At 36.5% G+C, this 72,089-nt stretch overlaps 1 protein-coding gene across 1 annotated transcript; it reads left to right on the top strand.

Annotated features, from left to right (window-relative positions):
- Positions 1-40,029: 40,029 nt before the first annotated feature.
- Positions 40,030-42,352, top strand: SPANXN4 (SPANX family member N4). The gene is made up of 2 exons (XM_012752737.3): positions 40,030-41,039; positions 41,222-42,352. Exons 1-2 carry the CDS (start codon positions 40,896-40,898, stop codon positions 41,450-41,452), a joined length of 375 nt encoding a protein of 124 aa, XP_012608191.1. The 5' UTR covers positions 40,030-40,895; the 3' UTR covers positions 41,453-42,352.
- Positions 42,353-72,089: the final 29,737 nt, after the last annotated feature.

The raw sequence follows: 72,089 nt of genomic DNA, 5'->3' as shown, positions 1-72,089 counted from the left end.
AATTCACTAAAAACACTTCAGACTTTTTTTCTGTAACCTATTATGTTCAGACATTGCTGTTTGTTTGTTTGGGTTTTCTTTCAGCTTTCACTTTTGGCCGCATTGTATGCAGTCTGGCTACACCTTGAGTTCTGTCATCTACCCAACAGAGATATCCCTTATATGGGTCTAAAAGATAATAACACTTGAAAGGTCAAGTGTGGCTAATGCCTTTCTCCAACTGATGATGGATCTTTTTCTTCCTTTTTGCTGTCTGTCCATAGGAGTGCTGATAAAAAGCAAGAGGGATTAAATACACTAAACAATCTGATGCAAGGAAATTCCAGCATATCAAAGAAGCTAGTAACTCTCTAGCAAATTCTCATGCCTGAGCAAAATGAACAATTTTGTCTTGAAGTTTTGATGGTTTTAGCTAGAAAAAATTTCATTGACTTTAGAAGAGTCTAGACTGCCGGGATACTTTTCAGAAGGTATATAGCTGTGCCACCAAGGATTCTATATATTCAGGTGACACTGGTAGCCAAGTTAGTTGTGTGGGTTTTGCAGACAAAATAATTGCTTGATTAAGCTAGTCTTCTTCCTGGCCTACCACATACCTACTATCTAACAATGATAAAGTTAACAATTATTGAGTCCTCTTATGGGCTAGTTGCTGGTTAAACAAGTTCTTTAGGGTGATTTTGCTCAGCATTCTTAACAAGCTCTTAGAAGGTGGGAACTATAATTAGACATTTTACCTAGAATTTTCAGACTGACATTTTCTAGAGTTTGCATCCTCGTATTATGAGTATGATGATATGGAAAATTTCATTTCACTTGTTACATAGCTAAACAAGTAAATAAATAACAAAGCAGTATCAAAGTTCATGTGTTACTATTGGACTGTGATGATTGTCATTGGGACTACTTGTTGCAAGACTCCTCATCAGGACTCAATTGTAAAGAATAGGCTTCTTGTGATATTTTTATCCTGGCAGATCACACTATTCCATTTGTTTTCGAAAAGAATTATTTTTTCAATTATTAATATGATGAAATTATTTTATTTTATTATGGTAAGAACACTTAACATAAAATCTACACAGTTTTTGTAACAAGGATGTAAGGAAGATTTATTTTTCATTGTAAACTCTATTGTGTTGTTTGAATTTATTTTGACATATGCTTGCATTATGAGAGAGAGAGAGAGAGACAGAGAGACAGAGAGAGAGATTGAAAATCTATGAGTTAGTTTTCTCGTAATTTTCCAACTTGACCTCCTACTGAATCTCATTTTCCACATGATAGTGCATTGCTTCAAAAACAAACTGAGTATGTTCATGTTGAGTGTGTGTGTGTGTGTGTATGTGTGTGTGTGTGTAACATTCCATCATCCTGAATTGTTATGCTTTCTGCCTGTATAAATCCTGCCACTCAAAAATTCTTCTTAAACAGATTTTAATATATAGGAACAATACTGTACATCACATCTCTGGAACTTATTCATGTGGCATAACTAAAACCACTTGATTATCAATTCCCCATTTCCCTCTCCCGCTATCCCCTAGAAACCACCATTCTATAATCTGCTGCTATCAGTTTGACTATTTTAGATACCTCATATAAGTGAATCATGCAGTAATTTTCCTTCTGTGTCTGGTTTATTTCACTTATCATAATGTCCTCCAGTTTCATCCATGTTGTTACATATGGATGAAACATATGTTAAATATGTTTCCATATTTTTTAAGTTGAAAAATATTCCTTTGTGTGCATATGTCATAATTTCTTTATCCTTTTATCTGTTGATGGACACCTGAGTTGTTTCCACATCTTGGATACTGGGAAAAATGCTGCAGTGAACATGGGAGTGCAAATATCTCTTTGAGATCCTGATTTCAATTCTTTTGGACAAATAAATAGACGTGGGGTTGTAGTATCATATGCTTTATTTTTAATTTTTTTTGAGTAACCTCCAGACTTTTCCATAGCAGCTCCACCATTTTGCATTACCACCAATGGTATATAAGGATCCCAATTTCTTTACATCCTTACCAATACTTGTTATCTTTTGGTTTTTGATAATAGCCATCCTAGGTGTGAGGTAGTATCTCTTCATAGTTTTCATTTGGATTTTCCTGATGGTTAGTGACATAGAACAACTTTCTATATACCTGCTGTCCACTTGTATGCCTTCTTTGAAGAAATGTCTATTCAAGTCTTTAGACCATTTTTAAAATTTGGTTATTATTTTTTTGCTATTGAGTTGTAGAGGTTCCTAATATATTTTGTATATTAACCCTTTATCAGATATATGCTTTGCTAATGTTTCCTCCCACTCCATAGGTTGTCTTTTCAACTCTTGATGGTTTCTTTTATTTTGCAGAATATTTTTAATTTGCTGTAGTCTCACACATCCATTTTTTTTCTGTTGCTTGTGCTTTTGGTGTCATGTATATGAAATCATCACCAACACAAATGTCATAAAGCTTTGTCCCTATGTCTTCTTCCATGAGTTTTTGAGGTTCGGGTGTTAAATTTAAGTCATCAATCCATTTTGAGTTGGTTTCTGTGCATGGTGCAAAATAAGGATCCAATTTTATATTTTGCTTGTGGATATTCGGTTTTTATGAAACCACTTTTGAAGAGACCATCCTTTCCCCATTGTTTATTATTTACACCTTTGCCAAAAATCAGTTGACCATATTTGCGTGGATTTATTCTCAGCCATTTTATTCTGTTCTGTTGATCTTCTGTCTGCCTTTATGCCAGTACCATACAATATTTTCCTCATTTTCTGCATACAATTTATTTTGCCTCATTGCAAAATATTGTTCACACAGTCAGAAAGTTAAGACCATACTTAAAAAGACTCATGATCCCCTTAATCTTATTTTTCCATGCAAAAGTTAATAGTTGCTTCCTGAAAAACCTTACTGGATCAAAATGTGCTGATAAAAGTAAAATTTAATTTGGTTAAAAAATAACTGCCATAATAAGATTGCTATTGTTTGGTTAGAACAAGAGGCTAAAATTATAATGTATTTTTTTGACACATAATGCAAATATATTTCATATCCAATTAGTTGAGGCTTTTGGTAACAAGAACAGCAAATTCTAACTTTCAGTGGTGGTTGCTAGCAAAAGAGTTAGAATTTTCACAGTTACTCTGATAGGCTTATGTCGAGGAGAACCAACATTCTCCAAAACAACTTTGGTTTGAATTCATATGACATGATTTTCTTTGCTTTTAATTCAATAGGTTAACTTTGTCAATGTCTGAATCATAAATGTTGTCTTTGTCATGAAGAAAAAAAGTCAGTACCATACATTTTAATTTGAAAGTCATCCAACAGAAGTAATCTTCAACGGTTTTTTTGGCCGCTGGCTGCTCAACAACCAGCAAAGCCCTTCTACTCTTGTTTCTAGCCTCCAGATGCCCTTTCTCCAGCAATGTAGGAAGCACATGGCTGTCTATTTCCAAATACTTCTTCCACAATGCTAACCTAGTCAGAAGATTTTGTGATTTTTTAGCAGCATCAAAAATAGAGTCTGCTGGACCTTAAGTCAAGAGTTAGAGCTCATTCAGAGGGCCAAAAATGCCAATCACGTCATCTAGGTCATAGATAAACTTCTTTTTGGTCAAAGTAGTCCGAAAATGGACTTTGTTAGTCACTTAAGAGAGGTAAAGCTTTCTACCTGAAGTTAATCAGTCACTTCAAAACTTGTAGTTTAGAAAAGCAGTGAACGTCAGCACTTATTTCTAGACAAATCTTGTTGAGAAGTCATGATTCAAGGTGCTGACTCTGATAAGTTGAAGTGGAAATGACTTCTTTTAGAATGATTGTCCATGTTACATGGATGTAGAAAACAATGTCTATTGATGTGTGATTACTGTAGCTTTGTAATATATTTTGAAATCAGGAAGTATGATGCCTTCCGTTTTGTTCTTCTTTTGCAAGATTCATTTAACTTGTCAGGGTTTGTTGTGCTAGCACATTAATTTTAGAGTATCTTTCCACTTCTGTAAAAAATGCCACTGGGATGTTGATCAGGATTTCGTTGAATCTGTAGATTACTTTGGGCGGTATGGTATTTTTGAAAATACTAAGTCTTCCAATTCATGAATGCAGAATGCCTTTCCATTTGTATGTGTCTTCTTTCATTTATTTTATTCATCAATGTTTTGTAGCTTTCAGTGTAAAATTCTTTTTTTTTTTTTTTTTGAGACAGAGTCTCGCTTTGTTGCCTAGGCTAGAGTGAGTGCCATGGCGTCAGCCTAACTCACAGCAACCTCAAACTCCTGGGCTCAAGCAATCCTACTTGCCTCCGCTTCCCCAGCAGCTGGGACTACAGGCATGCACCACCATGCCTAGATAATTTTTTCTATATATATTGGTTAGCCAATTAATTTCTTTCTATTTATAGTAGAGACAGGGTATCGCTCTTTCTCAGGCTGGTTTCGAACTCCTGACCTCTAGCAATCCGCCCATTTCGGCCTCCCAGAGCTACAGGCGTGAGCCACTGCGCCCGGCCTCAGTGTAAAACTCTTTTACCCCTTTAGTTAAGTCTATTCCTAAGTATTTTAGTCTTTTTGATGCTATAGTAAATGGAATTGTTGCCCTAATTTTCTTTTCAGAAAATTTGTTGTGAGTATATAGAAACAATAGCATTTTGTATCCTACAACTTTGCCAGTTTTAATTAATATTAACAATTTTTTGGTGGAGTCTTTAGAGTTTCTACATATAAGATCATGTCATCTGCAAACAGCGATAATTCCACTCCTTCATTTATGGTTTTGATGTCTTTTACTTATTTTTCTTGCCTAATTGCTCTGGCTAAGATGTCTAATACTGTTGTCTCAGTCCATTTTGAGTTGCTATAAAAGAATATCACAGACTGGGTAATTTATTAAAAAACAGAAGTTGATTTGGCTCACAGTTCTAAAGGCTGAGAAAGCATCTGGTAAGGGCCTTCATTCCATATCATCCCATAATAGTAGACAAAAGGGCAAGAGAGCGTGAGAGATAGAGCAACAAAATAAAAAGGGGGTTAGAACTCATTCCATTTATCAGGAACCCACTCTTATGATAACTAACTCACTCCCATGATAATGCTATTGATATGAGGACAGAGCCTGCATGACTTAATCACCTCCACCTCTGAACATTGTTTCATTGGGGACTAAGTTTCCAACACATAAACTTTGGAGGACACATTCAAACCATAGAAAATATGTTGAATAGAAGTGGCAAGAAAGGGCATTCTTGTCTTGCTCCTGATCTTAGAGGAAAAGCTTTGAACTTTTCACCATTGAGTATGAAGTTAGCTGTGGGCTTGTCATATATGACCTTATTGTATTAAAGTACATTCCCTTTGTACCTAATTTGTTTAGAATTTTTATCATGAATGGATGTTGCATTTTGTCAGATGTTTTCCTTGCATGTATTGAGATAATAGTTTTTGCTCTTCATTGTGTTAATGTGGTGCATGATAATTACAGTTTTGCATATGTTGAACTATTCTTGCATTCCAGGGGTAAATTCCCCTTGGCCATGTTGTATGATCCTTTTAACATGTTGTTGAATTTGGCTTGCTAACATATGATGGAATTTTAAACAAAGTATTTAGTTAAAAATATATACCATGTTCTAAAAAGTAATATATATATATATATATACAGTGAAACTAAAGTCTCCCTCTTATCTCTTACTTGCAAGGTCCCTGAGGGTAAAGGATAAAAGGAATAAGAATGCTGCAAAACAAAAAACAAACAAGCAAACAAAAAAAACTCTAATAGAAAGGGGTTTTGGTTCTTACTCAACTTTTAATTAGCTGCTTTAACTTAGTAGGTCCTTCTATCTCTCTGGGCCTCAGTCTAGCAATCTGTTAAATGTGGATATTAGTTTATTTTTCCCCTAAAAAGCTAGTTGCTTTTGTAGTTATTACCCAGTGAAAAGTAATACATGTAAAATGTAAAGACAAAACAAATAAACAAAAACAAAAGTAAATATATATGACCCAGAACAAGTCTTCCTCTCATCCATAGATTAGCTCCTTTCTCTACTGGCAACTGGCAACTGCTGCTATCTGTTTCTTGGATATTTTTTAGGACTTAGGGAGTCATATCCAGGAATATATAAATATTTTTCTTTTGTGCTTTTCTCAAATGGAATAATTCATAGGACTCTAGTTAGGAAGAGGCAGGAAAGCATAGTAGTTAATACAGTGCAGTCTTAGAATACAGATTACCTGAGTTTACATCTTAGTTCTGTCACTGTTTGAACTTGGTCATGTCAAACTTTTGTTTATCTCCATTTCCTCATCTGTAATATGGAGATGATAATAGGTTATATCTTATAAGGTTTGATATAAAGAGTAAGTGAATTAATAAATAATGTGCTGACACAGTCAGTAAGTGATCATTAAATGTGAATTAGTCTCCACCTTCTTTATTTCTTTTCAAGTAGAGTATATAAAGAATGTTGCCCCATGAACAGTTTTTATATCTACCTCTATTCTTTATAATGGTTTTATTACAATGAACCAAAATTTGTGTCACCAGTCCCTTGCTAAAGGACATTGAAATTGTTTCCAATTTTTGTTTTGTTTTTGCTATTAAAAACATTACCGAAAAGAAAACCTTGCTCATACTACATTTGCACACACTTGTGAACATATTGGTGGGATAATTTTTGAGAAGTGGAACTTCTGTGTTAAAAGGGCTATGTACTTAAAATGTCGATCAGTATTGCCAAGTAGACCTCCAATGAATTATACCATTTTATTCTCCCATTAACATGATATGGGAGTGCCAGTTTCCCCACACCCACATCAACTCTGTGTACTACTAATTTTATTTTGAATATTTACCATTCCAATGTGTGAAAAATAGTATCTCATTACTGTTTAAAACTGCATATTTTAAAGTATGATTAAAGTTAAGCATCTTTTCCTATGTGTATAAACTATTCATACTGATTTTTATATTAATTGCTTATTCATGTTCTTTGACAGTTGTGTGGTTTTAAAAATTAATGATCATTAAAAATTATATTAAATTAACCCCATTGTTTGGAAGCCTACAGAATTTTGACTCCAGAAACAAACAAAAAATAAAACAACACAAAACAACAAAACAAATACCGTCCCTTTATTAGCCATTTTACAGAGAAGAAAACCAAGTCTTAAAGGACTTAAATGACTCACATAAGGTTTAGGGCTAAGTAGTGATAGAGCTGGTATTTTAACACCTCGTTGTTTTTTGTTTTGTTTTATTTTATTTCATTTTAAGGGAGCAGCTGCACTCTTTTTTATATAATACCAAATTTTATCTTTCCTTTGCTAGTATATAGATATAACCATAATTGACTCCCTACCACACTCTTTGTTTCACTGTATAGCAGCCATATGCTTTAGTAGGTGGAATAGTTTATTAACTTGGCTTTACTATAAATGTAGAGAACTAATGAGTAAGTAATCTGACTAGCAGTTTCTGCACAATAGAATCATCACTAAATATTTCCTCTAGGGAAATAGTCACCATTTGCCAAGGAATGTCTTTTCATAAAACATACAGGTTCTTATATTAATAGTAGCATCTTCAACACCTCCTGTGAGAACCACAAAGTTTATTTTGTTTAAGCATTTTTTCCATCTATCTTGTTTTAGTGGATATTAAGATGCTCACATCGTATTTTATGAAAGTTCTGAAAATATCAAATATATTGAGGAATAATAGAGTCAATAGGTTTTTTTTCGTAAAATGAAACTTATCAGGATGTTAACACAGACTCATGGATCTGTATAAACTTGATATAAATCTGGACAGAGGGCACTAAGGAAAGGAAGAGATTTGTATATGGGGGTGGGGTGCATAGGAGTGAGAATAAAATAAGAGTTCCTTCATTCTGTATTGAAATTCAGCACTTTGCATTCTCATCTGGAAATTAAATGAATACTGCTATTATTTTAATGCTTGCTCTGTTCTAGGCCATGTGCTAACTTTTTTACATGCATATCTTATTTAATTCTCAAAACAATTTGTGAGATAAACGTTGTTATTCTTATTTTCTATATGAAAAATAATTGATGTTTAGGAAGCCTAGATAATGCCCAAGGTCATATAATTAGTATTTGGTAGAGCCAAGATTCAAACCCAGGGCTCCTGACAGTAAATTTGACATGCATTTCACTATGTCGCCTCTAGATATAAAGTATATATATGGTCTGAACTTAGGTTATAATAGAAACATAAGATCATATGTTAATACATGTGTGAACTGAGATGGCAAAAATGGTTATTGTCCTCCATTTCTAGAGAGTTACTGATAAAACATAGGATAAGTTATTCATACATCAGATAAATAATACCTTAGACCACTGTTTCTCAAAAGTATTCCATAGAAAACTGATTCTTAGGCTAATGGGTGATATTTTTGAAAGATTCTGTGCTTACATTATTTTGGAAAGTATTGATTTTTAGTAAAGTTAAATAGGTTTATTTGCCGCACTTCTCAGAGTGGCTATTGTGCTAATATGTATATTAACACACCAACACACTCGATAGAGTGTTCCATGTTCCCTAATCTAATTTAACTGTGTAATTCCCTTTTAAAGGGTCTTGTGTGCCATAGATGATCATACTGTGGGAAATGCTGACTAATTAGAATCTATAGTCCTTTCTAACTATTCTGTTTCTGGCCATGAATAAACACAAAACTAGGGGGCGCAGCAAGATGGCGGATGAATAACACCGCCAGACAGAGGGTCTCTGCAGAAAAGACAGATTCTAGCAGAAATTAGAGGAAAGAAGCAAGAAGACAAGCATACAGCGGACAAGGGCCGGAAGGAGGGGTACCTGAGACCCCGGGAGACTCCACGGGAGGAGGCTACGGAGGAGAACTGGAGGCTGAGACCACCGGAGCAGCCCAAAGACCAGCAGCAAGGGTAGGTGGATTTGCTGTTTCCCCTCCCTTGCATTCGGGACTGCTGGTGGGCTCCCCAGCGGGTGGAGAGACCTGCGGACACCAGCCCAGAGACCGCCGCCACCTGCCAACGGTGAGCCTGTAGCAGACGTGGCACCAGGTTCCCAACTTCCTCCGGGCACCTCCGTGTGCACAGACACGAGCCGCGCAGCAGGCGCCATATTGCCTCCTCCTCCCCTACCCGCGGCTGCCCAGAGAGACAATACAGCGACCAGCTGGAGGCACCTCCAGGGAACGGGACCTTCCCGTTTGGGACCCCGCCCGCCCTCCCAGGTGCTGCTGGCACCGTGTTCCCAAGAAAACAGTGCCGACTCAGAGGCTGAGAGACATAGACACAGCTTGGGCTCCCTGTGGGTGAATTAGGACCGGAAATCCTCTCCCTGGTGGGAATACAGTTTGAATTCTGGGACCAAGAGGTCGGACCTGCAGACCAGATCCCCTGCACTGAGGGCTAGCATTACCCGGGGCACAGAAGGGTTATACGTGAACAGCCTACTGAGGTGTGTGTGCCTCCAGGGGCGTATCGGCGTCCTAGAGGGCCACCCTCCTCCCAGGAGGAGGCCGTGCCCCCAACCCAGGTGGCGTTCCTGTGCAGGGAACCTCCCCACCGGCATCACACTCCGGGGAGGCCTGGTGGCTTGTGGTCTGGCCTGCTGGCAGAGGCCCAGGAGTAGCTGCGGAGTTGGGGAGGGTGGAAAGAAGCGAGGCCCGCTCCAGACTGCGGGTCTCAGACAGCCTCATCCCCACACACAGACTTTCTGGCTGAGCGGGACCATTCCAGGCCCGCCCTGACAGCTTTCCCTGGAAGCAGAGAACAGAACTTTGACCCCTGCTAATGGCCTGAGGGCAAGCTTACCCAACCCAGCTCCGCCCAGAACAAGAGCTGTTACCAGGACACAAAATCAACAGTATAGCCTATTCCTCCAAGCAAAGGCCACCTACTGACAGGGACGGCATCATGCACAGTCTTTCCATGTCACCCACTGACTCAATATACAGGGAGTGGTCCGATTTAAACCACAGACACCACCTATCGCCTCAGAAACTAAATAATGTGTGTGAATTCCCAAACAATAACCTAAGGAAAGAAACAACAACTGATCGACATGGGAAGAAATCAGCGAAAGAACTCAGGAAATATGAAGAACCAACTGGAAAACACACCCCCAAAGAGGAGAACCAGCCCCAGAGAAACGGACACTAACCAAAATCAGGCCACCAATATGACAGAAGAAGAATTTCATATGTGGAACATAAGAACACTCACCCAGCTGCAACAACAACTCAATAACCAACACAAAGAAACCACAAAAAGCCTCCAGGATATAGGAAAAGAAATAGACACAATGAAGAAAAGTGTAACCGAACTCCTGGAAATGAAGAATCAATTCAAGGAACTACAAAATACAGTGGAAAGTCTCAAGAACAGGGTAGATCAAACAGAAGAAAGAATCTCAGAGCTTGAAGATAACACCCTCCAATTAAATAAATCAGTCACAGAAATAGAGCACAGAAACAAGAGAAAAGAGCAAAGCCTACAAGAGCTGTGGGATTATGTGAAGAAACCTAATGTGAGGGTCATAGGCTTACCAGAAGGGTAAGAAGACAACACTCAAGGGTTGGACAAGTTATTTGAAGATATAATAGAGGAAAATTTCCCAGGCCTTGCTCAAAATCTTGATATACCAGTTCAAGAAGCTCAGAGGACCCCTGGGAGATTCAACGCAAACAGGAAGACGTCACATCATGCAGTCATCAGACTGACCAAAGTATCAACTAAAGAGGCCCTTCTAAGAACTGTAAGACAAAAGAAGCAAGTAACATACAAGGAAAAACCAATTCGAATAACATCAGACTTCTCTAATGAGACTTTACAAGCAAGGAGAGACTGGGGTCCCATTCTCACTCTTTTGAAACAAAACAATGCCCAGCCTAGAATATTATTCCCTGCAAAACTAAATTTCGTATATGAAGGAGAAATAAAAATATTCTCAGACAAGCAAAGGCTCAGAGAATTCACCAAGACAAGACCAGCCCTAAAAGAAGTACTTAAAACAGCGTTATGCACGGAACATCATAATAATAATCCACGGATATAAAAACAACCAAAACCCAAAGATATTAAAGGCCAGATATTACAATGGCTCAAGACAGAAATCATAGCAACAACATCCAACCCAACAGAATGATCAGTAAACTACCTTACCTATCAGTTCTCTCAATAAGTGTGAATGGCTTAAACTCTCCACTCAAGAGACATAGGCTGGCTGAATGGAGAAGAAAATACAGGCCAAGTATATGCTGTCTTCAGGAAACACATCTAACCTGCAAGGATGCATATAGACTCAAAATAAAAGGGTGGAGATCAATATTCCAAGCAAATAGAAGTCAAAAGAAGGCTGGTGTGCCAGTTCTAATTTCAGACGATTTAGTTTTTAAATCAACAAAAGTAGTAAAAGACAAAGAGGGTTATTATATAATGGTGAAGGGCACAGTCCAACAAGAAGAGATAACAATTTTAAATATATATACACCCAACTTAGGTGCACCCAGATTCATAAAGCAAACCTTACTGGAGCTAAGCAAATGGATTAATAGCAACTCCATAATCGCCGGAGATTTCAACACCCCACTGACGGCACGAGACAGATCCTCCAAACAGAAAATTAATAAAGAAATAATGGAATTAAACAAAACTCTAGAACAATTGGGTCTGACAGACATCTACTGAACATTCTACCCAAAATCCACTGAATATACGTTCTTCTCATCAGCTCACGGGACATTCTCTAAGATTGACCATATCCTAGGACACAAAGAAAATCTCAAGAAATTTAAAAAAAATAGAAATCATACCATATAGCTTCTCAGATCACAGTGGAATAAAACTAGAAATCAACCCTAACAGAAACACACATTTCTACACAAAAACGTGGAAATTAAACAACCTCCTACTAAATGATTACTTCGTAAATGAAGAAATCAAGACAGAAATAAAAAACTTTTATGAAGAAAGGACAATGGAGAGACAAGTTATCAACTCCTCTGGGACACAGCTAAAGCAGTTCTGAGAGGAAAGTTTATCTCCATAAATGCCTATAACCAAAAGACAAGAAGATCACAAATAGACAATCTAAAGAAATGACTCAAAGAGCTGGAAAAAGAAGAACAGACCAACCCCAAACCCAGCAGAAGAAGTGAAATCAACAAGATCAAATCAGAACTAAACGAAATTGAAAACAGGAAAGCTATTCAGGAGATTAATAAAACAAAAAGTTGATTCTTTGAAAAAATAAACAAAATTGACACACCATTGGCTAAGCTAACGAAAAGCAGAAAAGAGAAATCTCTAATTAGCTCCATCAGGAATAAAAAAGGAGATATCACAACTGATCCCAAAGAGATACAAGATACAATTTATGAATACTACAAAAATCTTTATGCACACAAACTGGAAAATGTGGAGGAAATGGACAAATTTCTAGAAACACACAGCCTCCCTAGACTCAACCAGGAAGAAATAGATTCCCTGAACAGACCAATCTCAACAGCTGAAATAGAAACAGCAATTAAAAATCTCCCTAAAAAGAAAAGTCCCGGTCCAGATGGCTTCACACCTGAATTTTACCACACTTACCAAGAAGAACTAGTACCTATCTTGCAGAAACTATTCCACAACATCGAGAAGAACGGAAACCTCCCCGACACCTTTGATGAAGCGAATATTACTCTGATACTAAAACCAGGAAAGCATGCAACAAAAAAAGAAAACTACAGACCAATATCCCTAATGAATATAGATGCAAATTTTCAACAAAATCTTAGCTAACCGAATCCAGACACTTATCAAAAAAATAATCCACCATGACAAAGTGGGCTTCATCCCAGGGATGCAGGGATGGTTCAACATACGTAAATTTATAAATGCAATTCACCACATAAACAGAAGCAAAAACAAAGACCACATGATTCTTTCAATAGATGCAGAAAAAGCTTTTGACAATATTCAACAGCCGTTCATGATACGAACACTTAAGAAAATAGGCATAGAAGGGACATACCTAAAGATGATACAAGCCATATATGACAGACCCATAGCCAACATCATAGTGAATGGAGAAAAATTGAAATCATTCCCACTTAGAACTGGAACCAGACAAGGCTGCCCACTATCTCCACTTCTGTTCAACACAGTGCTGGAAGTCTTGGCTACAGCAATCAGACAGGAAAATGGAATCAAAGGTATCCAAATAGTGGCAGAAGAGATCAAACTTTCACTGTTTGCTGATGATATGATATTGTATCTCGAAAACCCCAAGGATTCAACCAAGAAACTTCTGGAACTGATCAATGAATTTAGTAAAGTCTCAGGATACAAAATCAATACACAGAAATCAGAGGCATTCATATACGCCAACAACAATCTAATTGAGAACCAAATCAAAGACTCAATTCCCTTCACAATAGCAACAAAGAAATTAAAGTACCTAGGAATTTACTTAACCAAGGACGTAAAAGACCTCTACAGGGAGAACTATGAAACACTGAGGAAGGAAATAGCAGAGGATGTAAACAGATGGAAATCCATACCATGCTCGTGGATCGGCAGACTCAATATCAGCAAAATGTCTATACTACCCAAACTGATCTACAGATTCAATGCAATACCTATTAAAATCCCATCAGCATTCTTCACAGATATAGAAAAAATAATTTTACGCTTTGTATGGAACGAAAGAAGACCCCGAATATCAAGAGCAATTCTAGGCAACAAAAACAAAATGGGAGGCATTAATATTCCAGATATCAAACTATACTACAAAGCTGTAGTAATTAAAACAATATGGTATTGGCACAAAAACAGGAATATTGACCAGTGGAACAGATGTGAGAATCCTGATATAAAACCATCCTCATATAGCCATCTCATCTTTGACAAAGCAGACAAAAACATACGCTGGGGAAAAGAATCCCTCTTCAATAAATGGTGCTGGGAAAACTGGATAGCCACCTGTAGAAGGCTAAAACAGGACCCACACCTTTCACCTCTCACAAAAACCAACTCACGCTGGATAATAGACTTAAACCTAAGGTATGAAACTTCTAGAACTCTAGAGGAAAAAGTTGGAAACACTCTCCTAGACATTGGCCTGGGCAAAGAGTTTATGAAGAAGTCCCCAAAGGCAATCACAGCAGCAACAAAAATAAATAAATGGGACATGATCAAACTACAAAGCTTCTGCACAGCCAAAGAAATAGTCATGAAAGTAAACAGACAACCTACAGAATAGGAGAAAATTTTTGCATCCTATGCATCCGATAAGGGACTGATAACTAGAATATACTTAGAACTCACGAAAATTAGGAAGAAAAGATCAAATAACCCCATTAAAAAGTGGGCAAAGGACTTGAACAGAAACTTTTCTAAAGAAGACAGAAGAATGGCCAACAAACATATGAAGAAATGCTCAACATCTCTAATCATCAGGGAAATGCAAATCAAAACCACAATGAGATATCACTTAACCCCAGTGAGAATGGCCTTTATCAAAAAATCTCCAAACAATAAATGCTGGCATGGTTGCGGAGAGAGAGGAACACTCCTACACTGCTCGTGGGACTGCAAACTAGTTCAACCTCTGTGGAAAGCAATATGGAGATACCTTAAAGCGATACAAGTGAATCTACCATTTGATCCAGCAATCCCATTGCTGGGCATCTACCCAAATGATCCAGTGACACTCTACAAAAAAGACACCTGCACTCGAATGTTTATAGCAGCACAATTCATAATTGCAAGGCTGTGGAAACAGCCCAAGTGCCCATCAATCCAAGAATGGATTAATAAAATGTGGTATATGTATACCATGGAGTACTATTCAGCTCTAAGAAACAATGGTGATATAGCACATCTTATATTTTCCTGGTTAGAGCTGGAACCCATACTTCTAAGTGAAGTATCCCAAGAATGGAAAAACAAGCACCAGATATATTCTCCAGCAAACTGGTATTAACTGAGTAGCACCTAAGTGGACACATAGGTGCTACAGTAATAGGGTATTGGGCAGGTGGGAGGGGGGAGGGGGGCGGGTATATACATACATAATGAGTGAGATGTGCACCATCTGGGGGATGGTCATAATGGAGACTCAGACTTTTGGGGGGAGGGGAGGAAATGGGCATTTATTGAAACCTTAAAATCTGTACCCCCATAATTTGCCAAAATAAAAAATAAAAATAAATAAATAAACACAAAACTACTATATATATATTTTTTTTTTATTTTTTTTTTTTATCTTTTGTACTTGGCCTAAGCTGTGAGCTTTCTTCTGTTTAAGTGACTAATTGAAATCAAGGTGACGTATGCTATAAAATTTCTTTGCATGATTGTTGATAGTTCTAAACATTAGATAGAAGGTTGAACTGTACTAGAGGTTCTCAAACCTAGCTGTACACCATATCTAAGCAGGGTAATTGTTGTAAGTGAGACATTTACGAAAAACTCTCAAGATTTCTGATCTTTAGTTTTGGAGAAGTCTCTAGAAACAATTTTTAACAAGTATTCTAAGTATTATGAAACATGTATTTGGTCAATATTGTCCACATGTGAACATTTGAAAAGAGCCTAAGATATAGAGTCAAAAAGGCATAGAGGTGGAGGTGCTTCTCAATCTTATACGTGCACCAGTTCCTGAAGTTCCACCCAAGACCTTGGAAACTACAGAAGTGGAGCCTGTGGAGGTCAGAAAAACTCTACAAGTGAGTCTGATGTTGCTGGGTCATAAATATATATTTAGGAACCTCTGGCTTAAGTGACATCTAATCAATTTTTTCCAGCCACATATCGTTTGATTTTATGAGTGTGACATTACTTCTCAAAAATCTACTTACTATGAAAAGAAGGATAATATTCAGGATGAAGCTGTTTATAGTCCCAACTATAACCTAGGCTGCTGAAACTAGAACTGGGACCCTGCACTAAGATACAGTTATCAGAGACAAACTGAAATAAGGTCAGAGGGAAGGGACCAAGATGATGAGAGTATTCAAACCCGTAGCATACAAGAAATCTTTGAAGGGACAGGGGTGTTTAGCTTGGAGAAGAGAATAATTATGTACAGTTAGGAATACTATTTTTTTAATATTTAAAAGGCTGTCCTGTTGAGGACATATTAGGCTGGCTGCTTAGGATGTTAGACAAAAGAAGAAACATCTAACAGACAAAGGGGAAAGTACTATGCTTGGATATCTCCTAGGCCAGGGCCAATTCTAGGCATTTTATGCATGTAAATTTCATTTAATACTTATAACAACTTTTCAAAACAAATACAGCAGAACCATTTTATAAATGAGGAAATAGGCCCAGAAAGGGTAAGTTATTTCATGGTCATATGGATATATGGCTACTGTGATAGGCAGTAAGGTTGTTCTAAAATATTCCATTACTCCTGTTTTAGAAACATGATAATATTGTACTTCCTGATCTTCTTTGAAACTAAGAGTGGGCATGTGGAATATTAAAAGCCATTATGTGGTTCACCATATCCCTTTCTCGCTGTTGTGATGATAGTGAAAACATATGCCAAGGTGAAGCAAAGATCCCCTGCCAATATGGAATATATAAAATATATAAAAATATATAAATATATAAAACCCTTCTCACTGGTTGTGAAGACCAAAGACAAGGATGTTATCTATATATGCCCTTACTGTATATTCTTGGTCTAAGTTGTAACTTTTGTGTTATATAAATTTCTATTTGTTACTGGGATTTTGGAGTTATTTGTTACTCTATGATAACTCAGCACAACTTGGCTGATAAAGGTATAAGAAGAATCAGAGTTGAACACAGCCTCTTCTGCTTCATAAATCTGAGTTCTTTCCATTGTAATACAAGACCTCACAGATGATCAATATAAACTCTATAGCAATGAAAGGTTATCTTAGTTTTCTTCATAAAAATATTTGATAAAAACTTGTTGGAATTATTGTAGATAGTACTGACAAAACTGATAGCTGAATGGCCTCTTCCAACTCTTATATTCTATGATTTCCTGATAGAACTCAAATGCAAAATTGGAGTATGTTTTTGTAGAGCTCAAGTGCAAAATTGGGGTGTGTGTGTGTAAATCCCAAGTGCAAAATGGGCATATATGTGTGTGTGTGTGTATACATCCTTTCCCTCTTTTCTAGACCTAAGCCATTTCAACTTTATGTGGGCTTTCCCCAGCACATCTCAATTGGTCTTTTCAGAGACAATACAGGTTCTGCTTTTTTTTTCCTAACGGCTATGAGATTTGGCACCGAGTCACAATGACCTTTTATTCCTAATGACTTTCATGAGGAAAAAAAGCATTTGCATTTCAGCTAATTCTCTTCTTGAGCATAATTCATTCTTAGACTTATTTATAATTTTGGGAGTTTGCATCTCCCTGCAGGTTTTCAAAGTTTAACGCTATCCCAAAATATCATTTATCTATTTTTATGTCATAATGCAGACATGTAATAATTTCTGGATTGAGATCTTGCCATCACTATAATCACTTTCATGTCACCATTGAAGCAGATATGATCTTAGAAAGGTCCCCATTAGAGCCAAGATATGATGACTTCTTATATTGGCTGGTACTGATATAATTCATTCACTTGCATAGATACTTCTAAAAGAAATGGAAGAATTGTATTTAAATAAACTTCACAAAAAAACAGAAACCATAAAATTATATCACACATTATTGACAGCACCATTGAAGATGGTTGTCAGTGCATAGGGCATGGAATGCCTGCAAACAAACACTTCTCTCTAGAATTTTACAACAAAATCTGAAAACATCACTCTACAACTGAACAAATATCTATTAGACAAGATCAAACATCTTAAAAATAACCTACCATGATGATAGGCATGTATATCTGGTATTATTGAGAAAAGTCTACATCCTACATCTCTACCATAAATAAAAGATGATCTCTTAATCAAACACATAAATTAGAGTGTCTTTCAATCTAATTAAGATCATCAGAGTATGTGTGTGTTCAAGAATGTAGTTATGCAGTTAACCAAAGTCAGTTCAGGGTACTTTCTGGTAAGGTATTCTGAGAAAAAAAAATGTTCAAATGTTCAATGGTCAAGTTTCTAAAACATATCTGACCCTCAAAGTTTCAAAAGACATATTAGCATATCCAAGGTATTGAAAAGACCTGTAGAAAAGACACTATTTAGCTTTGCTTAATCCAGCATTCCCCAAATGTATTTGCTAATGAAGCTTATCTAAAAAAATAATAATAACTCTTATTGAAACAGACCAGAGAACACATTTTGGCAAATACTGAGTTAAGGAAAAAGCAAGCTCTAAATATATGAAATGTTTTGTAAATGTGAAAAGAGTGATAGGCTTGGCATAGAAATTCTGTTTTCCACTTGTATTTCCCTGAGCAACTTATCAAACTTTTGCTCTGAGCCTCAATTTCCTCCATTATAAAATGGAAATGAAAATGTTGAATGAAATAAGTTATTCAGGCCTAGGAAGGCAGTAGGGTACAATGGTTAAGCACATAGATTCTGGAGCCACACCTACAGGATTTGAATCCTGGGCCTTCCCACTACCTACTTCCTACTTGTGTGATGTTAGACAAGTTCTATCAACTCTCCCTTTGTTTTCTCATTTACAAAATGAAATAATCATTTGTAACAAAAAAGTTTGCTCTGAACATTAAATATTATTAAGGTGCTTTGAGTAAACATTCCACTAATCAGAGATAAACATGCCATTAGAAGGGCTAGCGTCTGTGTGGAATTTAGGAGGAAAAAAGTGGAGAAGAGACTAAAGACACAAATAATTCATATTTATTCTGCAGTCTGGTACATGGCTGTTTTGATCAATGTCCACAGAGATTTTCTTCCCCTTGACAGGTTAGCCCCTTGTGCATATGTCACAGTTGAAGGATACTGTTAAAATTCCCAGCTCTTCCCCTTATGATCAGCTCCACACTCACCAAACACTCCTCTTATAAGACACTCCAAGAAATATTCTTATAGAGAAGAAACACCATTAAGATTATTTGCTTTTCAAGGTTTCTGCCTCAGTACTAGTTCCTAGAGTGCATTTAAATATTATCTGTAGTTGCATATTTCCCACAGAGACTGACTATGAGGAAGCTCATAGTAAAAGTATATCAACATATAGTGGCTTAAATAAATTCAGGAAGAGCTCAAAACCCAAAGTGAGATGGTGGAGATAATTGTATAAGAAAAGGAGGATATATAATTATTGTAATTAAGCACTAATTTCAGCTCTGGAGTCATTACAATCTGAATTCCACTTACTTTTCAAATTCAGTCACTGTGTTCCATGTTTTAATCACCAATCGTATACCTTTGTAAAAGTTAGGATTATATTGGCCATTCATTCAAATCTCTACTGGTTAGCATCGTCATTTCTCTAAAGAGTATTTAAATGTCTAAATTTTCAATACTGCTAGTGATTTTTTAAGGGACTGTTATGCATTTTATGGTCAATAGATACTCATATGCATATATACATAAATACACACAAATTTTTCCTTTCAATACATGCCATTAGAGCTGATCCCCTCTATCATAGATCAATGTGCCAGGTTACAGTCACGCTTGTATCTACTCAACTTTCCTCACCCCAAAATAGCATCACATAGTTCCCTCCTGTTCCACTGAAACAACTTAAACAACTCTGGTAAGGAAAGTCAAAGCCTACATTTTGTAAAGCCTAGAAAACTGTCTTCATCCTACTTGACTTCAATGTGGCATTTGACATAGGTGACCACTTAGTCCTCTCCTGTCTTGGCTTCTGCATAAATGCTTTTTTAGCTTTCCTTCCTATCTCATTAATATTGTGTCACTCTTGTATGCTGATATCTTCTTCTCTTCCAGACCTCCAAATATTGAAGTCCCTGATCTATAATCATGGTTTCCTGTCTCTCTAGAGTAAAACCCAAAGGCCTCCAACACTCCACCTCACTACCTTCTGACCAGGTAGCTACATTTCTATGTTCTCCTGTACATCAATACTCAAAAAATATTTATCTCTACTTCTTTTCTCTGTTTTCCCTATTTTCATTTTCCCTGGAACCCACCGTAATTATGCTTTCATCCAAAGTACACTACTCCACTGAACAGCTGTTGTCAAGATAAAAAGTGACTTCCCAGTTGCCAAATATAAAGCTCAATGCTCAGTCCTCCCACTTTACCTGATGTGTTCACAGCATTTAAAAGGCTGATCATGAGAATATTTTCTCCCAGTCTGTAGGATGTTTATTCACTCTGATGATATTTTCTTTGGTTGTACAGAAGCTTTTTAATTTAATCAAGTCTCATTTATTTGTTTTTATTGCTATTGTGATTGCCTTTTGGGTTCTCTTCATAAATTCTTTGTCTACGCTGATGTCTACAAGAGTTTTTCCAACATTTTCTTCTAGAATTCTTATGCTTTCATGCCTTAGGTTTAAGTCTGTTATCCATCGTGAGTCGATTTTTTGTGAGAAGTGAGAGGTACGGATCCTGTTTCAGTCTTCTACTATCCAATTTCCCCAACCATTTATTGAATAGGAATTCTTTTCCCCACTGCATGTTTTTGTCTGCTTTGTCAAAGATCAGATGGCTATACGAGGATGGTTTTAAATCTGGGTTCTCAGTTCTGTTCCATTGGTCTATGTCTCTGTTCTTGTTGCCATATCAATGCTGTTTTGGTTACTATAGCCTTGTAGTATACCTTGAAGTCTGATAAATTGATGTTTCCTAATTTGTTCTTTTTGCTTAAGGTTGCTTTTACTATACGGTGTCTTCTCTGGTTCCATATCAAATGTAGAATTATTTTTTGTAGATCTGTGAAAAATGATGTTGGGATGTTAATAGGGATTGCAAAAGATTGCATTGAATCTGTAGATCATTTTGGGTAGTATAAACATTTTACAATGTTGATTCTGTCAAACCATGAGTGTGGTATGGTTTTCCATCTGTTTATATCTCCTGCTATTTTCTTCTTCAGTGTTTCATAGTTCTTCCTGTAGAGGTTTTTCACCTCCTTAGTAAAATATATTCCTAGGTATTTTATTGTCTTTATTGCTGTTGTGAAGGGTATTGAGTCTTTGATTTGGTTCTCACTCTGACTGTTGTTGGTATATATGCATGCTACTGACTTATGTACATTGATTTCTAACCTGAGACATTGCTGAATTTGTTTATCAATTCCTATAGTTTCAAGGCCAAATCTTTGGGATTTTATAAACATTAGCTCATACTGTCAGCAAAGAGTGATAGTTTGGCCTCTTTCCCTATTTGGATGCCCTTGATTTCCTTCTCTTGTCTGATTGCTGTGGCTAGGACTTCTAGCACTATGTTGAATAGAAGCAATTATAGATTGTAATCTTGTCTGGTTCCAGTTCTAAGTGTGAATGCTTTTGATTTTTCCCCATTTAGTACGATGTTGACTGTGGGGTTTTGGTATATGGCTTTTATTATTTTATTATTTTGAGGTAAGTCCCATCTATGCCTATTTTGTTAAGCATCCTTATTATAAAATGGTGCTCAATTTTGTCGAATGCTTTTTCTGCATCTATTAAGAGGATCATATGGTCTTTGGTTTTACTTCTATTTATGTGGTAAATTGCATTAATCGATTTGTATGTGTTGAGCCATCCCTGTATCTCTGGGATGAAGCCCATTTGGTCATGATGGATTTTGTTTTTTGATAGGCACATGAATTTTGTTTGCTAAGCTTTATTGAGAATGTTTACATCCATATTTATAAGGGATATTGGTCTATAGGATTTTTTTGTTGTTGCATCCTTTCCTGGCTTTGGTATCAGGGTGATGTTGATTTCATAAAACATGTTGAGGAGGATTCTTTACTTCTTGATGTTGTGGAATAATTTCTGGAGGATAGAACCAATTCATATGTGATCCAGGACTTTTTTTTAGGAAGGATTTTTTAATTGCTGCTTCACTTTTGGTACTTGATATTTGTCTGTTCAGGAACTGTATTTCTTCCTGATTGAGCTTAGGAAGACTGTGGGTTTCTAAGAATTTGTGTATTTCTTCCATGTTTTCAAGTTTATGCACATAGAGATTTTTATATTATTTGTAGATGATATTTTGTATTTCCATAATATCAGTTGTAATTTCTCCTTTTTCATTCCTTATTGAGCTCATTAGAGTCCTTTCTTTTCTTCTTCTGGTTAATCAAGTAAGAAGTGTGTTAATTTTGTTTTCTCTCTTCAAAGAACCAACTTTTTGTTTTATGACTCTCTCCTGTATAGTTTTGTTGTTATTATCAATTTTATTTATTTCTGCTCTGATCTTGGTTATTTCTTTTCTTCTGTTAGGTTTGGGATAGGTTTGCTTATTCTTTTCCAGTTGTTTGAGATGATTCTTTAGATTATTGATTTGTGATATTTCTGTCTTTTGGATGTAGGCATTTATGGCTATACATTTTCTTCTTAGGACTGCTTTAGCTGTGTCCCACAGATTTTGATAACTCATGTCCCCTTTATCATTTAGTTCAAAGAATCATTTGATTTTCATCTTAATTCTCTACTTGACCCAATAATTGTTCAGCAGAAGGTTGCTTAGTTTCCATGACTTTGTATAGAGATGACTGTTTCTCTTGGAGTTGATTTCTAATTTTATTCCATCATGGTCTAAGAAGATAATTTCTAATTTCTATTTTTTAAGTGTGTTGAGACATATTTTATTCCCTATGATACGGTCAATCTTAGAGAATGTCCCATGAGCTGATGAGAAAAATGTATATTCATTGGTTTGGGGGTAGAAAGTTCTTTAAATATTTATCAGACCCATTAGTTCTTGAGTTCTTTTTAAGTCCATTTTTTCTTTGTTTATCTTTTGTTTGGAGGATCTGTCCTGTTCTGTCAGAGGTGTGTTGAACTCCTTAGCTATTACAGAGAGCCTAATAAATAAATAAATATATAAATGAAAGGTTAATCACTCTCTTCTTTATAAAATACTGGTTTATTTGGTTCTAGGACAGCACTATTTCTTGTTTCTTCTTCTACCCTTACTAGCTTCTCTTGCTGTGTCTCTTTCACTTATATCTTCCCCATCCTCCTGACCACTAATCACTGAAATGCCCCAGAGATCAGTGTGGGGTCTGTTTTCTTCTCTGTTTACATTCATTTCCAGGGTGATCCTATCCAATCACATGGTTATAAAATCACCTATATCTGATAACTTCTGGATTTTTATCTTCTGTCTGGATTTCCACCTGAACTACATATTCATGTATCTAACTATTAATACCAACTGTACATATGTACTAATAGGCATTTCAAATATAGCATGTCCAATACCAAACTACTAATACTCCAGCCTCAAACTTACTCCTCCTACAGTCCTATCCATTTCAGTAAATTGCTGGGGTTTATTAAAATATTTTTCAGTTGTTCAAGCCAAATGCTTCAGAATCAGTTTTGCATTCATTTTTATTCCACACCACATACCAGTACTTCAGTGAATCCTGCCAGTTCTACCTTCAAAAATAATTAATAATCAAAACAAAACAAATGGAGATCTGACCACTTCACACCTTACCATCTTCATTGCTTCCACCTTGGTGCAAACTATCATGATCTCTTACTTGGATGACTTCAGAAGCCTTCTAACTAGTCTGATGGCTTCTACCCTTGCCTTTCTACAAAGTGTTCTCTACCCAGCAAATTGATCCTGTTAAAATATAAATCAGACCATGTCACTCCTCTGCTCTATGCATCCAATGGAGCCCACTTCATTCAGAGAAAAAAGCAAAGACTTTACAATAGCTTTTAAAGATCTATATAATCCATCCCTTTGTTTCCTTCACCTCATCTTCTGCCCCCCCTCCCTTCTTGCTCACTTTCCCCAAGCCACACTCACCTACTTGCTATTCTTTGCATATAAGGATGTTGGGCTTAGTACTTCTTTATCGAATTTTTGCTTTCTACTTTCTCTGCCTGGAAATGCTGAATATCTACAGGTCAGTACATGAACTGGGCTTTCTTTTAACTCTACAGCAGAGCTCATACTCAAATATCGTCAGTGACATTTCAAAAACAATAATTCATTTATCTCATTAAATCATTCTAGTATTTGTTGAGCCAGACACTGGGGCTACAATGATAAAAAATAAGGTATTTCTTGTTCTCATGGAATTTCATCAGTTTCCCACTTCTTCCCAATTTCTCACCTCTGCAACCACTCTCATGGAAATGTGGTCCTTCTGTATAATATAACTTAATACAATGATATTATTCATTCAATGGTCAGACAAGCTGAAACATAAAGGGTTTTTTTTTCTTTCTTTTTCCCTATACTCCCAAATGCAATCACTTAGCATGTCCAGTCGATTCTATCCAGTAGTATCTCAAAGATTTATCACTTCCATTAAAATTTTACTCTCAACTAAATTCTACCTTCTCTGGCCTCACCACCTCTATGTTCTTAGCCTCTCATCATCTTTCACTTAAAAACTTAATCTGTGAATTTTCCTGCCTTCTTTCCTACTCCCTTCTCCAATCTAGTTTCTGCACTACAGCCAGAGTGGTTTTTCTCAAATGCAAATATGACCACATCATGCCTCTGCTTACAACACTTTGATGGCTCTCTATTGCCCACAGGGAAAAATTAAAATACCTCAACATGGTCTTTAGACATTAAATTATCAGACCCTTCCCTACTTATCTAGCATTTTGGTCTGTTATTCGTTAAGCCCAAACCATATGTGACCTTCTTGAGGAGCCTACACAGATCTTCTTGTGCTCCTGTAAATACTCCATTTTGACATTCAGCATAATCTTTTTTTTTTTTTTTTGTATTTTGGCATATGATGGGGGTACAGATTTTAAGGTTTCAATAAATGCTCTTTCCCCCCTCCCCCCAGAAGTCTGAGCCTTCAGCATGACCATCCCCCAGAGGGTGCACATCTCACACATTATGTATGTATATACTCACCCCCCGCCCCCCTGACCAATACCCTATTACTGTAGTACCTCACGCTGGATAACAGACTTAAATCTAAGGTATGAAACTATTAGAACTCTAGAGGAAAAAGTTGGAAACACTCCCCTAGACATCGGCTTGGGCAAAGAGTTTATGAAGAAGTCCCCAAAGGCAATCACAGCAGCAACAAAAATAAATAAATGGGACATGATCAACCTACAAAGCTTCTGCACAGCCAAAGAAATAGTCATGAAAGTAAACACATAACGTACAGAATGGGAGACAATTTTTTGCATCCTATGCATCCGGTAAGGGACTGATAACTAGAATATACTTAGAACTCATGAAAATCAGTTAGAAAAAATCAAATAACCCCATTAAAAAGTGGGCAAAGGACTTGAACAGAAACTTTTATAAAGAAGACAGAAGAATGGCCAACAAACATATGAAAAAATCCTCAATATCTCTAATCATCACGGAAATGCAAATCAAAACCACAATGAGATATCACTTAACCCCAGTGACAATGGCCTTTATCAAAAAATCTCCAAACAATAAATGCTGGCATGGTTGCTGGCATGGTCCTACACTGCTGGTGGGAATGCAAACAAGTTCAACCTCTGTGGAAAGTAATATGAAGATATCTTAAAGAGATACAAGTGATTCTACCATTTGATCCAGCAATCCCTTTGTTGGGCATCTACCCAAAAGATCCAATGACACTGTACAAAAAAGACACCTGCACTCGAATGTTTATAGCAGCACAATTCATAATTGCAAGGCTGTGGAAACAGCCCAAATGCCCATCAATCCAAGAATGGATTAATAAAATGTGGTATATGCATACCATGGAGTACTATTCAGATCTAAGAAACAACAGTGATATAGCACATCTTATAATTTCCTGGTTAGAGCTGGAAACCATAATATTAAGAGAAGTTTCCCAAGAATGGAAAAACAAGCACCAGATATACTCCCCAGCAAATTTGTATTAACTGAACAGCACCTAAGTGGTCACATAGGTACTACAGTAATAGGGTATTGGGAAGGTGTGAGGGGGGCGGGGGGCGGGTATATATATACATAATGAGTGATATGTGCACCATCTGGGGGATGGTCATATTGGAGACTCAGACTTGTGGGGGGAGGGGGAAAATGGGCATTTATTGAAACCTTAAAATCTATACCCCCATAATATGCCAAATAAAAAAAAAAAAAGAAAAACTTAAAAAAAAAAAAGCTAATGAGGTAATGGAAGACTTTTAATTTCAACAATTTTAATCAGTTTTTAACCTCCCCTATTTTATGCGGTGTGCCTTGGGTTTTTGGTTTGTTTGTTTATCATATATATTTTTATTATTTCGGCATATTATGGGGGTACAGATTTTAAGGTTTCAATAAATGCCCATTTCCCCCCTCCCCCCAAAAGTCTGAGTCTCCATCATGACCATCCCCCAGATGGTGCACATCTCACTCATTATGTATGTATATACCCGCCCCCCTCCCCCCTCCCACCTGCCCAATACCCTATTACTGTAGTACCTATGTGTCCACTTAGGTGCTACTCAGTTAATACCAGTTTGCTGGAGAATATATCTGGTGCTTGTTTTTCCATTCTTGGGATACTTCACGTAGTAGTATGGGTTCCAGCTCTAACCAGGAAAATATAAGATGTGCTATATCACCGTTGTTTCTTAGAGCTGAATAGTACTCCATGGTATACATATACCATATTTTATTAATCCATTCTTGGATTGATGGGCACTTGGGCTCTTTCTATAGCCTTGCAATTATGAATTGTGCTGCTATAAACATTCGAGTGCAGATTTCTTTTTTGTAGAGTGTCATTGGATCATTTGGGTAGATGCCCAGCAATGGGATTGCTGGATCGAATGGTAGATTCACTTGTATCCCTTTAAGGTATCTCCATATTGCTTTCCACAGAGGTTGAACTAGTTTGCAGTTCCACCAGTAGTGTAGGAGTGTTCCTCTCTCTCCGCAACCATGCCAGCATTTATTGTTTGGAGATTTTTTGATAAAGGCCATTGTCACTGGGGTTAAGTGATATCTCATTGTGGTTTTGATTTGCATTTCCCTGATGATTAGAGATGTTGAGCATTTTTTCATATGTTTGTTGGCCATGCTTCTGCCTTCTTTAGAAAAATTTCTGTTCAAGTCCTTTGCCCACTTTTTAATGGGGTTATTTGATTTTTTCTAACTGATTTTCGTGAGTTCTAAGTATATTCTAGTTATCAGTCCCTTATCGGATGCATAGGATGCAAAAATATTCTCCCATTCTGTAGGTTGTCTGTTTACTTTCATGACTATTTCTTTGGCTGTGCAGAAGCTTTGTAGTTTGATCATGCCCCATTTATTTATTTTTGTTGCTGCTGTAATTGCCTTTGGGGACTTCTTCATAAACTCTTTGCCCAGGCCGATGTCTAGGAGAGTGTTTCCAAATTTTTCCTCTAGAGTTCTAATAGTTTCATATCTTAGGTTTAAGTCTGTTATCCAGCGTGAGTTGGTATTTGTGAGAGGTGAAAGGTGTGGGTCCTGTTTTAGCCTTCTACAGGTGGCTATCCAGTTTTCCCAGCACCATTTATTGAAGAGGCATTCTTTTCCCCAGCGTATGTTTTTGTCTGCTTTATCAAATATTAGATGGCTATATGAGGATGGTTTTATATCAGGATTCTCACATCTGTTCCACTGGTCGATATTCCTATTTTTGTGCCAATACCATATTGTTTTAATTACTACAGATTTGTAGTATAGTTTGATATCTGGCATGTTAATGCCTCCCATTTTGTTTTTGTTGCCTAGAATTGCTCTTGATATTCGGGGTCATCTTTGATTCCCTACAAAGTGTAAAATTATTTTTTCTATATCTGTGAAGAATGCTGATGGGATTTTAATAGGTATTGCATTGAATCTGTACATCAGTTTGGGTAGTATAGACATTTTGACGATATTGAGTCTGCCAATCCATGAGCATGGTATGGATTTCCATGTGTTTACATACTGTGCTATTTCCTTCCACAGTGTTTCATAGTTCTCCCTGCAGAGGTCTTTTATGTCCTTGGTTAAGTAAATTCCTAGGTACTTTAATTCCTTTGTTGCTATTGTGAAGGGAATTGAGTCTTTGATTTGGTTGTCAATGAGATTGTTGTTGGCGTATATGAATTCCTCTGATTTCTGTGTATTGATTTTGTATCCTGAGACTTTACTAAATTCATTGATCAGTTCCAGGAGTTTCTTGGTTGAATCTTTGGGGTTTTCTAGATAAAATATCATATCATCAAAAAACAGTGAAAGTTTGATCTCTTCTGCCCCTATTTGGATACCTTTGATTCCATTATCCTGTCTGATTGCTGTAGCCAAGACTTCCAGCACTATGTTGAACAGAAGTGGAGATAGTGGGCAGCCTTGTCTGGTTCCAGGTCAAGTGGGAATGATTTCAATTTTTCCCCATTAAGTATGATGTTGGCTATGGGTCTGTCATTTATGGCTTGTAACATTTTTAGGTATGTCCCTTCTATGCCAATTTAATTAAGTGTTCATATCATGAAAGGGTGTTGAATTTTGGCAAAAGCTTTTTTTTTTTTTTCATTTTATTTTTTTATTTTTTTTTTTAATTTTTTTTTTATTTTGGCATATTATGGGAGTACAGATTTTAAGGTTTCAATAAATGCCCATTTTCCCCCCTCCCCCCAAAAGTCTGAGTCTCCATCATGACCATCCCCCAGATGGTGAACATCTCACTCATTATGTATGTATATACCCGCCCCTCTCCCCCCTCCCACCTGCCCAATACCCTATTACTGTAGTACCTATGTGTCCACTTAGGTGCTACTCAGTTAATACCAGTTTGCTGGAGAATATATCTGGTGCTTGTTTTTCCATTCTTGGGATACTTCACTTAGTAGTATGGGTTCCAGCTCTAACCAGGAAAATATAAGATGTGCTATATCACCGTTGTTTCTTAGAGCTGAATAGGACTCCATGGTATACATATACCATATTTTATTAATCCATTCTTGGATTGATGGGCACTTGGGCTCTTTCTATAGCCTTGCAATTATGAATTGTGCTGCTATAAACATTCGAGTGCAGGTGTCTTTTTTGTACAGTGTCACTGGATCATTTGGGTAGATGCCCAGCAATAGGATTGCTGGATCAAATGGTAGATTCACTTGTATCGCTTTAAGGTATCTCCATATTGCTTTCCACAGAGGTTGAACTAGTTTGCAGTCCCACCAGCAGTGTAGGAGTGTTCCTCTGTCTCTGCAACCACACCAGCATTTATTGTTTGTAGATTTTTTGATAATGGCCATTCTCACTGGGGTTAAGTGATATCTCATTGTGGGTTTGATTTGCATTTCCCTGATGATTAGAGATGTTGAGCATTTCTTCATATGTTTGTTGGCCATTCTTCTGTCTTCTTTAGAAAAATTTCTGTTCAAGTCCTTGGCCCACTTTTTAATGGGGTTATTTGTTTTTTTTTCCCTAATTTTCGTGAATTCTTAGTATATTCTAGTTATCAGTCCCTTATCGGATGCATAGGATGCAAAAATTTTCTCCCATTCTGTAGGTTGTCTGTTTACTTTCATGACTATTTCTTTGGCTGTGCAGAAGCTTTGTAGTTTGATCATGTCCCATTTATTTATTTTTGTTGCTGCTGTGATTGCCTTTGGGGACTTCTTCATAAACTCTTTGCCCAGGCCAATGTCTAGGAGAGTGTTTCCAACTTTTTCCTCTAGAGTTCTAATAGTTTCATATCTTAGGTTTAAGTCTGTTATCCAGCGTGAGTTGGTTTTTGTGAGAGGTGTAAGGTGTGGGTCCTGTTTTAGCCTTCTACAGGTGGCTATCCAGTTTTCCCAGCACCATTTATTGAAGAGAGATTCTTTTCCCCAGCGTATGTTTTTGTCAGCTTTGTCAAAGATGAGATGGCTATATGAGGATGGTTTTATATCAGGATTCTCACATCTGTTCCACTGGTCAATATTCCTATTTTTGTGCCAATACCATATTGTTTCAATTGCTACAGCTTTGTAGTATAGTTTGATATCTGGCATATTAATGCCTCCCATTTTGTTTTTGTTGCCTAGAATTGCTCTTGATATTCGGGGTCTTCTTTGGTTCCATACGAAGCGTAAAATTATTTTTTCTATATTTGTGAAGAATGCTGATAGGATTTTAATAGGTATTGCATTGAATCTGTAGATCAGTTTGGGTAGTATAGACATTTTGATGATATTGAGTCTGCCGATCCACGAGCATGGTATGGATTTCCATCTGTTTACATCCTCTGCTATTTCCTTCCTCAGTGTTTCATAGTTCTCCCTGTAGAGGTCTTTTACCTCTTTGGTTAAATATATTCCTAGGTACTGTAATTTCTTTGTTGCTATTGTGAAGGGAATTGAGTCTTTGATTTGGTTCTCAATGAGATTGTTGTTGGCGTATATGAATGCCTCTGATTTCTGTGTATTGATTTTGTATCCTGAGACTTTACTAAATTCATTGATCAGTTCCAGGAGTTTCTTGGTTGAATCCTTGGGGTTTTCTAGATACAATATCATATCATCAGCAAACAGTGAAAGTTTGATAACTTCTGCCCCTATTTGGATACCTTTGATTCCATTTTCCTGTCTGATTGCTGTAGCCAAGACTTCCAGCACTATGTTGAACAGAAGTGGAGATAGTGGGCAGCCTTGTCTGGTTCCAGTTCTAAGTGGGAATGATTTCAATCTTTCCCCATTCAGTATGGTGTTGGCTATGGGTCTGTTATTTCCCTTCTATGCCTATTTTCTTAAGTGTTCGTATCATGAAAGGTTGTTGAATTTTGTCAAAAGCTTTTTCTGCATCTATTGAAAGAATCATGTGGTCTTTGTTTTTGCTTCTGTTTATGTGGTGAATTGCATTTATAGATTTACGAATGTTGAACCATCCCTGCATCCCTGGGATGAAGCCCACTTGGTCGTGGTGGATTATTTTTTTGATAAGTGTCTGGATTCGGTTAGCTAAGATTTTGTTGAAAATTTTTGCATCTATATTCATTAGGGATATTGGTCTGTAGTTTTCTTTTTTTGTTGTATCCTTTCCTGGTTTTGGTATCAGAGTAATATTCGCTTCAGAAAAGGTGTCGGGGAGGTTTCCCTTCTTCTCGATTTTGTGGAATAGTTTCTGCAAGATAGGTACTAGTTCTTCTTTGTAAGTATGGTAAAATTCAGGTGTGAAGCCATCTTGACCGGGACTTTTCTTTTTAGGGAGATTTTTAATTGCTGTTTCGATTTCAGCTGTTGAGATTCCTCTGTTCAGTGAATCTATTTCTTCCTGGTTGAGCCAAGGGAGGCTGTGTGTTTCTAGAAATTTGTCCATTTCCTCCACATTTTCTAGTTTGTGTGCATAAAAATTTTTGTAGTATTCATAAATTGTATCTTGTATCTCCTTGGGATTAGTTGTGATATCTCCTTTTTTGTTCCTGATGGAGCTTATTGGAGATATCTCTTTTCTGCTTTTCGTTAGTGTAGCCAATGTTGTGTTAATTTTGTTTATTTTTTCAAAGAACCAACTTTTTGTTTTATTAATCTCCTGAATAGCTTCCCTGTTTTCAATTTCTTTTAGTTCTGATTTGATCTTATTGATTTCACTTCTTCTGCTAGGATTAGGGTTGGTCTGTTCTTCTTTTTCCAGCTCTTTGAGTCGTTTCATTAGATTGTCTATTTGTGATCTTCTTGTCTTTTGGTTATAGGCATTTATGGAGATAAACTTTCCTCTCAGAACTGCTTTAGCTGTGTCCCAGAGGAGTTGATAACTTGTCTTTCCATTGTCCTTTATTTCATAGAACGTTTTTATTTCCGTCTTGATTTCTTCATTTACAAAGTAATCATTTAGTAGGTGGTTGTTTAATTTCCACGTTTTTGTGTAGAAATGTGAGTTTCTGTTAGGGGTGGTTTCTACTTTTATTCCACTGTGATCTGAGAAGGTAAATGGTAGGATTTCTATTTTTTTTAATTTCTTGATATTTTCTTTGTGTCCTAGGCTATGGTCAATCTTAGAGAATGCCCGTGAGCTGATGAGAAGAACGTATATTCAGTGGATTTTGGGTAGAATGTTCTGTAGATGTCTGTCAGACCCAATTGTTCTAGAGTTTTGTTTAAGTCCATTATTTCTTTATTAATTTTCTGTTTGGAGGATCTGTCTCGTGCCGTCAGTGGGGTGTTGAAATCACCGGCTATTATGGAGTTCCTATTAATACATTTGCTTAGCTCCAGTAAGGTTTGCTTTATGAATTTGGGTGCACCTAAGTTTGGTGCGATAATATTTAAAATTGTTATCTCTTGTTTTTGGACTGTGCCCTTCACCATTATATAATGACCTTCTTCGTCTTTTACTACTTTTGTTGATTTAAAAACTAAATCGTCTGAAATTAGAACTGCCACACCAGCCTTCTTTTGGATTCTGTTTGCTTGGAATATTGATCTCCACCCTTTTATTCTTAGTCTATATGCATCCTTGCAGGTTAGATGTGTTTCCTGAAGACAGCATATACTTGGCCTGTATTTTCTTATCCATTCAGCCAACTTATGTCTCTTGAGTGGAGAGTTTAAGCCATTCACATTTATTGAGAGAACTGATACGTAAGGTAGATTACTGATCATTCTGTTGGGTTGGATTTTGTTACTATGATCATTGTCTTGAGCCACTGTAATATCTGGCCTTTAATATCTTTGGTTTTTGGTTGTTTTTATATCCGTGGGTTATTATTATGATGTTCCGTAAGTAACGCTGTTTTAATTACTTCTTGTAGGGCTGGTCTTGTCTTGGTGAATTTTCTTAGCCTTTGCTTGTCTGAGAATGTTTTTATTTCTCCTTCATATACGAAGCTTAGTTTTGCAGGGAATAATATTCTAGGCTGGGCATTGTTTTGTTTCAAAAGAGTGAGAATGGGGCCCCAGTCTCTCTTTGCTTGTAAAGTCTCATTAGAGAAGTCCGATGTTATTCGAATTGGCTTTCCCTTGTTTGTTACTTGCTTCTTTTGTGTTACAGCTCTTAGAAGGGCGTCTTTATTTGATACTTTGGTCAGTCTGATGACTGCATGTCGTGACGTCTTCCTGTTTGCATTGAATCTCCCAGCGGTCCTCTGAGCTTCTTGAACTTGTATATCAAGATTTTGAGCAAGGCCTGGGAAATTTTCCTCTATTATATTTTCAAACAGCTTGTCCAACCTTGAGTGTTGTCTTCTTCCCCTTCTTGTAAGCCTATGACCCTCACATTAGGTTTCTTCACATAATCCCACAGCTCTTGTAGGCTTTGCTCTTTTCTCTTGTTTCTCTGCTCTATTTCTGTGACTGATTTATTTAATTGGAGGGTGTTATCTTCGAGCTCTCAGATTCTTTCTTCTGTTTGATCTACCCTGTTCTTGAGACTTTCCACTGTGTTTTGTAGTTCCTTGAATTGATTCTTCATTTCCAGGATTTCGGTTACACTTTTCTTCATTGTGTCTATTTCTTTTCCCATATCCTGGAGACTTTTTCTGGTTTCTTTATGTTGGTTATTGAGTTGTTGTTTCAGCTCGGTGAGTGTTCTTATGATCCACATCTGAAATTCCTCTTCTGTCATATTGGTTGCCTGATTTTGGTTGGTGTCCGTTTCTAGGGTGCTGGTGCTCCTCTTTGGGGGTTTGTTTTCCGATTGGTTCTTCATATTTCCTGAGTTCTTTCGCTGATTTCTTCCCATGTCGATCAGTTGTTGTTTCTTTCCTTAAGTTATTGTTTGGGTATTCACACACCTTGTTTAGTTTCTGTGGTGTTAGGTGGTGTCTGTGGGTGAAATTGGACCACTCCCTGTATATTGAGTCAGTGGGTGCCATGGAAAGGCTGTGCAAGCTGCCGTCCCTGTCAGTAGGTGGCGTCTGCTTAGAGTAACAGGCTATACTGTTGATTTTGTGTCCTGTTAACAGCTCTTGTTCTGGGCAGAGCTGGGTTAGGTAAACCTGCCCTTAGACCATTAGCAGGGGTCAAAGTTCTGTTCTCTGCTTCCAGGGAAAGCTGTCAGGGCGGGGCTGGAATGGTCCTGCTCAGCCAGAAAGTCTGTGTGTGGGGGTGGGGCTGTCTGAGACCCACAGTCTGGAGCGGGCCTCGCTTCTTTCCTCCCTCCCCAACTCCGCAGCTACTCCTGGGCCTCTGCCAGCAGGCCAGACCACAAGCCACCAGGCCTCCCTGGACTGTGATGCCGGCAGGGAGGTTCCCTGCACATGAAAGCCACCTGGGTGGGTGCACGGCCTCCTTCTGGGAGGAAGGTTGCCCTCTAGGACGCCGATCCGCCCCTGGAGGCACATACACCTCAGTAGGCTGTTCATGTATAACCTTTCTGTGCCCTGGGCAATGCTAGGCCTTGGTTCAGGGGATCTGGTCTGCAGGTCCGACCTCTGGGTGCCAGAGTTCAAACTGTATCCTCACCAGGGAGAGGATTTCCCGTCCCAATTCACCCACAGGGAACCCAATCTGGGTCTATGTCTCTCAGCCTGAGTCGGCACCGTTCTCCTGGTAACACGGTGCCAGCAGCACCTGGGAGGGCTGGCGGGTAGGGAGCTCACAGTCTGATTTCCCCTGGGTCAGGTGTAGGGTCTTAAACGGGAAGGTCCCGTTCCCTGGAGGTGCCTCCTCCTTGTGGCTGTATTGTCTCTCTGGGCAGCGGAGGGTAGGGTTGAGGGAGGGGAGGAGGAGGCAATATGGTGCCTGTTGCGTGGCTCTGCTCTGTGCACAGCGAGGTGCCCGGAGGAAGTTGGGAACCTGGTGCCACGTCTGCTACAGGCTCACCACTGGCTGGTGGCGGCGGTCTCTGGGCTGGTGTCCGCAGGTCTCTCCCCCCGCTGGGGAGCCCACCAGCAGTCCCGAATGCAGGGGAGGGGAAACAGCAAATCCACCTATCCTTGCCGCTGGTCTCCAGGCTGCTCTGGTGGTCTCAGCCTCCAGTTCTCCTCCGCAGTCTCCTCCCGTGGAGTCTCCCGGGGTCTCAGGTACCCCTCCTTCCGGCCCTTGTCCCCTGTATGCTCGTCTTCTTGCTTCTTTCCTCTAATTTCTGCTAGAATATGTCTTTTCTGCAGAGATACTCTGTCTGGCGGTGTTATTCGTCCGCCATCTTGCTCCGCCCATATTTTTTTATGGTATGACATGAGAACATGATGTTCTCACTATTAATTTCAGGCAATTATCCAAAAATACTTTAGAAGTTGGCTTGTGAACATATAATAAATGGAAATGGTAATAACTTGACAATATTTGGGGTTCACTAATAAAAAGGTAACCTTAATAAGATTTTTCTTGTGTTTTGGAAGCATTTAGATCAAGGGTGGGGAAATTTTTCATGTTGGAAGGTCACATTAATTTAGCTGTAATCAAATAAAGCCACGTTCAAGAAACTTTAATTAGATATACTTAAAAATGTACATTGATTTGTAAACTAACTACTATGTACTTAATCTCAAAAAATGCAAACTATTTGTTCATTTTAAAGTTAACTAACTTTTTAATGACTTTGTCTTGTCTGTTTTTCGTTGGAAAGCATTTGAACATTTGGTTGCAGCATAGAGGTCCACAGTTTCAGTTGATCCGCTAGATGGACATCAGTCATTTGTGACCTTAAGAGCCTCTTATTTGGGTTAAGCAGAAGAATGTAGATTTTGCTGCAATAAGTGGTTGAAAACAGTAAAGCATTTATCAGGCATGAGTTTCTCAAGGCATGCGTATTCTACTGCTTTTTTCCAGATTTCCATTGGATTTTTCTTAGCATAAAACAATGACTTTACAATGGCATCTACTAAGAGCTCAATCAATTCCATATGCAGTTCTTTAGTTGTCTTAGTGGTATCAACTAGGGGACGCTTAAATGATAATTTGAGTATGATGTTATGATTCTCAAAGTCAGTGAAACTTTTATTGTATTCTCCAATAAATAGGTCTATAACAGTGTGCATTCTCGAAATTATTTGGCATATATCACCCTGCTCATCTATGACCTTTGCTAACTGGGGAAAATGTTCATCTGAAATTTCCTTTTGAAGAGGAAATGTTCTGAAAATTGATAGCTTAAAATGCTTGGATTTTTTTTTTTTTGCCACATATCATAGATAGACTTAGTTTTACCTTGCAAATAAATATTCAAGTCATTTTGATTGGACATGATATCACAAAGAAATGCTGCATTCCTAGAAATCTTCTTTCAATAATTCACGTTGCTGATTCTGTTCTTCATAAAATTTAACTATCTGTTCTTGCAGAGATAAAATTTTGGCTAAGACCTGTCACTGTGATAGCCAATGTCCTTTAGAATGATACAGCAAATACACATTGAATACCTCATCATTCAACTTTAGCATGTTACAAAACTGACAATGCTACCATATATTTGCACAAATATAGGTATAAATACTTATAACTTGTTGCAAAGTGCCACTTAAAATAGCTTTAGCACAGAAATTTTGCCAATGCAAGATACAATGAAAATAAATGAGAGCATATGGATCTGTTAATACTTCTTTTATCTGTGCAATAAACTCTTCATGTTTTCCTGTCATGGAAGGTGTACCATCTGTATATACACTCACTAAATTTACCAAATTCAGTCCAACTTCATGACGTTTATCTTGAAAGATGTTGAAGATATCTATTCTCCGTGTTCTGTTCACATGAGTGCCCAAAGTGAGTAACTCTTTGTAGCAAAGAAAATCTTCTGTTATCATCTGAATGAAGCAGAAAACCTGTGCCAGATCAGTATCAGTTGACTCATCCAAAGCAATTGAAGAATATATATGTTCCTTATGAAGTATTTTTTTTTTTTTTGAGACAGAGTCTCACTTTGTTGTCCAGGCTAGAGTGAGTGCCGTGGCGTCAGCCTAGCTCACAGCAACCTCAATCTCCTGGGCTTGAGTGACCCTTCTGCCTCAGCCTCCCGAGTAGCTGGGACTACAGGCATGCGCCACCATGCCCGGCTAATTTTTTATATATATATATCAGTTGGCCAATTAATTTCTTTCTATTTATAGTAGAGACGGGGTCTCGCTCTTGCTCAGGCTGGTTTTGAACTCCTGACCTCGAGCAATCCGCCCGCCTCGGCCTCCCAAGAGCTAGGATTACAGGCGTGAGCCACAGCGCCCGGCCTCCTTATGAAGTATTGAATTAAGTTGTTCCGTTAAATTGAAGGCTAATTTATATGGCTGATCAATCATGGTTTTCCTTGAAAGAGGTAGTTATTTGTACTTTGAAATGTTATCTGGGTCTAAGCATCCTACAACTTTGGCAACGGTTTCTTTCACAATTTCTACATCACTGAATGGCTTCCTTTTATCCCCAAGTACCTTAGAAGTTGCTTCAGTGGCATTATTTCCAGGAATTATTGCTTCTTGAAAGAATTGTCATTTCTTTTGCTTTTCATCTTTTAATTTCTGCAATACAAGATTTTGTACCTCTCCTACTAATTCATAATGTTTGTGGTCCTTATGATTGTTATAATGCTGATGAGCATTGATTTTCTTTAATGCTGATATTGTAGTATCACAAAGCAAGCAAATCATCTTATCTTTAATAGAAACAAGACAATATTGTCATTCCCAGTCCTCATTAAAAATTTGTTTTCTTCCTTCTGTGTTCTGTTGGTCTTCTTTGACATGATGGGTTGTTAAGCAATGCAACTATTCACAAATTGCACTTCAAATAGAAACACAGTGCACCATTGTCAAGAGCTGGTAACAGACTGGCATTTTCAATCCCCATAAATTCTCACCAACCAGCCTTGTGCAGTAATGGCACAAGTCAGTTGGGGGAAGTTTAAACTAAATCATGAGCACAGCAGCCATAGATTTAGCCCTTATGACTTACTAATGTTCTAATTGTGCCAGTCAATCTGAGAGGATCATTTGATTGAAACTTATTTATTCTTTGGTATTTAAAATCTATTCATTTTAAAAATAAAAATATAAAAGATGAACAAAAATGTATTAATAAAAATCAAAGAATTTGTTCTGTAAAATTTAGATTCAGTCAAAAGGCCACACTTAAAGACCTAGATAGCCACAGGTGGCTTTAAGGCTGCAGCTTCCCCATGCCTGGAGCAGATGATGGTTATAAAAATGTTATAAATTGAGTGTGTCTGGAGGTTATCAGGGCATTTTGATAGGCCTTTCTTGATGTTCTGGTGTATAAGAGAAAGGTAAGTGAGCTGGAAAAATACTGGAACAAGAATCCAGGCTCTAGGCCTGTTTTGTTTGTTTTATTTTTTAATTTTTTCATATTTTTGAGTTGTATAAATTCCTCAAAAGAATTGGAAAAGTAAGTGTACACCTGTTGGGGAATGACAGGGCCATGCCTTCTCTATCATTGCCTCCTCTTTTTCTTTTAATCTTTTAGCTTATTTTGAAATAATTATAGATTCACTTAAAGTTTCAAAGGTATGTACAGAGAAGTCTTGTATATTCTTCATTCAGCCTCCCCTAATAGTTAAAATCTTCAGTACACCATTACAGCACACTATCAAAACCAGAACAGTGATTTGATACAATTCACACTTTATTCGGATTTCACCACTTTTCTTTTGGCTATTTTATATCTTGTATTTTCACATCGATGTTATAATTATCCTGTCAATTTCTACTAAAAAAAACCTTTCTGGGATTTTGATTGGGATTGGGTTGAATATACAGTTGGATTTGGAAAGAATTTTACAATACTGTATATTCTAGCCTATAATCAAAGTATGTATCTCCATTTATTTAATTATGTCACTAATTTTTTTCAATGTTTTATAGTTTTTAGTGTACCAGTCTTTTTACATCTTTGGTCATATTTATCCCTAAGTATTCCATAATTTTAGTGATAGTTTAAATTTCACTGTTCTTAATTTCAAACTTCCAGTTGTTCCCTACTAATCTATACACACAGAGTTAATTTTTTTAAGTGTTGCTATCGTATCCTGCAACCTTGCTAAGCTCAGTTATTAGTTGTAGAAGCATTGTTTTAGATTGAGTTTTGTATACAATTTCTCATGTAGTCTTTGAAGAGACACTTTTACTTCTTTGTTTCCAATATAAATGTCTTTTCTCCCCTTGTTGCACTGGAAAGAACATCTAGTACAAAGGATAGCAATATATACCCTGGGTTCACACATTCATTTTGGGTTTGTAGTATCCTGCATGTAAACACCCATAACAATTTTTATCACATGAATGCCTGCTCCTTCTCCCCTACAATGGGAAAATATATATATTGCCTGCATTTACAGGCAGCCCCCAGGTTATGGAAGACCTGACTTACGGCATTCCATATTTACAAACAGGCTTTCAAACTTCCCCTTAAAGATAATATATAATTAAACTAATAATTTGGGCACTAGTTTCTTCTGCATATGTAAACAAAGCCCATGGCCTAAGTGGTTCATTGGGGCAGCGTGTTTATTCTAGTGACTAGTCTCATTGTTTATATGGTCTCTTACATACATTATCACTTTCATCTTAACTATTTTATTCACTTTATTCTGTCTGTGTTTACCCTTATGATAATGCCACCAAAGCAAAAGTCTACTGCAAGACCAAGTGAGCCTGCAGCAAAGAGAAAGATGATTACAGTGGAAAGGAAAGTGGAAATAATTAAGCTTTTGGAGAAACACAAGATGCCATCATTCATTGGGAAAGCATTAGTCTTCAGTTGCTCAACTATCAGAACAGTTACAAAGGATAAAATGAGAATAATGGAATATGTGAAAGGCAGTGCTCCAATGAAAACATCAATTATTACTATGCAGCATAGTGGGTTAATTATTGAAATGGAAAGGTTATTATTGATTGGTTAGAAGATCAAATTTCTATTAGCCTAGTGCAACGTTAGGTGTGTATTAACCTTTAATATCCTTTATAGAAATTTCTCCTATCTTCTATTTAAACTTTTGGTATGAGTTTGTTTTTATGTTCTGTTTGTTTGAATAAAAAGAAAAAGCACAATAGCTTCTGTAACTTATTATTATAGTACAGGAGTGTTATTATTATCATAGTATATTTTTTTACCATCCCTCTCATGCGCGCATGCACCACCTGTGAGCAGCTGCATGTGGTCTATTATAGTATTAAACAGTATTATTATTACCACATATGAGCCATTATAGTATTGGCATTATTTTATTATTACTACTGTATATGCACTGCTCATCATGGATCTGAGTTACATACAAATCTGACCTAAAGACATTCTCAGGAATTTATCTCATCTGTAACCTGGAGACTACCTGTACTAATATGAACACATCCACTTGATTTGAAATAAGGCTAAGATACCGAATAATGAAAGTCAATTCACTGAAGTTTTGACAGGCTGAAGGCGATGATTTCAGACTGGAAACAGAAAATCGAAGATAACTACAGGGACATTGGGGAAAAGAAGGTGGATTGAAAAGTTGTATGGTAGTAGCCAAAAAGTAAATTATCTTCAAGGTGCATAGGAGACGATTGTAGGGATGAATCACATGTATCCACCAAGACTTAAATGTGGCCACATTAGCTTGTAGGGATTTTAAGTAAGGTATCCAAAATACCTGGTAATGGTTAGGGCTGGGAGAGTACACAATGAATCGCTTAATAGAGGAGGTTGTGGGAAAAGACTTGAAGAAATGACTCTCTTCTTTCCATGTGAACCATGAGAATTGAAGATGAAGAGATGAGGAGGGATAGCAGGTCAATTTGGGATGCATCTTTAGGGGGTGTTGAAGCAACAACAGCATCTTGGCCTTCTCTCCTCCTCCCCCACCCATGGAGGTGTCAAGGGTAGTGCTTTGTGATGTCTAAGCCATCTCGGGGTTACTATTGGCTGGAGTAGTGCTGGATGACCAAACAAAGCTTAAGGATGTGGTTCTCACTACCCCCAGGAAGGTATATATAGTGAGGGAAGAGGCCTGGGATAGACCACTGGGAGGCTTCAATATGGCTAAGGAAATCTGCACACCAGAGGAGCCTAGCATAGATATGCAACAACCAACTGTAAGCATGGAACAGCCAACTCCAATCACCAAAGGCAGGAAGGAGATAAAGACCCTCTGTCAACACAACAACAAAGAAAGTGATAAGGTCAGACTACCTTAGCCATGACCCTCCTCTTCTTCTCCACCCCACAACTCTACTCTGTCCTTCTCTGGCACAAACCCCTTCCTCAACCAGCATCCATTCTCATAAAATTCCCCTTGCCATCCAGCTATCATCCTTTTCCCCAAAAGTAATGCCCTTCTGGCCTCTCCCTCTTTTCTTCACAGGTTCAGATGATACTCATAATAGTAAAATTAGCCCTTCAACAGAATGTGAATAAGATGAAGAAAATAAAAATGCCAACAATAATAGTCTGTTTCTACAGGGTGCATAAGAAAAGAAATTCAAATCAGCTGAAGAATAAAGAAGAGAACCCAGATAACTCCATCGATCCAATCAAAGAGACCAGAGACCTAGACCTATCTGTGGAGTCTTCAGAAAAAGCTATGGAGAAATAGTCAACCATGGAGAAACCAAATCTGACAAATACATGGTACACCAATGGCAATGATTAAAATAAAATAAAATTTTAAGGGCAGATGTCTATGTGCGTGTATTTCCTTCTGTTCTCTAATGATAGGAAGGAAGGAAAGGAAGGGAAGAGGCAGACATTTGAAAAGGGGGGAGGGACATAGGGTCCTGCAGGTTTGGGAGACAGATATACAGGTTGACAGCCAAACATTGTAAATAAGGATTGGGGGAAGACTGAGCACTGAAGACACATTTCCTTCTTAAAATTTGATTTCACAGGAGAGGAGGAAAAGGAGTTGATATTTCTTGGAGGGTGTGTGTATGTGGAGAAGGACAGATGGGGATATCTATAATGTATACAGGGTGGCCATGACACTCTTCCCCAAAGGCAGACAACAAAATCACCTTCAGGCCACATAGCTTATAGGGGTGTATGTTGTTATGTACCCAATGCTGTGAGCAACTAAAGGTCTTCAGAAGTCAAAAAAACTCACCCTACAGAAAGTCACCAACAGCACCTGCCCCTTGCCCCACATACACATACTAAAATAATGATGTTTGAAGGCCACAGTTCCAAAGCCAATGAGGGCAATTTCTTATTAAGAAACTGAGGATAGAGGAGCAGCCTACCAAGGGTGAGGCAGTGGGAATGGTCTGGATCTGGCATAGCCAATAAAAGGGAGCATTGTCTACAGAGAATTTTCGCACAAGAATAAAACAAAAGCTGGTCTTTTTATTATCACCTCTGTAAGCCAGCATTTCTAAAGAATGTCAGTAATCAAGTAGTCTTCCCCTGAAAACAATATTGTTTTTGTTAGAAAGGGTATGGTAGAGTTGCTTTGAATCAAGTGTACAGGGGTAGATATTTATACTTTATAAATTTTAGGAAGATATTTGAAATTTTAATATTTGAACTCATTCTCTGGTAAATGTTTCATTTGATTTATACCTTAGTATTTCATTTTATTTGGAGTGACTGTAAATGATATCATGTGCTTAATTTCAATTTCCATATGTTCATTGTTAGTATATAGAAATGTGATTTATTTTTTATTTTTTAAATAAATTTTATTATGTATATTTGGGGTTTACAACATGATGCTATGGCACACATATAGATAGTGAAATAGTTACCATACTGAAGCAGGGTAACATATCATCTCATATAATTACTTTCTTTGGTATGTGACAAGAGCAGCTAAAGTCTGCTTATTTAACAAAAATCCCTAATATAATACAATTTTATTAACTTTAGTCCGCCTGTTGTACATTCGATCTCTACACTTGTTAATCCTACATATCTTTTATTTTGTATCCTTTGACCTACATCTCCCCATTTCCTGTCCCTTGCCTTACCCATGGTAACCACTGCTCCATTACCTATCTCTGTGTATTTGAGCCCTCCCCTTTTTAAATATTCCACCTATGAGATCATGCAATCTTTTTCTTTATCTGGCTTATTTAATTTAGCCTAATGCCTCCAGTTCCACCCATGTTGTGGCAAATGGCAGAGTCTCCTTTTAAAACTGAATAATATTCCATTGTTATATATATCTCCCACAATGTTTAATCCATTCATCCATTGGTGGGCATTTTAGGTTGTTTCCATATCTTGACTATTGTGAATAATGCTGCAGTGAACTTGGAAATGGAGATATCTTTAAGATGTGGTGATTTCATTTCTTTTGTGTGAATTTGCAGACACAGGATTGCTGGGTCATATGGTAGTTATACTTTTAATTTGTTTAGGAACTTTCATTCTGTTTTCCATAATGGCTATACCAATCTAACTTCCCACCAACAGTACACTAGAGTTTCCTTTTCTCCACACCCTTGCCAACATTTGTTATTTTTTTGTCATTTTGATAAAAAAAAAAACATCCTAACTGGTGTGAGGTGATGTTTTATTGCCATTTTGATTAGCTTTTCCCTTATGATTAGTGATGTTAAGCACCTTTGCATATACCTGTTAGCACACCACTGCAAGAAATAATGCAGAGATTCCTGTGTAACCTTTACTAAATTTCCTCCAATGATAATATCTTGCAATAGTGCAGTACAACTTCACAACCAGGAAACTCACATTGATACAATCTATCTACCTGATTCAGAGTTCACCAGTTTTGCATATGCTTATTTGTGTGTGTTTAGTTATATAGAATTTTATCATATGTCCAGATTCAAGTGACAACCACCATAGTAAAAGTACAGAAGAATTTCATCACCACAAGTATCTCTCCAGTTGCCTTTTAATAGCCACACCTACTTACCCTTCCCTTCATGTTCATAACCCTTAGAAACCACTCATCTCAATAATCTTGTCACTTTGAGAATGTTAAACAAATGGAATCATTCAGTATTCAACCTTTTGGAACTGGCTTTTTCACTCAGCATAAGTCTGTAGGAACTCATTCAGGTTGTTGCATGCATCAATAGTTCATTAATTTATATCCCTGAGTGTGGTATTCCATGGTATAAATATACCACAGTTTGCTTAATCATTCCACTTGTTGAAAGGCTTCTGGGTTGTTTCTAGTTTTGGGCTATTACAAAGAAACTTGTTATAATCATTCACATGCAGGGTTTTCTGTGAACATAAGATTTCATTTCTATTTAATAATTACTCAGAGGTATAATTTCTGGGTATTATGATAGTTATTATGTTTAGTTGTATAAGAAAATTCCAACCTTTCTAGTATGTCTGTATCATTCCAACCAACAATGCATTAGTGATCTAGTTTCTTTGCATTCTCACTGCCATTTGGTTTTGTTACTTAAAGAAAACTCCTTTCTGATAGATATGTAATATCTAATTGTGGTCTTAATTTGAATTTCTCTGACTGCTAATGATTTTGAGCATCGAGCATCTTTTTTTAATTTTTTTTATTTTTTCATATTATAGGGGTACAAATATTGTTAGGGTTACATATATTGCCCCTGCCATTCCTCCCCATGCCCTCCACCACCCCGCCTTAACAAAACATCGAGCATGTCCTACTCTCAGGTGGTGAGCATCTTTTATATGTGCTTATTTGTCGTTCATATATTCTCAGCCCTCTCTTTTCTACAGGTTCATAATGGTGGCTTAAAATTGGTATTAACTGATAAACACTTCAGTGCACATATAGTAATAACATTCTTCGGGTATTGGGCAGATACCTACATAATGAGTGCTATGTGCACCGTCTGGGGGATGGACATGCTTGAAGTTCTGACTCAGGTGGGGCAAGGGCAATATATGTAACCTAAAGATTTGTACCCCTGTAATATGCTGAAATAAAAAAAATTAAAAACAGGTGTATTTACAATATATGTATCAAGTTTTAAAATGGCAAAAGGATTGGACAAGTTTTCTGATAACAGAAATCTAAATGCAATAAGAGTTTCAATAAGCTAGACTCTGAACCACTAGAAGCAATGGATTTAATCAAATAAGGAAAATTTTGATAGAAAAATTTGTCAGGTTCATATCTTGCAGTTCCCAACCTAACATCTGTGAATAGAATGGGAGACATTTAGTTTAACAGTAGTATAAAAATATCAACTCAGACATTTTCAATTGACAGTATATATATTGTAAGCCAAGGGCGTGAAAAGGTTGTTCAGAAGCTACTAGTACCTTTGATTAAGTTCTATGGAAATGTAACTAAAGTAAGAGGTGAAATTCTCTCTGTGTTTTGTGTTGATCAAACTATACTTGAAGAACTGTTTCCAGTTGTGAGTTTTATGCATTAGGAAGAATAGCAGCAAATTAAATAATAACTAGGGAATGAGAAGAAATCTGGGTGATGATGGCACTTGAAATGGTGTCATAGGGCAAATGATGGAAAGAAGTGTATAAGGAAGGGTCCCAATGGCAAACACATTATATACTCTAATACAATGATTTGAGGAGAGTTTAATAATTGAATGATTACAAAGGAATGGGACAGGATAGGGCAACCATAAGAAATAACTTGGATTTGGAAACAGGAGGGCAACTGCTACCACCTGTTATTGGAATCTGAAGAACGACAGAGCTGTGTGGAGAGAACAGTCAGATGAAAAGTGATGACATAGAGGGATGAAACAAGACTACAAAAATCATTCAAGGAGGAAATCAGAGGAATAAATACTCTGACTTCATTTTCCTCCTTTGCTCCAATCATTTGCATGGATTTCTAATTGACTAAAACTAACTAGAAGTAGTAGAACAAGAGAACCCATTAATATAGATGATGGTTCATATTCATCAGATTTTTGAAGGCACAAAGCATAGTGGGGAAGAGAGGCAAATGGATCTGGTATTGCAAATGGAGGGTATAATAATAACATTGAACTCAGAGAAGCAAAAGTATTAGGAGTGATCACCATATCTTTCTGCAGCTCTCTGATATTGGGTCATGTGGAATCAGGTTACACAGACTTTTTGAGTGTCATATCTCTGATTAGTAGTACCACAATAGGGAACTCAGGAGAAAGTGGCATAAACTCCATTAAGCAGTTGATATGGATGAGTTTGTCCAGGAAAATCTGTTTACAAAATGTTCAATTGCAATTTAAGGACATTTTGCTCTTTCCTATGGGCACAAATATCTCTATGCCTGTCACTCTCTACATCAAAATATCTGCTACTTGTAACCATATTTCCCCTAGTAGAAAGTAGAAAATTGGTATGTTTTTTTTTTAATTTAAGTATATTATGGGGTTACAAATTTTAAAGTTTCAAATAATGCCCTTTCCCCCTCTCCCCCCACAAGTCTGACCTTCCAGCGTGACCATCCCCCAGACGGTACACATCTCACTCATTATGTATGTATACAACCGCCCCCCTCCCCCCTGCCCAATACCCAATTACTGTAGTTCCTGTGTCCACTTAGGTGCTGCTCAGTTAATACCAGTTTGGTGGTGAGTATATGTGGTGCTTGTTTTTCCATTCTTGGGAAACTTCACTTAGTAGTATGGGTTCCAGCTCTAACCAGGAAAAAACAAGGTGTGCTATATCACCGTTGTTTCTTAGAGCTGAATAGTACTCCATGGTATACATATACCACATTTTATTAATCCACTCATGGATTAATGGGCACTTGGGTTGTTTCCACAGCTTTGCAATTATGAATTGTGCTGCTATGAACATTCGAGGGTAGGTGTCTTTTTTGTACAGTGTCATTGGATCATTTGGGTAGATGCCCAGCAATGGGATTGCTGGATCAAATGGTAGATCCACTTGTATCGCTTTAAGGTATATATTTTAAAGCTTGCTGTCTCTTGAAACAGAAAAAAGTTACATAATGTAGAAACTTAAACAGTGGCAAAGATATGTTTTAGCTTGACTGCTAACTTTCTGAATGTTCAGACTTAATTTTGTTTTCTGTGGTATCATAAGCACATAGCATGAAGCCTGTCATGCAATAGGCAGTCAGTAATATTTTCTGAATGATGACCTAAGCATAGAAAGTGAGGGGTAGCAAGGTGATGGAAAAAAAGACGGATAGTGACTCATGTTAAATGTTGCTCTAGTCTTAGCTCTCGTTATAACTAATAATATAATCTTCGGCTCGTTAAATAGATTCCCTTGAAGGTAATGTTGAGGTATAATAAATTCTATGAATCTAGATTTAATCATTAAAATTTGGGTCTTCAGCTTCTAATATGTAGCACATTAATCTGAGTGCAGAAACATCCAAAATACTGAAGACAGTGGAATGAGTCTCTCTACCTGAGTTTCAGTAGAACACAGAGGCTGATATCTACCTCAAAAAAGATTGTACGCATATACGATAGATATGTTTATCTTAATTATGTTTTTATTTTAATCTTATAGACCTCTAATTTTATTTTAGTAAAATTTAAACTAATGCACATTTAAACTAATAATATTTCCTTTGGATTAAAATGCTTCACTAACAGTGAATAACACTACTAGTAATACTATCTAACATTTTTGAAGAATTATGTCTAACATTTGTTTAGCATTTATTAAAGATCATGTACTTCTTCTGCATAGTGTAATTTAACTCTCACTACTAACTTATGATCTGTATAGTTTTGCTATCACCATCCTTAGGGAATGATAGATGGAGGCCATATAATAAGTGATGAGGTAGAGATTCAAACCCAGGCAGTCTTGTGTACAGAATCTAAACTCATATCTCCTCACTATAAAAGAGTTATCATCACTTGACTTTTCATTTGAGAGCTAATGGCAAATGCACATTTTCTATGATATAAATTTAAAGATATTATTATTGCATACTTCAGTTTTAGAGCCTGAATTACAGAATTTTTCCTTCTATTGCACGGACACTTAAAAATACTTGAATTGATGATTATCAGATATTGCTTAGAAAAATATACATGCATTTGGAAAATTCTCTTGCAAAGAGTTGTCACAGCTGGGTTAATTTGGAATAATTATCATGAACGGATCGATATGACCATAAACTAATATAGCGCCAGTTCTGTCAATCCACAGTGTGCACCTGGGTGGATGTGTAGTATGCTCTCTGATTTATGATGTCCTACATGAGGCAAGATTTACTCATCACAGGTGTTATTTGTCTTCCATTCTGTGTGCTATTGCATGTGAGACTGAACTGCTCCTGATTATTGTTCTGAAAAAGATATCTTTATTTTATTTAAAGAATTTTATATATTTTCCATGCACTTTGGAATTTTATTCTTTTGTAGGTCCCACTTTCAGTTAGACTTTTTCTTTTTCTTTTTCTTTTTACAATTCTCTTAACCAGCTAGCACGGGAAAACAAAATGGCTAAATTGGTCAGCATTCCGCATTTTAAGAACTAGCATTAAATCAAATATTTCTTAATTTATATCAGGAATAATGGTAGTAAATGTTTATTGTCTGTTTCTAATGACCTGCAATAACATTTTAGCACCAAAATGTATCATCTCTATATAAACTTAACAGGAAACACAAGGAAGACCAAATGAGACACAGAGGCACTATGGCTAGACACAGCTTGAGTCTCAGATCCTACACATGAAAAGGTACTGAAAAAATTATAGAAAGTTTCTTTCTTCTTTAAAATTCTTTTTTCCAGTAATATTCCCTATTGAACAAAATAATTTTTGTATACTATAGCATAGTACAGATAAAAGTAAAACTTTTGAGCCTTACACATCTGGGGTCATGACTTTGGGTAAATAATTTTGCCTATATGAGAGTTGGTGTAAACTGTAAATGGGGCTACAAATTATCATTATTTCCCCCCCTGAGGATTAAATGAGAAAATGCCTGCCCATCTAATAGATTAATGACTGTTAATTGTTATTCCAGGAATGGCTAAACTATTCTTTCTTGCATGCCAATTTTTCAAAGCAGAATGAAAGTTTATCAGTCTCTTATTAAAAATTACTGTGGCCAAAGGACAATGTAGGGAGTTGTAACTGAGGAAATCATGTGCATCTGCAGAATAGCTATATATATATATATATGTCTGCTACAGATTTACAGACCTGCAAAGGCACTCATGGCTAGAGAGTGACTATCACCTCTCTCTAGTCAACTTTCCTCACTTAATAAAGAGTTTCATAGCAGTTAGACTTACTTATTTGCAAAACCAAGAAGGAAAGGAAAAATGGCCATAAAATAGGCATCTTTTGATAAAGAGGAAGTGACATCAACAAATATAGCAGAGAACTCCAAGGCACCCTCCTTTATACTCTAACTCCCCTAAACAACTAATGAACTGGCAAAAACCGAACTGCCAGAATCAATGTTTGTTGAAATCTAAAATTCAGTTAAAAATTACAACAACAAGGCAAAGACTTTATGAAGAAATAGCTGCTGATTTATAGAGAAGAAGTGTTGTAGTATTTTAAATTGCCTGTCTACCATCACTCACACCCAAGATTCGCAATAGTAGTAAGGATAATAACATGCACTACACTCTTGTTGCAGATTCTTAGTGCCAGAGGGAGTAATGCAGACTTTATTCTTAAATAATGTGGCTGTGGGTTGTGACCTGTCTGGCTGTTTCTGTAAAGACTGGCATGAAGGCTTTCTTTTGTTTTGCGCAACTTGGAATATTTCCAAGGCTGGGGAAGCTTACTGTATGGCTTTGTCTAAAAATATTTAAAGAAAAAAAAATGTTGGTTGCTGCAGCCTAAAGCAAAGGACAACACTTGGGACAAGAATAATCTGACCAAGAAGCCTGGGAAGGAAGAGGTTGAGAAAATAGATATATGTGAGAATAAATAGCTTTTAAATCTTCTATACGTACTGGAAGATAGAGAAATCCATGTCCACACCCAGGGTGAGATTCATGCTCAGAAAAAGTCTGCAAAGGCCCTAAGCTTTTACCACTGGCTTGCCTCAGTTTCTGCATAAGTAAGAAGTGAAAGCTAAGGTAGAGTTGTAAACACTTTGGCAAAGTGTTGAAGAAGTGCCACAATGCAAAGCCAATCTGCAAAGACTAAGAAAGTATTTTAATTTAATTTTTTTTTAATTTTTTTTGGCTCCAGGTACTTAAAGTAATTTTTTCAAAACACCAGCTGAACACTAAACTAATAGAACACAGAGTTCAGTTGCCATGCATTAAAAAAAATTCCCATTACAGAAAGAGTTTAGAAAAATCAGCAAACAAGTAAACAATAGTAACTCATAACAGGTAGCACGAATAAATCCTATGGAGAGAGGAAAATGTAATTTCTACAGTTGCCACATTATAGCATCAAAAATGTCAAGTTTTCAGCAAAAACTATGAGATATACAATGGAATAAGAAAGTATGGTCTTTTCATAAGGAAGAGGAAATTAATAGAAACTGTCCAGCAAAAAGCCCAGACATTAGACTTCTAAACAATGATTTTAAATCAAATGTCTTAAATATCCTCAAATGGTTAAATTAAAAAAATGGAATAAATAACCAAAAGAAACCAAGAGAACAATGTCTCAAAAATAGACAGTATCAATAACAAGGTAAAAATTATTTAAAGCAACTAAATAGAAATTCTGGACTTAAAAAGTACTAAAGCTGAAAAAAAATTCACTAGAGAAGTTCAACATCAGATATGAGCAGGCAGGAAAATAGCAGTGAACTTGAAGTTAGGTTAATTGTGAATATCCAGTCTGAGGTTCAACAAGAGGAAAGAATAAAGAAAAATTAACAGAGCTTAGGAGACCTGTGAAACTCCGCCAAACATATCACATAATGGAATGTCTGAAAGGAGATAAAAGAGCAGAAAGAATATTTGAGAAAATAATGGTTGAAAATTTCCCAAATTTGATAAAAGACATAAATTTCTAAATCCAAGAAACTCAACAAACTCCAAGGAGTATGAATTCAAAGAGATCCACACTGAGACACATTATAGTCAAATTGTCCAAAGCCAATGACAAGGAGAGAATCTTGAAAGCAGGATCAAAAGAGCAACTTGTCATATACAAGTGATGCTCAATAGAATTACTATCTGATGACTTTTCAGAAACCATGAGGATGCTGAGAGAAAAAAATCTGTCAATTAAGAATTTAATGGAAAGATACAGACTATCAAATTGGGTCCAAAAGCAAGACCAAATTTTATGTTATCTATTAAAAAAACATTTTCAGTATAAAACACATGTAGATTAAAAGTAAAAGTCTGGAGAAAGATATGTCATGCTTACACTAATTCAAAGAAAGGTGGACCAGCTATATTAATTTCAGACAAACCAGACTTTAGAGTAAGGTAAATTATCAGGTATAAAGAGGGGTATTATGATATAATGATAATGTGGTCAACTCTCCAAGAAGATATAACAATCTAGATTAGATAAATCCATAGAAATCAAAAGCAGATTAGTAGTTTCCAGGTGGTGGGGAAAAAGGGAATAGGGAGTGACCATTTATTGTCTATAGAGTTTCCTTCTAGAATGATGAAATGTCTTGGGAATAGATAAAAGTCATGGATGAACATTCTGCATGTACTTAAGTCTAATGAATGTATACTTTAAAAAGGTTAATAATTCAATTTTCTTATATGGATACTTAAATACATGAGGAGACAACAAATTATATATTTTCAAAATATCATTTATTGAATAATTACTACTAAACTAATAAATGCCTGATGTGTGCTATCTCACCCCATTTCTTGTCCAAGGTAGATAATAATTGGTCTGAGAATCCTTCTCAATATAGCATTCCAGGCAATCACTACTGAGGAAACAACAACAAAAACATTCTGACCGTCCTGGGATGACCTTTCCCAATATTCACCTTCAATCCTACTCCACCTATTGACTGATACCTGCAATTCCACAATCAAAGCTTCACACTTTCTTCTGTGGTCTTTGACCTTTACTAAATATTCCGCTGGAGATGTGTTGAAGGTTGGGTTCTCAGAAAACAGATCCTAAGACAAAGAATTGTTTGGAAGAGGTCTACTGGGAAATGACACTTTTAAGGAGATAGCAAAGCAGGGTTGAGCAGAGGGAGAAGTTGTACGGTAGTTTGAGAGTGCAGCTGATCCCCATAGAGAACTCTGGGGCTGGGATAGCACCTTGAAGGTATCCTCAAATGAGGCAATGAACTTGTATCCCTACATGAAATAGTCATTGTATTTGGGCTTCCCCCAGCAAAGAAGTGTGATGTTGGACAGGAAAGGGTAATTCCAGGGTGGGGGGGAACTCAGCTCTGAACTGTCAGCAGTCAATACTCTGGCAGTCAGGGAAATACGTTCATTGATTCTGAAAGGGAAATCTGGGTGGTATGCCACAGCAGAGGTGCACCAATTTTAGTTATTAGCAAAATTTATACATCAGTATGAATTAATTTAAGTTCATTATGGTGGCAGAAAAAGAAAGCAAGCATGTCAGGGGTACAAGTATGGGATGTATACTATATAATTGGTATATATATATATATATATATATATATATATATATAATTGCTTTGGGAATGATCATGGTCTTGCACCTTGAGATCACTATTTGTAGGAGAATCTCAACCTAATTTCATATTTGAGGGGCTTCCTTTGCCTGTTAATTTCACAAATTTACCCTACTGAAAAACTGCCTTCCCAAGCGGCAAGAAGATCCATTGTTGATTTCCTCAGACAATATAAAAAGCCAGGTCTTTCAAGCTCACACTCAGTATCCCTAAAGCCTATAAGTGGCACTGCAGTCTAGAGGTAGGAGACAGCAATGTGATTAGAAGAAAAAAAAGCCAATAAATGCAAATTCCTTGCAGGATTTAATTCTACTTTTCTACTTTCTAGTCACATCAACTGTTAAAGAGAATCAATGGGAATAATTGTATCTATATTTCCATCACCCAGAGATCAGTTTCTTTTCTATTTTTCTGTGTCCACTACAATTGCTGACAAAATGTGTGCATATTTTGCATCTTTAAAACATTGCCTAGATACATGTTTGCATAGTATTTTTGGTACCTAACATTACATCAGTTATTTTTCCATGTGGCTAAAGTCTCCACAGATAAAATTTTTAATTTATAATATATCCTTGAATAGATCAATTACTTAACTGTTTCTCTATTGGTGACCAAAAGTAATCATTTCTTGTTATAAATAAGCCAATTATAAATATCTTTAGTCTTCAGAGGATGAGTATGCCCAGTGTGGGATTGGAGAAAAGTAAGGTAGTCAGTAAAATGTCATTTAATATTATTAAAGTCTTTCATGGTTCTTGAGAAAACTGCAGATCATTTTCTTAAAGATTGTGCCACAATTTTATACTGTCATCATCAGAATGTGAATGTATTTTTGTCATCACTTTTGAATATAATCATTATGTTTTAAATATGGTTGGTGGCATACTGGATTCACAAGAAGGCACTGATGGGAGCAATTTTGAAGCTTTGTTTTGGATATTCTCAGAAAAGTTTGAGACTTTACTATTATGTTGCAGAACTAGATGAAAACTTTCCGTCTTATTCAAGACCTTAGGTTGTGGTTGATGGAAAGGCCTTTGACTGAGCCTCTGAACTCTGTAAGCTTATAGAAATTGGTGTATTCAAATCAGGGCCTCCAGATCTTAGGTATCTAAAAATGGTTAGGATATTTAGGAAAAGCATCCCTGGTGATTGATTGAGTTTCTATTTTAAAGCAGATGTCTTATATTCACTAGAGTAATTTAGGGCATCTAAAGTATTTACATAGCTGATAAAGTGAAAGCATGATTGACTGCCTAAGGTGAGAACAGTCAGTCTGCTCAGTTAGAAGTCATGTTTCTTTATATGTTGGCCAAAGTGACTTGATATTCCAGTATCGGGTTATCAAAGACTGCAATAAATTTATAGATGTAAACCATAATTTTGAATATTTATTGAACTTATATGCCAAACATGAGTATAAGTTTTTTCCATACATTTAGCTTATTTAATTATCACAATAGCCCTATGAGGTGGTTACTATTATCATTTCTCTTTTACAAAAGGTGGTGAGACTAGGGTAAAGATAGATTAAGTAACTTGCTCAAGGTCACATAGCTAGTGGACAACAAGACACTTGAATTTATACAGTAAGAATCAGGAACTTTTGTTCTTACTAATAACTCTCTACTACATAGCCTAAGAATAGAGATGATAATGATGATGATGAAGAAGATGATGATGACATGTATTTTCCTGATATTTTTTTTTATCATTAGTTGCCATTACTGAGTGCTTATCTTTTCCAAAAACTATATTGGAGCTTTACCTATATCCTTTGTGTGATCCTTGTGTCAGCTTTATGAGCTGAATAAGTGTTCTTGTTTTAGAGATGAGACATCTAAAGTTAAAGGACTTTTCCAGTTCATACAAGTAAGAAGCAAGCAAATTGGAATTCACTCCAACGTATACATAGTCGGAGGTCTATGTATTTCAGAGCTCATGCTGCCTTAACTAAGATGACCCCTCCTCTCTGAAACATCACACAAAGTTGAAGCTTTAATCTGAACATATGTGCTTCTATTATGACACACACTTCTAATAATTATAATTTTATTGATACCCCAGTTATTCAACCACAGACATCCTATTTGTACTGAGTCCAGAGATTTTCATGTAGAAAGCAAATTTACCTTTTATGTAGCTTGACTAAATTATCTGTCAAATAGAAAATCTTAGATCCTGAAGTTAAAGGTAAAATTCTGTCTCTGAAGATTTAATGCAATGATGAAAACTAAAAGTGTATACTAAATGAGTTGGACCCATAACTTATTCTACTTCTAGAATGCACTTAGATTCCTAGATTGCCAGAGATGGAAATATATTAGAGGACAATTAGTTCAATTTTCTCATTTTACAAATTAAAAATCAAACAAGCAAACCAACTATGACTTTAGATCTTAAGTGTTTCTTTTAATATTCTTCAAAATTCCTTCTAAGAATATTTTCAAATTCTTTAGAGAAACAAATTTACCCTATATCGAGCCTCTTTATGCAAAATATATTATTTATAAGCATAAAATTGAACTCTGAGTGACTGCTTCTGGTTTTACCAAAATGGAATAGCCCTATTCCTCTATAACTAAAAAAACCTCTAGATATAGAAAATAAGCATAGGAAGCCTCTGAAAGGTGAAAAGAAGATGGCAGACTGCATTGGGACCTTGAAATTTGAGGAACAACAAGGTGGAGAGTTTCCCGTTTCCTTATTGTCTTCCATATATCCTGGAGAGGGTGGTGCAGAGTCCTCCAACTCAGAACAGACAATGAATATCATCAAAAACAGTGCCATGAAAACCCTGTTTTCCCTAGCCACAGGAGTAGAAAAAGAGTGGCCAAACATAACAGAAAACTTAATGTTTTCAATATCCACTCTACTCCCGGCAAATACCAATGGAAAGACTTCCTTATCCCCATGCTTCCAGTGGGACTGAAGAAAGAGCTGACATTCTTCTCTACCTTCTTCTCTGCTGAAGCAGATGGTGCACTTCCATTCCTTTGCTGTATGGTGTTAGTAGAGATAAGCAGGATGTTGATCTTCCATCTCTCACCCAGCAGATGCACATTGCTTTGATCTGTTTCTTCTGCACAGTAGTGTCAGCAGCACCTGGTAAAGAGATAATGTTTCCTACCAAGTGAAAGCAGTTAGGGCTCTGATTCTATCAGCAGGATAGTATTAGTGGAGTTTAGCTGAAAGCTGAGCCTCTAGCCTTACCAACAGCAACAAGATTTAATGAGGAATTAAAAGTGGTACTTCTCCCCTCTAGGTTTAACAACTAGTGTCAGCAGGGCACAGTGGGGAACTATCAGGCATCGGGAAGACTGAGCACGCCACTTCTGGCATCAGCTGGGCCCAGTGAGAAGCTAAATTTCTATACCCAGCATCAATGAGATTTAACAATGTGGTGGGAGGTGAGACTGGTTGGTACTCTGCTTCCTCTTCTTTTTTTTTTATTTCAGGAAATTATGAGAGTACAAACATTTTGGTTACATTTTATATCTTTGCCTCTCCCTAGTGAGGGTTAGAGGCATGTCTTTCCCCTCTACAATGCTCACCCTGTCCTTTAGTTATGAATTTACCTCCCCCCCAATCCCTGTAATCCCTGGGGAATATTACTACCATGTGAGCACCAAAGATTTAATAAGTCAGTACCAATTTGATGGCGATTACAAGTGGAGCCTATTCTTCCGATCTTGTGTTACCTCACTTCGACTTAACCTCCCTTGATATCAGTGGGACCTAGAAATAAGCCAAGCTTCAATTTCTACCCTGCAGCTACAAAGTTGTGTGAGTCATCCTTTATAATATTAAGAAGTGAAACTTACATTCCCACTAAAAGGCAGTGAAGTTGTGCAACTTGGTGCTCCACTTTCGAGAAGCTATTAGAGAGACTAATGGGTTATCTGAATTCCCATCCATAAAACAAGCAGAGCAAGGAAGGAAATAATAAAGATAAGGACAAAAATCAATGAAACTTACAACAGGAACCAAAAAAAGGAAATTTAATAAATCAAATATAATCTTTGGAAAATTTGACAGATATAAAAAATCTCTAACAACACCGGCAAAAATAGAGAAAATACACAAATCATAAAAATCAGCAATAAAATAGGTGATATGACTACATGTCTAGTATTCATTAAAATAATTAAAAATATTATAAACAACTGTAAACTCATACATGCAACAAGTTTGAACAAATGCATCAAGTACTCTAAAATCAAAAATTATCAAAACTGAATCAAGCTGAAAAAGACCTAATGAGTAGTCATATTTCTATGTATAAACAATGAACATGTGTAAAAAAATTAAAAAACACATTACCATTTACCATAGCTCCAAAGAAAAGAGAATATTAGGTAAATAGGTTTGTGATTTTTTTAATTTGTTGTTATTTCAGCATATTATGGGGATACACATTTTAAGGTATCAAATAATGCCCTTGCCCCCATCCCCCAGGAGTCTGAGCTTCAAGCGTGACCATCCTCCAGATGGTGCAAATATCACTCATTATATATGCATATGCCCACCCCCCTCTCTCCCCTCCCACCCACCCAATACCAAATTAATGTAGTTCCTATGTGTCCACTTAGATGCTGCTCACTTAATAACAGTTTTCTGGTGAGTATATGTGCTGTTTGTTTTCACATTCTTGGGATATTTCACTTAGTAGTATGGGTTTCAGATCTATCTAGGAAAATATAAGATGTGTTATATCACCATTGTTTCTTAGAGCTAAATAGTACTCCATGGTATATATATACCATATTTTATTAATCCACTCATGAATTGATGGGCAATTGAGTTGTTTCTACAACTTTGCAATTGTGAATTGTGCTGCTATAACAATTCGAGGGCAGGTGTCTTTTTTGTAGAGTGTCATTTGATCTTTTGTATAGATGCCCAGTAATGAGGTTGCTGGATCAAATGGTAGACCCCCTTGTATAGCTTTAAGGTATCTCCATATTGCTTTCCATAGAGGTTGAACTAGTTTGTAGTCCCACCAGCAGTGTAGGAGTGTTCCTCTCTCTCCGCATCCATGCCAGCATTTATTGTTTGGAGACTTTTTGATAAAGGCCATTCTCACTGGAGTTAAGTGATATCTCATTGTGGTTTTTATTTGCATTTCCCTGATGATTAGAGATGTTGAGCATTTTTTCATATGTTTGTTAGCCATTATTCTGTCTTCTTTTGAAAAGTTTCTGTTCATATCTGTTGCCCACATTTTGATAGGGTTGATTGATTTTTTCTTGCTGATTTTCATGAGTTCTAAGTAGATTCTAGTTATCAGGTCCTCATCAGATGTGTAGGATATGAAAATATTCTCCCATTCTGTAGGTTGTCTGTTTACTTTCATTACTATTTCTTTGGCTGTGCAGAAGCTTTTTAGTTTGATTATGTCCCATTTATTTATTTTTGTTGCTGCTGTGATTGCCTTTGGGGCCTTCTTCATAAATTATGTGCCTAGCGGATGTCTAGGAGAGTGTTTCCAACATTTTCCTCTAGAATTCCAATAGTTTCATACCTTAGGTTTAAGTCTGTTATTCAGTATGAGTTGATTTTTGTGAGAGGTGAAATTTGTGGCTCCTGCTTCAGCCTTATACAAGTGGCTATCCAGTTTTCCCAGCACCATTTATTGAAAAGAAATTATTTTCTCCAGTGTATGTTTTTGTCTGCTTTGTCAAAGATTAGATGGCTATATGAGGATGGTTTTATATCAGGATTCTCACATCTGTTCCACTGGTCAATATTCCTATTTTTGTGCCAATACCAAATTGATTTAGTTACCACTGCTTTGTAGTATAGTTTGATATCTGGCATATTAATACCTCCCATTTTGTTTTTATTCCCTAGAATTGCTTTTGATATGCGGGGTTTTCTCTGGTTCCAAACGAAGTGTAAAATTATTTTTTCCATATCTGTGAAGAATGATGTTGGATTTTTAATAGATATTGCATTGAATCTGTGGATCAGTTTGGGTAGTATAGACATTTTAACGATGTTGAGTCTGCCAACCCACAAGCATGGTATGGATTTCCATTTGTTTACATGCTTTGCTATTTCCTTCCTCAGTGTTTCATACTTCTCCCTGTAGAGATCTTTTACCTCCTTGGTTAATATATTTCTACGTACTTTATTTTCTTTGTTGCTATTGTGAAGGGAATTTAGTCTTTGATTTGGTTCTCAATTTGATTGTTGTTGGCGTATATGAATGCCTCTGATTTCTGTGTATTGATTTTGTATCCTGAGACTTTAATGAATTCATTTATCAATTCCAGGAGTCTCATGGTTGAGTTCTTGGGGTTTTCTAAATACAATATCATATCATCAGCAAACAGTGAAAGTTTGATCCCTTCTGCCCCTATTTGGATACCTTTAATTCCACTTTCATGTCTGATTGCTATAGCCAGGACTTCCAGCACTATGTTGATTAGAAGTGGAGATAGGGGCAGCATTGCCTGGTTCCAGTTCTAAGTGGAAATGCTTTAAATTTTTCCCTATTCAGTATGATATTGGCTATGGGTCTGTTGTGTATGGCTTATATCATTTTTAGGTATGTCCATTCTATGCCTATTTTATTAAGTGTTCTTATCATGAAAAGGTGTTGAATTTCATCAAAAGCTTTTTCTGCATCTATTGAAAAAATCATATGGTCTTTGTTTTTGCTTCTGTTTATGTGGTGATTTACATTTATTGATTTGCATATATTGAACCATCCCTGCATCCCTGGGATGTAGCCCACTTGTTTGTGATAGATTATTTTCTTGATAAGCATCTGGATTCGTGTAGCTAGGATTTTGTTGAAAATTTTTGCATGTATATTCATAAGGGATACTGGTCTGTAGTTTTCTTTTTTGTTGCATCCTTTCCTGGTTTTGGTATCAGGGTTATATTTGTTTCATAAGAATTGTTGGGTGGTTTCTATTCTTCTTGATGTTGTGGAATAATTTCTGCAAGATAGAGACCAGTTCTTCTTTGTAAGTGTGTAAAATTTGGGTGTGAAACTATCTGGGCTGGGACTTTTTTTTAGGGAGATTTTTAATTGCTCTTTCTATTTCCGCTTTTGTTATTGGTCTGTTCAGGAATTCTATTTGTTTCTGATTGAGCCTAGGGAGGCTGTGTTTTTCTAGAAATTTGTCCATTTCCTCCACATTTTCCAATTTATGTGCATAAAGATTTTTTAGTATTCATAAATGAAATCTTGTATCTCCTTGGTTTTGGTTGTGATATCTTCTTTCTTGTTCCTGGTGGAGCTTATTACACATTTCTCTTTTCTTTAGCCTAGCTAAATGTGTGTCAATTTTGTTTATTTTATTGAAAAACAAACCTTTTGTTTTATTAATCTTATGTATAGCGTCCCTGTTGTCAATTTCATTTAGTTCTGATTTGATCTTGTTAATTTCACTTGTTCTGCTGGGTTTGGGGTTGGTCTCTTCTTCTTTTTCCAGCTATTTGAGTTGATTCATTATATTGTCTATTTCTTATCTTTTTGACTTCTTCTCTGGAATCCAGTGGAGCCACAGGTTATTTTTCTTCATATAATCCCACAATTCTTCTAAGCTTTGCTCATGTCTCTTATTTTTCTGCTCTATCTCTGTGATTAACTTATTTGATTTGAAGGTGTTATCATCAATATCTGAGATTCATTCTTCTGTTTGGTCCACGCTATATTTGAGGCTTTCCACTTAGTGTTGTATTTCCCTGAATAAAGTCTTTATTTCCAGGAGATCAGATTGATTTTTCTTTAATATCTCGATGTCCTTGGTTAATTTTTATTCCAAGTCCTGTATTTTCTTTGTGGTTTCTTTGTGTAGGTTATCCATTTTTTCTTGCATATCATTGAGCTTTCTTACAATCCAATTTTGGAATTCTTCTTCTGTCATTTTAGTGTTTTGGGTTTGTTCAGTCTCCATTTCTTGAGAGCTGGTGTATCTCTTAGAGGGAGTGTTTTCGGTTTGATACTTCATAGTTCTAGAATTCTTTCACTGAGCCCTCCCCATCTGGATCAGCTGATGTTTTATCCTATGCTACACAGAGGTCCTCTCTTCTATGGTTTCTCAATATGCCACTGGGGAGAGCTTTTCCACTCCAATGGGGTGGTACCTCTGATGGGAGGGGTTACTTGTGGAGCCTATTGTGGTCACTTGCAGGGAATTGTTCCTTGACCACGGCCCTGTCTGTTGATCAGTGACTCGGAGAGGAGATCCAGCCCCAGCATTTTGATCAAGTGGGTGACCTAAACTGTTCTGGGAAGCAAAGTCATTTTACTGCCTGCTTTCAATCTGCACACAGGCCCAGCAGATTCACCCTAGATCAGCGGGAGAGTGGCCTTTCTTATCTTACCCCACCTCTACTGATGGAGCCTACCACTTTTGGCACTATATATGGAGGCTAGAGGGAGTAGGTAGCTCCCCAGTCTGCCCTGCACCCCGGTGCCACAGTGGCTGTAACTCCCATTATGTTAGTCTTCTCAGTAGCCAGGTCTGGCCAGCTGATCACAGATTGTGTAGGGACAGAATTTGTCAGGAGAGTCTCCAGGCTGGGTGGGGGGGATCTGCCTGCCTCACTATATCACACCATGGCGGCTGGGCTGTGGACCCCCTTAATGGTGACCGCTTGCTCACTTGCAGGGTACCAGCCTTGGGGATGACTCTTTAGGAGGTGGCAGGTGCCGGGTTGGGGGTCTGGGTCATCAGGACTCCCCGTTGCCTCCCTTATGCCACCTTCCCGCCAACACACGCCTGTTCAGCCATAGTTCTCGCTCTTACTGACCCACCCTGTGCAAACTTATTCGCCCGAGGAAGTTCCAGCCTAGAGTCTCCAACTTAGTGAACAGCTCTGTAAGGCTGGCCCCGCTTGTTTCCAGAGGCAAGATATCTAACTGCCTCCCCTCTCAGCTCAGTCAACTTCCCTTCATGCTGTCCTAGCATGGGGCTCCAGTGGAGCTCATGGTGCCTTCCACTAAACCGCACTCTCTACCACACTCCTCTCCTGCCACGATTTTCCACCAACTTCAGACAGGCCCCTGGCTTGGTCGGTATTGAGGTCAATGGGGAAGCAAGGAGTTCCCCTGTGGGTGTGATCCCACTTCAGCTCTGGCTCAGGGGGCCGGCACCCTCCCACACTGTATGCCCTATTGTTTGTTTTGCACTCTCTAGAGAACATGATGTTATCTCCTGATCACCTTCTTTTTTCCTTTTTTGAGAGTTCCACACTGAACCTCTGTGGGTTCTTGATGCTGTCCTTGTAGAGGGGAGATCCAGTCACGTGTAGGAGACCAAATCTATGCCTCTTTCTCTGGGAGTAGGAATCCGGGGGGGTTACCTTTATTCCACCATTTTTCTCTCTTCCAGTCAATAGGTATTAACTGAATAAAATATGTACAGGATCTAATGCTGAATGTTACAAAATGCTGATGAAAAGAATTAAAGGTGTATATAATTGGAGAGACATACCATTTCTGTACATTGGAATTCTCAACATGTTAAATGTATCAATTCTCTTAAAACTTATCTATAGGTTCAATGCAATTCTTATTAAAATTCTAGCAATCTTTATTTGACAATATAGACAATTTTGCTTAAAATTCATATGGAAGTGTACAGATCCCAGAATGGCTAAAACAATCTTCACAAGAATATGGTGGTATGAATCACTCTACCCAACATTAAAGCTAACTACATAGTTATAGTAATAAAGACAGTGTGATATTGACTGAGTAATAGGCAGATAGATGGATGGTACAGAATAGAGAAGTCAGAAATATAAACACAAAATCACCCAATTTATTTTTGAAAAATGTGCAAATGCAAGTCAGTAGAGGAATAATATTCTTTTCAACCAATGGTGCTAGAGTAATGGGACACCGATAGGTCAAAACGATCTAAACTTCACAGTTTATTAAAAAATAACTCAAAATGGATTGTGAAATTAAATGACAATTATAAAATGCAGAACTATAAAAGTTTTAGACAGTAAAAGAAAAAATATTCAGAAACTTGGACTAGCAAAAGAGTTCTTAGACTTAACAAAAGGATGACCCATAAATGGAAAATATAATCAAAATTAGAAAATTTTTATCTGGAAAAAAAATCCTTTGTAAGACCCTGAAATGACAAGCTAGAGATTGGGAGATCATATTTTCAAACAGTACATCAAAAAGGACTTTTATCTACAATATAGGATGAACACTCAAAACTCAACAGTAAAAAACTAATAATCTGACTTCTGGTTTTCAGTCTAGGACACAAGTAGCTTAAAAATCTCCACTCATTTGTAACAACAAGTTAAAAGTTAACAATTTTTCTTAGATTCATGAGGGAAATAAAGTCACAGGGCAAATTGCTGCCCCTCAAATTGGTGATACAGGCAGACAGATAAAAAGAATCACCAAACTCTGGAGCGGAACTCATGAGCAGAAAGCTCTGTAAGAATCAGCATTGGGATAGGAAATCCTGAACTATAACTGACAAATTGCTGACGTTTCAGTGTGGACAAGTCTGACAGTAAAATCTGCAGGAACATCCAGTCACAAGAGAGGTCTCATGGTCTTGTGAGTTTACCTCCAGGAGCTCTACCAGATCTTCATAGTGAATAATGAAGAAAAATCCCCTCATGATTCCAGAAAAGGAACCATTTTGAAATACACCAGAGATCCCTGTTCTTCTTAACAGGGGCTGTCTTCAGGAAAAACTATTTTAAATCATAGCCTATTTGTGAAGATTAACCTACCTGGGCATAGGGAAATACCCAGCTCCAGTCCCATTTAAAGATGGTTTCCCACTTAACTTGAGGAAATACTGAGAAGCACTTGTGAAGTTCACAGGTCAGAGACACAAACTCACAAAAGGATCGACACTTTATCAAAGAACTATTGAATACTCCCTTTCCCCTCTAAGCCTAACCACCACATTACTAAATTCCTATTTAATGCAGTTCCTTTTACCCAGTACATCACGCTCATTTATAGCAAAAAAAAATAAAATAAAAAAAAAATAAATCAAAAAAATTACAAGCAATACTAAAAACACTTTGAAGATACTGAACAAGCATCAGAACCAGAGTTAGGTATTGCAGGATTATCAGAACACATTTCAGATGATGGGTACAAAGGGTCAGACTTCACCATTATACAGTATACACATGTAACAGTTCAACTTGTGCCCCCTAATTCTCTTAAAATAAAAAAGGAGATAATTTTTAAAAATACAAATAAAAACATTGGTCCATAGAAAAGAATTATCAGATTATCAAAACAGGAATTAAAAATAACTATAATGAATATTCTAAGAGCTCTAATGAAAAATTGACAACATTCAAGAACAGATGAGTAATGTAAGCAGAGAGAAATTATAAGAATTGTTTTAAATGAAATAGATAAAAAACACTGTGACAGAAGTAAATAATGACTTTGATAGGCTTATTTGTGGACAAAGTTGAGGATAGAATCTCTGAGTTTGAGGATGTGAGAACAAAAACTTGCTAAACTGCAAAGCAAAAGGAAAATATCTGGAAAAAAACCCAGAACAGAATATCCCAAAGCAACTACAAAAGGCATACCACACAGGCAACAGGGATACCACAAAGAGAAGAAAACCAGAAAGGAATATATTAAATATTTGAAGGAATAATGAATAAAAACTTCCCCCAAATTACCAAACCAAAGATCCCGGAAGCACAAAAAACATCATGCAGGATGGATGCCCAAGAAGTTACATTTAGATATATTATATTCAAACTTCAGAAAATTAAAGATAAAGAAAATAATCTTGAAAAAAAGCCAAACAGAAAAGCACCTTGCTTGTAGGTGAGCAAAGATAAGAATTACATTCAACTTCTACTCAGAAACCATGTAAGCAAGAAGAGAGTGAAGTAGAATGCTTAGTGTTGAGAAAAACTAAACATCAACCTAGAAGTCTGCCTCCAGCAAATTTATCCTTCAGAGAAATAGTCTTTTTCAGACAGCTAAATTTGAGGGAATTTGTTGCTACTACTGCCTTGCAAAATATGTTAGAAGACATTCTTCAGAGTGAAAGAATATAGGTCAGAAACTCAGTTCTACATAAAGGCAGGAAGAACATTAGAAAAAAGGAATAAGTGAAGGTAAAAATAAAACTTATTTTTCATTTTTAATTAATCTAACAGTTAATAGTTCTTCAAAACAATAATAACAGCTTTATACACAGGTATCCCTCAGTATCCATGGGGATTTGTTCCAGGACCCCCATGGATACCAAAATTGGCAAATGCTCAGGTACCTCAGTTGGCCTCTTGGAACCCATGAATATGAAAAGTCAATTTTCTGTATTCATGGGTTTCATATCCTGCAAAACTGTTTTATTTATCCACATATAATTAAGTCTACCAATGTGAAACCTATGGATATGAAAAGCCAACTGTATTTCATCATGTATGCATAGATAGATATATAGATAGGTACAAACACACATATGGGTATGCATGACTGTGTACAAGTGAAATGAATGACAGTAATGATACAAGGGGTGGGAGAGAGTAATTAGGAAAATTTCATTTTTATAAGTACTTTCATGACTCAAAAAGTGGTACAGTATTATTTGAATGTAGGCTTGGATCAGTTATAAACATATATTGCAAACTCTAGGGCAACTATTTAAAAGATTTGTACTCCCATAATATGCCAAAATAAAAAATAAAAAGATTTAACAAGATTATAATTGATATAATAAGAAAGGAGATAAGATGGAATCATATATAATACTCAATTAAAACTGCCCATGGCAGAGAAAGTGTAGAAAATAAAAATAGGGACAAACCAAGAGCAACAAATAGGAAACAGTAAAAAATACTCTAGATAGTAATCCAAGTATATGAATAGTCACTTTGGTCTATATGGCCTAAATACACTAATTAAAAACAGAGATTATCAGAGTCGATCAAAAAACAAGATCCAACCATATGTTTTCTTGAAGAAATGCACTTTTTAAAAAACTTTATTGTGGTAAGAACACTTCATATGAGATCTATTCTATTAACATATTTTAAAGTGTATAATATATTATTATTGACTATTAGTACAATATTGGTCAGCAGATCTCTAGAGCTTATTCATTTTGCTTGACTGTAACTTTATGCACATTGATTAGTAACTGCCTATTTCTCTCTCCCCCAGTTTCTGGTAACTACCATTTCATTATCTGATTCTATGAAAAGACTACTTTCAATACCTTATATAGGTGAACTCATAGAGTATTTTCCTTTCTGTGACTGGCTTATTTCACTTAGTATAATGTCCTCAAGGTTCATCCATGTTGTCACATATGACAGACTGTCCTTCCATTTTAACATTGAATAAGTACTCCACTGTGTGCATATATTACATTTTCTTTATCCATTCATCTGTTGGTGGACATTTAGGCTGTTTCTACATCTTGGCTATTGTCACTAGTGCTTAAGTGAACAAAGGAGTGCTAATATTCTTTGACATTCTGACTTCAATTATTTTGGATAAATACCCCAAAGTGGAATTGTTGGCCCATATGGTAAATCTTTAAAGAACCTTAAATATAAATATAACTATAATTTATAAATGAAAACTAAAGGGGTGGATAAAGCTATACCATGCTAACACTAATCAAGAGAAGATAAGAGTATCAATATTAATTTCAGACATAATAGATTTCAGAATGAGAAAAATGACCAGAGATAAATAAGAACATTATTTAATAATAAAAGGGTCAATATTCCAAGAAAATATAACAATCATTAATGTGTATGCGCTTAACAACAGTGCATCAAAATCCCTGAGGGAAAAACTAATAGAACTGCAAAGAGAATTAGATGAATCTACTATTATAATTGGAGACATTATCTCTCTTCTATTGGAAATGGACAAATCCAGTAGGCAGAATATCAGTTAGAATACAGTTGAACTCAACAACACCATCAATAAACTGGGTCTAATTGACATCTATAGACTAATCATTGAACAACAGCATATTACACATTCTTCTCAAGCTCACATGGAACAGTGATCAAGATAGACCACATTCAGGCCATAACACAAAGCCTAACAAATCTAAAAGAATAGAAATCATCCAAGGTCTGCTCTCAGACCACAACAGAATTAAAGTAAAAATCAATAACAAAAAGATAACTGGAAAATCTCAAAATAAGATTGGGGCATTAAACAATACACTTCTACATAGTATATGAGTAAAACTAAAGAATATCTACAAAATCCCTACAGTTAACATCCTGCTTCATGCTGCAAAACTAAAATCTTTCTTGCTAGTATCAGGAACAAGGGAAGGATGATCCCTCTCACCACTGTTTTTCAGCATTATGCTTGAGGTCCTAGCTTATTCAATAAAACAAGAAAAGGAAATAAAAAGCATACATACCGGGAGGGAAGAACTAAATCTGTCTTTGTTCGAAGATGACAGGATTATCTATGCAGAAAACTTAAAAGAATTGACAAAAAAAAAATCAGTAAGTGATTATTGCAATGTTACAAGACACAAGGTTAATACATAAAAGTCAGTCACTTTCCCATAAACCAGCAATGAAATAGGGAAGCTGAAATTATAAACACAGTATAATTTACCTTAGCACCTTTCGAAATAAAATACTTAGATATAAATGTAAAAACAGTACAAAATATGTAAAACCATAATTCTCTAATGAAAGCTATCAAAGAATAAGTAACTAAATGGAGAGATATCCCATGTACATAGATAATAAGAATCAACATTTTGAAGAGGTCAGTTCTTCCTAATTTTATCTATATAGTCAGTGTAATTTCAAGCAAAATCCCAGCAAGTTATTTTGTGGATATTGACAAACTAAATCTACAGTTTATATGGGGAGATAAAAGATTCCGAATAGTCAACTCAATATTGAGAGACAAGAATAAAGTCAGTGCACTGACACTATCCTACCTCAAGACTTAACCAAAAGTTATAGTAATCAAGACAGAGTGGTATTGGTGGAAGAATACACAAATAGATCAATGGAATAGAATAGAGAGCCTAGAAATAGACTGACATAAATATAGTCAACTGATCTCTGACAAGGCGATACAAATGGAGCAAAGAACAACAAATCATGGTGGAACAACTGGATATTCACATTAAAAAAAAAAAAGAACCGCAGCAAAGAACTCTAACACATTACAAAAATAACTAAAATGGATCACAGACATAAATATAAAATGGAGAAACATGAAATCCCTAGAAGATAACATAAGAGAAAACCTAGATGATCTTGGGTATGATCATGACTTTTAAAGATATAACACCAAAGGTACTGACCATGAAAAAAATAATTGATATCCTAACTTTATTAAAATTAAAAGCTTGTGCTCTGTGAAAGAAATATAAAGAGAATGAGAAGGCAAGCCACAGAGAAAATGTTTGCAAAAGACATAGCTAATAATGGACTGTTATCTAAAATATACAAAGAATTCTTAAAATTGAACAATAAGAAAATAGGCAACCCAAAATCCCAAAACTAGACAACATCAAATACTGCAAGGCTGTGGAGCAATAGGTACCCATTGCTTTTGGGTATTCAAAATGTTACAGCCACTTTGGAAGACAATTTGGCGATTTCTTACAAAACTGAACATATTCTTCCAGTATGATCTAACAATCATATTCTTTGATATTTACCCAAATAAATTAAAAGTTTATGTTCATACCAAAACCTTCACATGCATCTTTATAGCAGCGTTGTTTATAATTGCCAAAACTTGAAAGTAACCAAGACATCCTTCAGTAGGTATATGGATAAGAAAACTGTGGTACATAGAGACAATAGAATATTATTAAGCACTAAAAAGAAATGAACTGTCAACTTGTGAAATGACATGGAGCAATCTGAAATGCATATTCTTAAGTGAAAGAAGCCAACCTTAAAAGGCCACATACTATATGATTCTAACTCTATGACATTATGGAAAAGGCAAAACCATACACAGTAAAAATATCAGTGGTTGCCAGGGGGTGGAGGGATGAAGGGATGAAAGGGTGAGGGGATGAAGGGATAATAGGCAGTGCACAGAGGATGTTTAGGGCAGTGAAACTACTCTGTATACTATAATGGTAGAAATATGTCATTATACATTTGTCCAAACTCATAGAATGTACAACACCAAGAGTGAACCCTAATATAAACTATGAACTTTGGGTGATAATGATGTGTCAATGCAGGCTCATCAATTGTAAAAAAATGTGCCACTCTTATGGGGGATGTAGATAGTGGGGGAAGTTGTACATTGTGGTAACAGGTGGTTAACAAAAAGCCCAGAAACGATTTAATCAGAAAATGGAAAAATGCATGAAAAAGTATTTTACCAAACAGGATACATGAATGGCAAATAAGTGCATGAAAATATATTCAACATCTGTAGCCATTTCAAAGATAAATATTAAAACCACATGATATATGAAAATGATTTAAATACCAAATAGTAACGACACCAAATACTGGCAAGAATCGGGAGAACCTGAACCACTCATCCATAACTTGTGAAAATTAAAAAAACAGGTAAAGCCACTCTAGAAAGCACTTTGGAAGTTATATATATATATATATATATATATATATATATATATATATATATATATAGCAAAAGCTATATGTGCAGCTGGGCGTTTGTCCCAGAGAAATGAAAACATGTGTTCACACAAAAGCCTGTGCAAAAATGTTTATAGAAGCTTTCTTCATAATACCCCAAACTGGAAACAACCCAAGTGTCCTCTAATGTTTAAACAAATGGTTGCACATTAATACTTTGGAATACTACTGAGCAATTAAAAAAGAATAAAATATTGACACATGAAGCAACCTGGATAGACTCCAGATATTATGCAGAGTGAAAAAGCCAATCCAAAAGGTTGCATGCTGTATTATTCCATTTACATAATGGTCTTGATTGAAAAAATTATAGAGGAGAACGGATTAGTAGTTGCCAGGGGATAATGAGAGAGTACTAGCAGTAGAAAAGCCAGTGAGGATGTCTTATGCTCTTTTGGGTAGATGCCCAACAATGCTATTGCTGGGTTGAATGATATTTCTATTTCTAGCTGTTTGAGGTATACACCCGAATGTTTATGGCAGCACGATTCATGATTGCACGGTCATGGAAACAACCCAAGTGCCCGTCAGCTCATGAGTGGATAATTAAAATTTGGTATATGGTCAAAATGGAATCTTACTCAATTCTAAGAAATGACAGTGAGCTTGCACCGTTTATGCTATCCTGGATTAAGCTTAAGCCCGTTATCCAAAGTGAGGTGACACAAGATCTGGAAAATGGGCTCCACATCTACTTGCCATCAAATTGGCACTGACTGACTAAAACTATGGTGCTCAAATGGTGGTAGTGTACACCACGGATTCAGGGGTGGGGGACCCACATCTTAGGGATGTGGAGAGCATTGTGGAGGGGAAGGGAATACCTCTAACCCTTCTTAGGGAGAGGCTAAGATATACAATATAACCAAAATGTCAAAAAAAAAAAAAAAACTTTTATCGGGTGGTGGGCAGGTGGGAGGGGATAGGAGGAGAAGGGTGTGTACTTACATAATGGGTGTGGTGCGCACCACCTGGGGGTTGCACACACTTGAAGCTCTGGCACGGCAGGGGGGGACGGGTGGCAAAGGCAATATATGTAGCCCTATTAATAATTGTATCCCCATAATATGATGAAATAAAAGGAAGAAAAAAAAAGAAAAAAGAAAGGTCAGTGAGGCTATGCAAGGGCAGCATGACTTATTATTGTGGTAATGAACTAATCTATATTTTGACTGTACCAATGTCAATGTCCTGGTGGTGTGATTATAGTATAGTTTTGTAAAATATTACCATTGGGGGAAAGTGAATAAAGAGTACAGGAGGATTGCTCTATATTATTTATTACAAGTACAAATGAAGGAAATATTGTCTCAAAAGAAAAAGTTAACTCAAATATATTGTGTATAGCAGCATTATTCACAATTTTCAAAAGGTAGAAGCAACCCCAATTCTGATCAATTGATGAATAGATAGATGAAATGTGATATATTCATACAATGGAATGTTATTCACTCATAAAAGGAATGAAGTACTGATATATGATGCCATATGGATGAAACTTAAAAAAATTAGGGTAAGTGAAAGAAACCAGTCAAAAAGGCCAGATACTATGTGATTACATTTATATAAAATGTCCCAAAACAGGAAAATCTGTAGAGACAGAGGCAGATTAGTGGTTGCCAGGGTCTGGGGGGAATGAAAAGTGACTACATTGGGTTTGTAATTTCCTTTGTGGTGATGAAAAGGTTCTGAAACTAGATGAAGTTGATGGTTACCCAATATTATGAATATATAAAATACCACTGAGTTATATACTTTAAAATGGTTAATGTGGTAAATTTTGTTGTGTGTATTTTATATCACAATAAATAGAAAAAAATAACCGAAGGGATAAGACATTAGTATATTTAAATATTCACTTCTGGTTGAATATTTTAAATAATTTTTATTTTCTATTTTATACTCTTGTACTTTGTACTTTTAAAAATTAAAGAAATAAATAGCAATGCAGGACTTTAATACTAAACCTATCATTGAAGGAAAGTTGGAGTTAGTGTAATGAAAGGATCAAAAGCAATTGAAAACGTATTTTTTATTATAGAAAATGACAAATATAAACAAAAATCACTTAGAATAGTGTAACAAACTTCTATTTACTCATTGCTCAACTTCAATACTCATCAACTCACAGCCAATATTATTTAATTTAACCCCCACCCATTTAGGATTATTAAAAGTTGCTGTAAGGTGGGTGAAGAAAATATGGATGCTGAAGTGAGACATATCAGTATTTTAATCTCAAGCCTACATTTATTATCTGACTTAAAAGTGCAGACACATTGGTCTTTTTTTTTTAATTATTTTTTTTATTTTGGTATATTATGGGGGTACAGATTTTAAGGTTTCAATAAATGCCCATTTCCCCCCTCCCCCCAAAAGTCTGAGTCTCCATCATGACCATCCCCCAGATGGTGCACATCTCACTCACTATGTATGTATATACCCGCCCCGACACATTGGTTTTAATCCTAGTTCTCTTGACTGATCTGTGGGGGCCTTAGATTGGTTGTATAATCTCAGTTTTCTCCTCTGTCAAAAAATGATAAAATGTTTGTGTGTAATAACTGAAATTATATGGGGGAAAAGAAACATAAATATTAATATATATGATACAAATCATTGAAATAATTGTTTTGGCTGCCTATTTTTTTATAACCTGAACAAAAGTCAGAATCTGGATGTTTTTACACCAAATTTATCTATGTAAGATTTATTCAACATATATTTGAGCAGAGGGACTTCATGTCTCAGATGGCCTGAAGCTGTCTGTTTGCTCCTGTGGTCAGTTAACAAGTATTAATAGAGCCCCCTTTCACTTTCAAGGAGTCCCGGTTTAAATAATATATTTTATGGTCACCCTATATCTAGAAAATGCTAAAGTTTTAAGAAAATAGCATTCAAAAAAATAAAAAATAATCATAATAAAATATCCAAAAATGAGTATTATGTGCTTTTGAAAAGCATGAACTTTTCAATATTGGTGGATATTTTTTAAAATAAACATTTTTATACATTAACTGCATTTTCCTGATATTCAGCCCTAATTTCATTTATATTTTCAATTAGATTTTATGATTCTGGGTCATCACAAATAACTTTAGTTGTCATAAATATAAAGCTTTATATAGCTTA

This window comes from Microcebus murinus, chromosome X (assembly GCF_040939455.1).
Source record: "Microcebus murinus isolate Inina chromosome X, M.murinus_Inina_mat1.0, whole genome shotgun sequence".
Classification (NCBI taxonomy): Eukaryota; Metazoa; Chordata; class Mammalia; order Primates; family Cheirogaleidae; genus Microcebus; species Microcebus murinus.
This window is presented reverse-complemented; position numbering and strand designations above follow the sequence as displayed.

What these genes read in the sequence shown, in the direction of transcription:
- SPANXN4 (XM_012752737.3), top strand. Translation starts at nt 40,896, where the DNA reads ATGGCTAAGGAAATCTGCACACCAGAGGAGCCTAGCATAGATATGCAA. An exon ending in ACAACAAAGAAAGTGATAAG is followed by an intron (nt 41,040 to 41,221) that starts GTCAGACTACCT and finishes TTTTCTTCACAG; the next exon opens with GTTCAGATGATACTCATAAT.